Source organism: Solanum lycopersicum, chromosome 8 (assembly GCF_036512215.1).
Source record: "Solanum lycopersicum chromosome 8, SLM_r2.1".
In the NCBI taxonomy this organism is placed as follows: Eukaryota; Viridiplantae; Streptophyta; class Magnoliopsida; order Solanales; family Solanaceae; genus Solanum; species Solanum lycopersicum.
In genome coordinates this window covers 59205212-59277300 of record NC_090807.1, presented here as the reverse complement: position 1 = coordinate 59277300, position 72089 = coordinate 59205212, and the positions used below count along the sequence as shown (strand labels likewise).

Sequence of the window (72089 nt, the reverse complement as noted above, 5' to 3'; positions counted from 1 at the left end):
AGGAAAAAAAAAAGAAGTTTCATTAGATGCTTCGACTCTTTTATATAACACGCATGTTTGAGTTGAACTCCACCAACCAAATAAGAATTACAAAAAAAAACAACAAATTCTTCACTATAAATAATGATGAGATATGTGAAGAAGTAGTTAGTTAAAAGTCATTAAACTGATGAAGGATAGATTAGTCATTGTACAATGTTAGTTGTAACAAACTACGCTGAGTTAGCTAGAAGAAGTTAGTTACAGAATGTGGTCTATAAATACAACCTCCATTACTTGTATTCACTAGCCTTTTGAGCTCAATCAATGAGAAGCTCTCTCTAAAGAAGCAGTTACTGTTTTAGTGTTCATTCTAAGTGTTTTATTTCAGTTTAGTTCATGGTATCAGAGCTATACACAGTATAACTTTGAGAGGCAATCGATTTGAAATCATCAGATCAATTGTGCATCATCATCGAACTAACAGTTCTTCAGCTGAACTAAGTTGGTGATCAAAAATCAATTGAAGATTGAATCTCTTCCGCTACAAGTATTTTTCAAAGTTTCAATTAGAAGATCCAATTCAAGGTTTTAACAATGGCAACAATGGAGAACATGTAGGTGCATCAACTGCTCTGCCTAGTTTTATGACTAGCCTAGGTATTGATTATAATCATCCTTTGTTTCTTAGTCTATCGGATGTAAGTGGATATAATCTCCTTTTATTTCAATTACTTGGAACTGAAAATTACACTCTATGGAGTATAACAATCACTGTTAGGACAAAATAAACTAGGTGTGATTAATGAATCCTGTAATAAAGAAGTTTTTTGGTGAAGAACTGTGGGGACATGGAAAAGAACAAATGTTATTGTCTTAAAATGGCTAATGAATTTAGTATCCAAAGGTTTGCTTAGTGGAATTGCATTAGCATCCACTGCTATGTAGGTTTGGAATGATCTGAAAGAGAGGTTCGATAGAGTAGATAGTTCTAGAACCTACAGTCTTCATAAAGATATTGTTTCCTTGCAGCAGGTAACTCACATTCTGGGATGAGGTTGAGATCGTAGTACCCACACCTTGCTGTAATTGTGCAAAATCGAAGGAGTTTGTCATTCATCTAAATAGACAGAAATTGTATCAGTTCTTAATGGAGTTAAATGAATCCTATCATCAAGCTAGAAGTCAAATTTTGATGATGAATCCCCTACCTGTTGTTAACCATGCTTATGCTATGATAATTGGAGATGAAAGTCAAAGAGTTGTAGTATCACACATTTGTAACATGGAATTGAATTCTGTTAGTCTAGATTCTATAGGTATGTACTCAAAGGTAGGTACCGCACCAGGAGTAAGTCAGAGATCTAAGAAAATCCTTTTATGATATGTGAGGTCTGCAAATTTAAACGTCACAGTTTGGAGACTTGTTATAGAGTAATTGGTTATCCAGCTGATTTCAAGTCCAAGAGAAAGGTGCAAGGTTCTTCTTCAAAAGTCAACAATACTTGGCAATATCAATCAAGTCAGGCTCATTTTTCATATGGTTTGAACACCAATGTCCGTGCACCAGAGTGGAATAGGAAACCTGATAGCTTGCAGACTAATCATGGTGGCGCTTTTCCTTAAGAGACGGGATAAGAAAGAGAGAGAGCTCGTGGCTGTATATTTTTTATCAAATTGATTCCTAACAGGAACAAGATTGGCAAATGTCACTGTGCGTAACACATTTAATTGGAAGTGGAATGAAGATAATGCACTTTACTCTTTCATTTGTAGCTCGATTAGTCCTTTGGTTGGGCTAACTTGAATCAGTTTAGTTTTTCACGTTAGCTCCTTAACTTCAAATGGTATTTATCCAACGTCGTGAAAGTGTCACCTTTCAAGAGTAGAAGGAAGCGGAATAAGCGCTCTTATATAAGTTCATTTCTGATTCACTTCTTCTCATTCGTTCCGAGTCGCCAAGGGGCAGAAGCCTTTCTTCTGATTTCTTTGCAAGCATTACGGAAGATTCGTTAGCTCTTTCTCTTGGTGATCGTTTCATTGGCAACGACAGATAGGCGCAATCAAAACATTGCTAGTATGAGACCATCCTCCGCCCGCCGGAGAGATCAGTTTGACTAGGGCTCAAATCAGACTTCACCGAGTAATGAGAAACTTAGGACCTAGGTACGTAAACTTGCTAGTCGAAAAGAGATCTTCGCGTTCAAATCATTCTAATACACTAAGTCAAGCTGAGATGAATGCCAAACAATTTTTGAAGGGTTGCACATTCACAAAGGAGTAGTATGATTACATTCTTAGAGGACTTCAACAGCAGTCAGAACCTAACACTAGCACCGCTGATTACAATCATAGCAATTCTGCTCACACTGCAGGTAAAACTTTATTTGTCTCTGAGAATAACAAAGTATGGATTGTTAATACTGGAGCAAGTCACTCATGTTGGATCTTGTGTTTTGTCTGATAAAAACATCATTTCTAATGTATTCTACCTGCCTGAATTTAAGTATAAATTTATGTCTGTGAGTAAACTGAGCAAGGAGCTGGACACCTTCTTCCATAACTTCTATATTTTTCAGGATCTTTCCAGTGGGAAGGTGAAGGAAGTTGGTAAAGAAGCTGGTTCTTTATATACTCAAAGTCATGACAGAGGTGAAAAGGAGATTGTCTTGACATTAAATCAAGGTCCCACAAATATGGATTTGTGGCATAAATGACTAGGGCATGTGTCTTCTATAGTACTCTCAAAAATCTTTAATATGAATAATCAAAGCATTTGTAAACTGTCCAAATGTTTAGTTTGTCCTTGTGCAAAACAGACTAGACTCACATTTTCTTCTAGTAGCATCAAAAGTTGTAATTGTTTTGACTTGATTCATGTTAATCTATGGGGTCTCAATAATACTCCTACGTTTAATGGACACTAATATTTTCTTACAATAGTTGATGATTTTTCTAGAATGACTTGGTTTTTCTTACTCAAACACAAATATGATGTATGAGTATGCTTGAAGATATTTCTGCAGTATGTCATCACTCAGTTTGGAAGACAGGTTAAAGTAATCAGAAGTGATAATGGCACTGAGTTTGTGAATTCAGTATGTACTACTATGTTCAAGGATTTGGGAATTATTCATCAAAGGTCCTGTCTTTATACACCTTAGCAAAATGGAGTGACTGAAAGGAAACATGGACATTTATTGGCATTTCAGCAGCCAAGCCTACAGGAACTCCTGTTGATGTTTATGTTAAACTAACATCAAGACAATTTGATGATCACATGAAAGTCAAAGAAGCCATTGAAGATCCTCTAGTAGATCATAAAGCATATCAAAAGTTAATTGGAAAACTCTTGTATCTTAACATGACAAGACCAGACATAACTTTCAGTACTCAAAGCTTAAGTCAGTTTCTTCAGCAACCAAAGAAGTCTCATATAAATGCTGCATTAAGAGTAGTTAGATACTTGAAAAAAGAACCTGGACAAGGATTGTTATTTTCTAGTTCATCTAATGAAGAAATTGATGCATTCTGTGATGCAGACTGGGGTTCCTGTGCTATTACCAAGAGATCTGTATCAGGATATATAGATAAATGAGAAAATCCTTGGTGTCATGGAAAGCAAAGAAGCAGACCACAGTTTCCAAGAGCTCAGCTGATGTTGAGTACAGAACTCTTGCTTCAACAGTCTCAGAATTAATATGGTTGGTAGGAATGCTTAAAGAAGTAGAGGCTAAAGTTCAAGTACCGAAAACAGGTATTCAGTGAAAGTAAGGGAGCAATACAAATTGCTACAAATCCATTTTATCACGAGAGGACAAAACATATTAAAATCGACTGTCATTTCATAAGGGAAAGGATACAACAAGGGCTGATTAAAGTGAACTACATTTATACACAAGAACAACCTGTTGATATATTGACTAAAGGGTTGTCCAGACATCAATATGAATATCTCTTATCCAAGTTAGGTGTGTTAAATATTTTTATCCCACCTAACGTGAAGGGGAGTGATGAGATATGTGAAGAAGTAGTTAAGTAGTCAGTTAAAAGTCATTAAACTGATGAAGGGTAGATTAGTCATTGTACAATGTTAGTTGTAACAAACTATGCTGAGTTAGCTAGAAGAAGTTAGTTACAGAATGTGGTCTATAAATACCACCTCCATTACTTGTATTCACTAGCCTTTTGAGCTCAATCAATGAGAAGATCTCTCAAAGAAGTAGTTACTATTTTAGTGTTCATTCTAAGTGTTTAATTTCAGTTTAGTTCAAATAACCATTGAAATATCATCTTTCGATACAATATACTGTTACTAATTTAAAACTTCATCATACTCCTTTCAACAATATCTCTTTTGCCTTAAAACAACTATGGCTCCTGCTCCTCAACTACCAACTCCATCTGAAGCAATAACCATCAACACATCATTATATTGGAAAACAACAATGTTACTATCACTGGAAATATATACATACGAGTTCGTCTTGCTACTAAATCTGATCTATCTCATATATACCAATTGTTTTATCAAATTCATGTGTACCATAACTATACTCATTTATACAAAGCTACTCAGTCCTCCTTAGAGGGCTTGCTTTTTAAAGAAAATCCTCTTCCACTTTTCTATGGTCCATCCGTACTTCTACTTGAAGTCTCTCCAACCACTTTTAACGAACCCAAACGAAGGGTTCAAGCCTGTTCTTACAACATTTGACCTTAAATTCCCTGTGGTGGAAGGACAAGTTAAGGAATTCCGATCCAATCCTCCTCCCTTTGAGCTAGCTTTTGATGTGTGAGTTACGCCTAAAACCTAATTTTACAATCAAAAAATGAATAAGAGCACAAAATTAAAGGGGAGAGTTTTTTGTGTGGAGCAATATACCGTACACAAAATGACTAGGGTACTATACACAAATGAAAGATGGAAGTGTTTCTTTTTCACTGATATTTTGGGAATCTGACCTCTTCCATTTTTCGTATAATGGATATATATATGGCGGAGAAGATTTATTTGTAATTATTATGAGTTAACTCTCTTAGCCGAAAATGTTACTCTCAACCAGTGTCCAATAAAAATGAAACAAACTGGGGGACAAATAATGCAAATAGTGAAACTAATTAACCCACTAAACTAAATTAAATATTGTAGTAATTTATAGGTTAGGGGCTTATACATATTCTTAATTTGAAAAGTTATCTTTGTTAAAATAAAAGAAGGAACGATGAATATTGAGTAAAGAGAAGCTACTAATAAAGTTTGCATTAGATTTGGTAATGAAGGAGAGTCCCCTACCCAATTAATTTCTTTTACGAGTCAAAGGAGAGACTCAATCTTCTTATATTGTCTAGTTTTTGTTCTTTTAAATCAAATTAAAAGGTTAGGCACGACCCCTACCTTATATAATATAACCTTTTATTTAAGAGAAAATGTATGAAATAATAAATTATTAATTCAAATTAAATTTTATAGTCATAGTTATTTTTATTTGTAGTTCATAGCAAATATTTCATGTTTTTGTCGTCTCATTTGTATGCCGAAGTATACAAATAAACTCATTTGCTATACATATGTGTTGTATAGAAATTAACTGCAGGACCATTTGTACATCAAAAATACAAATAGACTCATTCGGTATACATATGTATTGTATGATAATTAATTGCAGGACCTATTTGTATAATGTAATATATAGATAGACCCATTGGATATACATATGTAATATGTATTGTATAAAAATTAATTGCGGGACCTATTTATATAACGAAATATATAGATAGACGCATTCGGTATACATGTATATCATATATATGTAGTAATTTTATTTATATACAACTATTATGTTTTAGTTTGTACACCGAAATGTATAAATATAGATTTTTATGTATATTTTTTATCGAATATACAGGTTAATAGTCACAAAAAATATAAAATTTGCTATGTAACATAATTATATAAATTATAACTATAACATACAAATATACAAATATAATTTTTATATTTGGTAAACCTAAAATTTACTCTTAAATATACCAGGACATAAGAAAATCCATATCAAGAGGAATAATATATACTATAAGATATTCCAATGATATATTCATTAAAGTTTTCAATTTTGGCCAGGATGAAATCAAATGCAAGACAATAAGTGCATCACGTCTTAAATTAATAAGATATTAGACATATATTTCCTCTCGTGGGATGCATCACTATCTCTTAAACAGAAAACAAAAAATCTCGAGTGTGTTTTCTAAAATCCTAAGGAAGTATATTATATACTTGATAATCATGTTCAAACTTTACTTGTTTTATAATATTTTGATTTAAAAAATGTTAAAAATACATGAAACCACATTGATACATAAGAAAATTGATTTGATAAGATAATTTCATAAAATTTAATTTTTATCATACATAATAGAATAATTGTTATAAAATAGAGACTAAGTATTAAAATTAAACTAATAGCTATTAAGGAAATAAGAATACAGTAGAGAGATAAAATAGGAAGCTTGAATCTTTCTTATTTTTGATGTATTTTCTATAGAGATTACAATGCCTTTTATAGGCATAAGAGGGGTATAATGGACATTCATTAATTTTGTTTATAACAATAATCAAAATATTAATGCGATATGATTTTTTAAAAAAGAAACACCTGATTGAGTCGGATCATGCACTCCCAGTAGGATTGTCGTGAAGGAGACTTACATAAATATACAATAAATAAAAAATATTTATCATTTATAGTAAATAATATATTTTTTCACTTAATTATTTTTAATATATTTATAATACACTTTTAATTCATAATAGAAAGAACAATTTATCATTCCCATATAATACAAGTTTTATTGATGAATAATATATTTGTTACACATTTATACATTTATATATATATATATATATATATATATATATATATATATATATATATATAAAAATTCACTTTTAATACATATTACATATTTAACATAATATTGCTATAAATGATAATAATAAAAAATATCGCTAAAATCCATAATTATTTATTAAAAAGCACCATCCAAATAAGTTTTCCTTCCATGAATCTGCATGATTGACTTAGTTTTCATTTACTGAAACACTTATTGTTAGTGAAAAAAAACTTACAAGATAATAAAATTGCAAGATTACAATTGAAAATAAAATGAAGAAAGTAATCTCTTCAGGCTGAGGCGTGGATATCTCGCTTTCTTTAAGGAGATTCAAGCCCACTGTAGCAAATGTTTTCACCGGTCCAGCAGTAGTCCTCTTTGACTTGTCCCCTCCAGGATACAACAGCCTTTACAAAGTATAACTCAACAACTCTGGACAAGAGTTGAGTCCAAAGCTCCACAAAAAAAGAACACCTCCCTTCAACTAATAAGAACTCTCTTTAGACTAACTCTTTCACTCTTTGTTTTCTCTTATGAATTTTTTGTGTCTCTAAAACCAAATGAAGACTACCACTATTTATACTACAAGAAGTCTTCCTAGCAATGAATAGGAAGATAATGGAGGTAGTAAATAGTGAAGATAATGGCCTTAGGAGTTACATAGGTTACAATGGGAGTTACATAGGTTACATAAGTTACAATGGGAGTTACATATGTTACAAAGGGAGTTACATATGTTACATATATTACAAAAGGAGTTACATATGTTACATAAGTTACAAAGGGAGTAATGAAGGAATTAAGAATGAAATACATTGATGGATAACCAATGCTAATGGATGATGTAGAAGTCATCCATTCTTATAACTCCAAAATAAAGCAATTTAATATGTTAAATATTAATATTAAAATGCTAATAACCTAACAATCTCCCACTCATTTTAATATTTAGATAAGAGAGTATATCAGCTGAAGGAAGACTACTGTGCATAATGAAGGTGTGCTCTGCATTGAACCTCCACTTAGTGAAACAGTAACTTTTACTCCAGAGTCGTAGTGGTCTCAGACTTGAACTATGACTGCTTAAGGGAAATAAAATATCACTGCTCACACATAATAATCAAGGTTTTGACATGAGCTTTAACAGCCAGCACGTTATGGCCATGTACTATCCCGGTTTCATGAGTGCATTTGAGAATAAGCCTCATTCTCATAGGAAGCGACCTACTTCCACACATCACATAGGTGAAATCTGTCGAGAGTGCTCCTGTAAGATTAACACTCCACCCATACGGGCTACAGATATTCATTAAGAGTTTTATCAACTCAACCTTCACAAACTACAGAAAATAATGCACTCACATCATAGGGAGGGGGAAAAAATTGTGCATTTTTCACAACAAGTCATCATATGATTAGTTTTTCCCTTTGAACCTGGTTATAGGATCTCTAGTCCCCAGGTTGGGTTTCCTCATATATGACTCAAGAATTTGTAGGCTTCAATCCCATCCCCCTCGATGTGCTCCAAACCTTTTCTCTTGTTAAGGCCTTTGTAAGAGGATCTGCAAGATTATCACAAGATTTGACATAATCAACATTAATGGTACCATTTGTCAAATACGATCTTACATTACTGTGTTTCCTCCTTATAGGTCTGGATTTACCGTTGTTATAACGGTTTTGAACTCTACCAATTGCAGCGATGCTATCACAATGAATAGGAGGAATTGATTTTTCAAAATAAGGAATTTGAAACAATAAATCTCTTAACCAATTTGCTTCCTCACTAGCTGAAGCAAAAGCAATTAGTTCAACCTCCATGGTAGAGTTGGAAATTATAGTTTGCTTTTTTGAGCTCCAACAAACAGCACCACCACCTAAAGTAAAGACATAACCAGTTGTAGAACAGGAATCACCTGACAAAGTGTTCCAATCCGCATCACAAAAGCCTTCAAGTACATCAGGATATTTTTTATAGAACAAACCACAATTTTTCGTTCCAATTAAATATCTCATAACTCTTGTTATAGCATGCCAATGTTCATTACCTGGCTTGCTTGTAAACCTGCCAAGTACTCCTACTGCATATGCAATATTAGGCCTAGTGCAATCAGTCACATATCTCAAACTTCCGATTATACTAGCATATTCTTTTTGATTTATTACATCATTTTCACTTTCAACAGGAAATAAGTGAACACTTGAATCAAAAGGAGTAGCAACATGCTTGCAATCATGAAAGTTATATTTTTTCAAAATTTTCTCAACATAATGTGACTGGTCAAGGAAAATCCCCTCACATGTTCTTGTTATTTTTATTCCAAGAATAAAATTTGCCTCACCAAGATCTTTCATATCAAAATGGCTTCTAAGAACATTTTTAGCTTCATTAATAATATTCATGTTAGAGCCAAAGATCAACAAGTCATCAACATATAGGCAAATGATCACATGTGAATTATTCCAAGACTTATGATATATGCATTTATCACACTCATTTGTCTTAAAACCATTTTCAATCATGTAGGAATCAAACTTTCCATGCCATTGCTTTGGTGCCTGTTTTAAGCCATATAGGGATTTAGTAAGTTTACATACTTTGCTTTCTTGGCCTGCTTCAATAAAACACTCGGGTTGGTCCATATAAATTTCTTCATTTAGGTCTCCATTTAGAAAAGTAGTTTTTACATCCATTTGATGAATTTGCAAATCAAAAATTGCAGTCATAGCAACTAAAAGTCTAATGGATGTAATTCTCGTTACCGGAGAAAAAGTATCAAAAAATTCTAGGCCTTCTAGTTGTTTAAAACCTTTTGCAACTAGCCTAGCCTTGTATTTGTCGATAGAACCATCCGGTTTCAACTTTTTCCTTAAGACCCATTTGCAACCAATTGTTTTACAACCCGGTGGTAAATCAACTAACTTCCAAGTTTTATTAGAAATTAGAGATTCCATTTCATCATTTACAGCCTCTTTCCAAAAAATAGAATCATGTGAAGATAATGCTTCTTTCAAAGTTAGAGGGTCGTTTTCAACATTAAACACATAAAAATCAGGACCAAAATCTTTTTCTACTCTAGCTCTTTTACTTCTTCTTAACTCAAAATCAACAACATTTTTATTTTTTAAAGTTGAAGTAGAAGAACTAGGTAGTGACAAAATATTTTGTTCAATCCTTTGACCCCCACTATTTTAGTATCAAAAGGAAATTTATTTTCATGAAAAATAGCATCACCAGATTCTACTACAATATTATCTTCAAGAATAAAAAATCTATAGGCTATACTATTTGAAGCATAACCAAGAAAAGCACAAGTAGTAACTTTCTTACCCAACTTTGTAATCTTGGGATCCATTAGCCTCACAAAGGCTAGACAACCCCAAACTCTTAGATATCCCAAACTTGGCTTGTAACCTTTCCACAATTCAAAAGGTGTCAATTTAGACTTTTTATGAGGCACACGATTCAACACATAACAAGCAGTTAAGATAGCTTCACCCCAAAAATTTAAAGGTGCATGCGACTCAATTAGCATGCCATTAGTCAATTCAACTAAAGTTCTATTTTTCCTTTCTGCTACTCCATTAGACGAAGGAGAGTAAGGAGGAGTAGTTTCATGAATTATTCTCAATGATCGAACAAAAGAATTAAACTCATTTGATTCATATTCACGGCCTCTATCACTTCTAATTCTTTTTATTTTTCTTCCAAACTGATTTTCAACCTCATTGAGATAAGTTTTGAAATTTTCAAAAGCATCACTTTTATTTTTCATCAAGTAAACATATGTAAACTTAGAAAATCATCAATGAAAGTGATAAAATATCTATTACCTCCACGAGTTAGAATTCCACCAAGTTCACAAATATCAGTATGAACTAATTCTAACAAATCAGTTTTTCTTTCAACTTGAAAATGAGGCCTTTTAGTGATCTTGGCTTTACTAAAAGTCTCACACTTTTCAAAATTCTTTTTAACCATTGGGATTAATCCTAAACTACTCATGATTCAAACATAACGATCATTAATATGACACAAACAAGCATGCCAAAAATTAGTAGAAAAAGCATATAAACAGAAGTAGAAGTTTTATTCATTTCAACATTCAATTTAAACATCCCATCACATGCATGCCCCTTCCCCACAAAAATACCTTTCTTCACTATTACATATTGATCAGATTCAATAATTTGTTTAAAGCCTGCTTTATTAAGAAGAAAACTAGACATCAAATTTTTTCTCATAGAAGGAGTATAAAGTACATCTTTCAATGTTAATATCCTTCCAGAAGTAAAACACAATTCAACATCTCCATTTCCAAGCACTTGAGTAGTGTGAGCATCACCAAGCATTATAGTTTTGGGCTCCTCAAAATGAGTATATTTTTTAAACCAGTCTTTGTCATAACAGACATGACGGTTTGCACCAGAATCAGCCCACCATCCATCAACATTCTCAACCATGTTTATGTCGGTAATCACCGCCACAAAAGGTTCTTCGGTAACGTTTGCCTGAGGGTTAGGACCACGTTTCCGGAATCTGCAAAATCGAGCAATATGTCCACTCTTGCCACAAACAAAGCATGGTCCCTTTTCTTGAACTTGTTGATTTTGTGCTTGGTGATTTTCACCATTATTTTTCTTGGGAGGTCTACCATTATTTTTCTTGAATTTTTTCTTCTTAGGCTTTAAAGAAGTATTTTTGTGAGTTTCAGGAGTAGCATTATTCGAAGTAATTAAATTTACCTTCGATGTGATGTTGTTCTCTTCTGTTTGTAAAAGTGCATCTTGGCCTCTTGCTTCTTCTTCCATGCAGATTTTCATTATCAAGCTTTCAAGAGAGGTTTCCTTTTGTTTGTGACGCATAATTTTTTGAAATTCCTTCCAAGAAGGTGGAAGTTTATCCACTATGCCACAAACAATAAGGTTATATCCAATTTTAACCTCTTCGGACCTAAGCTCTCCGACAATCATGATGAAGTCTTGAGCTTGATCTACCACTGATTTGTTGTCCACCATTTGGAAACGAAAAAATCTACTAGCTGCATATTTTTTCGCTCCAGCCTCTTCGGTATCATACTTACTCTGCAATGTCTTCCAAATTTTCTTTGTACTAGAGTAAGTTCTATCATAATAATCATAAAAATTATCAGATAGACAATTAAGAAGATAATACCGACACTTATAAGAATCATCATCGTACTTTTCCACTTTCTCTAGATGAGAAATAGTTTCATCATCATTCATAGTAGTGATGTCTTCTTTATTTGGATTCTTCTCGGTTAAAACGTAAGAAACATTGAGAAGACTTAAGTAGAAAAGTACTTTACCCTTCCATCTATTCAAAGATGGCTACAATTGAAAAAACCGCGGATGTCAAGATCTCCCCTCCAGGATACAACAGCCTTTACAAAGTATAACTCAACAACTCTGGACAAGAGTTGAGTCCAAAGCTCCACAAAAAAAGAACACCTCCCTTCAACTAATAAGAACTCTCTTTAGCCTAACTCTTTCACTCTTTGTTTTCTCTTATGAATTTTTTGTGTCTCTAAAACCAAATGAAGACTACCACTATTTATATTACAAGAAGTCTTCCTAGCAATAAATAGGAAGATAATGGAGGTAGTAAATAGTGAAGATAATGGCCTTAGGAGTTACATAGGTTACAATGGGAGTTACATAGGTTACATAAGTTACAATGGAAGTTACATATGTTACATATGTTACAAAGGGAGTTACATATGTTACATAGGTTACAAAGGGAGTTACATATGTTACATAGGTTACAAAGGGAGTAATGGAGGAATTAAGAATGAAATAAATTGATGGATAACCAATGCTAATGGATGATGTAGAAGTCATTCATTCTTATAACTCCAAAATAAAGCAATTTAATATGTTAAATATTAATATTAAAATGCTAATAACCTAACACTTATTTCCCGAAAATTCATGATAAAATTCTGTAAAATATGTTCCTTTTCAATGTGAATATATATGGATTCTTATAATAAATCGTCCTTATTGAGTTTTCATATATTTTGGTCAATATCGACGGATTTCATTTGACTCTAATTTCAAGCCACATATATGGAATCCATATGATTATTATCAATATTGATGAAATATTCAACATTTAACTTTTGAAGAATTTCCAGTTCCTTCGTAGTTGTTTACAGTTGTAAGATAAAGAAGTTGAAAATTAATTTTTTTATGATATTTTGCATGGTCCTATGCATACACTTGTTTTCTTGTCTATATTTCTTCTTTGTTGAAAATTCATGAATTAATTATTAATTTAAACTATTAACGTCTGAATGCTATGAATTGTTTCTCAAACTTAAAATTATATTGAATTTTAATATGCGTAAACTGTAAAAATTTGAGTTGAGTAAATTATTTTTAAAGTTTACTTGTCAAAATTTGTAACTCCAACTATACTATATATAAACTAGAATTGTTCGGTTCAATTTTTTTTTTATTATTAACAAATATCCCATTCATCTCAATTTATATAACGTAATTTAATTAAAATTAAGTACATGGAATAAAGGGAAAACTTTAAAATGTTTCAAAATAATCTATAAAAGAGTGTACCTTTATGAATCTTTTTACCAAACAAGTGGAATCTAACGTGAATAAAATATTGATATCATTATTAAGTTTTGCAATGAGTCATTATTCTTGAACTAAATAAAAATAAAACTTGTCATATAAATTGTCACAATTAAATATTATCAACTACATAAAATTAGTGGCCGATTTTTTATATATAACTCAAAAGATATCATCCCTACTTTTTTTTGGGTGAAAAAAAAAAGAAGCAAAATTGGGACCAAAGGCCAAACCAATTGCATCAATGACTCGACCCTTTAGAACGCACGCCACCAGAGTTGACCTTCACCAACCTTTTCTTTAATTGTTGGAAAAGCCATCTCAACAACCCAATTAATGAATTTTAAAAAGAGCCAAATTCTCCACTACTATAAATAACTACTATTATTATCCCAAACACACACAATATTATCCCATTACTAAACCTTTCAACTTTTTCTTTAATCTCAAACCTCAAATTTAACTAAACACTTTCCCATGGCTCCTGCTCCATCTGAGACAATAACTACCGATGTATCATCGGAAAACAATAATGTTACCATCACTGGGAAGATATACACACGAGTTCGTCTTGCTACGAAATCTGATTTGTCTCATATATACAAATTGTTTTACCAAATCCATGAATACCATAACTTCACTCATTTATACAAAGCTACTGAGTCCTCCTTAGCCAACTTGCTCTTTAAAGAAAACCCTCTTCCACTTTTCTACGGTCCATCCGTACTTCTACTTGAAGTCTCTCCAACACCTTTTGACGAACCTAAAAATACTACAGACGAAGGGTTCAAGCCTATCCTTACAACGTTTGACCTTAAATTCCCAGTCGTAGAAGGAGAAGTTGAGGAATTCCGATCCAAATATGATGATAAGAGTGATGCTTACATTGCAGGATATGCTTTCTTTTACGCGAATTATTCGTGTTTCAATGACAAACCTGGATTCTATTTTGAAAGTCTTTACTTCAGGGAGAGTTATAGGAAGTTGGGAATGGGGAAATTGTTGTTTGGAACTGTTGCATCCATTGCTGCCAACAATGGATTCGTATCAGTAGAGGGAATAATCGCAGTATGGAATAAGAAGTCATATGATTTTTACATAAATATGGGAGTTGAAGTATTTGATGAGTTTAGGTATGGCAAATTGCATGGTGAAAATCTTCAAAAGTATGCTCATAACTAGGACATAAATAACGAAGGCAGCTGTTAGCTACTGTGTGTTTTCTTTTAATAAAAATAGTGAAAGTTCAATTCATACATTTCTTATTTGTAATTTTGTAAAAGCAGAATGCTCATTAAATTTGTATTTGAAAATTTTAAATTGATAATTATCACATTAAACCCCTCTATTCAATTTACATGATCTTCTTCTTCTTCTTTAAGTTATTAAAAAAAAAATCACATTTTTCTTAACTTTAAAAAAATCACATCTTTCTATATTTAGAGGTAAGTTCAAAGTACATAGGGAGGGGCATAACCTTAATTACCGCTCATTGTAATTTCGTCTCTCTTAGCCCATAAGAAGTCAAAAATGTTAGAATGAACTCTCAACCAGTGTCCAACAAAAATGAGACAGACGATGCAAATTATGAAGCTAAAGTAATTAATTAATCAACTAAACGACTAAATAGATTTTCTGAAAATATGTGATTGCGTTCCTAATTAACTTAATATGTTTGGCTGCCCCGGTACATATACAATAACGTAATATGTTATGAACATGCATACATATACGTTAAATTAGGTCTTAAATCTAATTCACACGACAAAAACTAACTTAAAGAAAGGAGGATCATCCAATCCTTATAAAGAGTTCATCCATATCATTAACCACCAATTTGAGACTTTTATCACTCTTTAACACCTCATCTCAAACTCAGTGCTTAGCAGGTGAACACTTGTAATGGGGGCACAACATTACATCGGTGAACAACAAATATTGAAATAGACTTGACTTTGATATCAAGTTAAATTAGATTTTACATCTAACTTACTAGCTCATGAGGGTAAGGGAAATTTGTCAAAATGCATATAAAGAGACCACTTAATCTCTTATCCCTCTACTAATGTAGAACTTCTTTACAATATGATGCACTATATTAAGGGCTTTTTACATATTCTTGAGTATGCTTAAACACATTATATAGATTTATAATATCAATAGAACAAATCAATTAATTATGATATCAAAAGGATAATTTTCTCTAACACCATTTAAATTAGATTTTTTAAGATAAGGTTCATTTACCCATGAGCCTTACAAGGCTCAAAAAATCATGAGCTTTGTAAGGCTCAACCACCTTTGAGCCTTACAAGGCGTAGGTGTCTCAGCACCTTGCGGCAGTTTTTTTTTTTAAAAAGTCATTGCTAGCCATTACTTTGGTGTTTTATTTTTATTGTTTCTTACATAATAATAATAATACATAGTTAGAGCTTATGATCCATAAAGATGCATAAATCTGTAAGGTTTAGTTCAACTACAAAGTTTGAAGTGACATGACCATTGCTTTTGTTTTACTGGAAAATAGAATTTTGATTTGCAGTGTTGACTCTGCAAGATTTTTAAAAATAGATTAAGATTTGACGTGTTAAATTTTGTATGTAAATTTTTTTCGTAGACTCTATATTCATATTGAAATATCAGATAAAAAGTATAGATATATTTCCTGCGAACTTACAAACAAAGTGAAGTGAATGGCCTAGTAGCTTCTACGCATCTAGCGATTTCTAAATAGAAAATAGTATTTTTGTTCTAATATAAATAAAAAACTTTTCAAACAAATTTATTTTTAATAGTTAGGGTTCTAATTTTTATTTTTGATTTAATTGTTGCTATACGACCTCTTCTCTCTGGTATGTATTTTGTACTCTTGTCTGTTCTTTTTCATTTTTTTCCTTATTTGTTTGTTTTAAACATATATAATTATCTATTCAAAATTAGATTTTGATATTTGATTCTAGGGTTATTTCACATATGGTTATATTAAAACAATTATTGTTTGCTATTCAAAATTTTAACTTTTGAAGAAAGTACATTATGGTTTTAGGTGATGATGAAACTAATAAAATATATGTTTAGCTGCAAAAATTTTAATGGTGAATATAATAATTTTAATTTCATTTAGAACAATATTGAAGATTATAATAAAAAAAAGTCCAAAATTTTATATTAAAAATTATTCACATTTTATAAATAATATTTTAAATTTTTTAATTAAATTACTCCAATATATACGTAAGTGAAATAATCAAATGAAATTAACAATTAAATAATGCATCCCTACAAACAAAAGCACTAATCTACTAACAAACAATTAATTATAATAACTAGAATTGAAAAAAAAAAAAGGAACAATACATAAGTATCCCTGTAACATACGTTCGAAATTTTAGAGACATACTTATACTATATTAAGGTCCTATTTTCTCCTGAACTTATTTTATTAATAATTTTCTACCCTTTTTGACCTACGTAGCACTACATTATGGGCTCAACTCTGATTGATTTTTCATCAAGCTAATTATATTATATTATAATTATAATTTATAATTTATAATTATTAATTATTAATTATTAATTTATTAATTATATAGAAGAGCCAATGGATCACCGGCAATAATGTAAATATACTCATTTTCAAAGGTAAAATAATGTTATTTAAGCAAATCAGAAACTATCCTTTCTCATTTCAGATACATTTTGTCCTTTTATTATTATTATATCAAAGGTAGTACACTCTCTGCCCGACTCTAGAACCATCCATTTGTTTCTTTTTTAGTATGTAGAATAATAAGGGTAAAAATGTAAATATATACTAACAAATACACTCAATGCATTACTCGAGAACTATCCATTCTTCTTTTTCAGTATGTAGAATAACAAGTGTTGCCTTCTTTCATTATGCTTTATGATTTTTTAAATGTGGTCATGCGAATTCAACTTAAAATAACGACTTCGCTTCAGCATCTTCGATATCAAATCATATGTTAGAATAACGATACAAGTAAAGTTTAACAGAGTGTTAAAAATATTATTTCTTATACTTTTATCATTACCAAGCTACATCGACTACCTTTTCATTTTTCTTCTCTTAAATAAAAGTTTTGGAACATTGTAAAATGTTTGATACCTCACTAACGAATATTTTTTTTTCTTTTAACTGGAAAGTAATTTCAATGCAGTTGCTAATGAAATTCTAAACAAAAATAAAAATTTCAGTTAAGAGTCTTATACAATGTAGATCTTTATATGGGATTGTCTTAGACTATTCATGCTATGAGCTTACTTCATTATTCTAGAATAATTTTGAGTTTATGTTGTCTTTTCTATCTATACCTTTATTTTTGTTTAGTAATTCCCCTGCTCCCTTACATGAAATGATGTTGAGAACAATGTACAAATCTATGACTATAACTATTGAATCTTACATCAAATTTAATTTTGTTGAATTTTGGTATTACCTCTATGTGTATAATAGAAATAAATGTTTGTGTGTCAGTATCTGACCAAACTTGACTATATGAGTTGCGATTTTAGTCAATTTCTAAGTAAATTTTGAGTTGTTCAAGTAGTATTTCCCTTGTCTTTTTTTAGACTAGCGCCTCTTCTATGAATAGTTTAGCTACATCTATGTATCTGTATTATTGCTAGCATGATTATTTCCGTATGTATATACAACATTTTAACACAATCATTTTATTGAAGTTACTGTTATTTGCCTGATTACAATATTGTTTGTTTTTCTTTTGATCTTATATGGCTAACATGTTGTATTCTACCGGATTTAATTTTTGTTAAGCTTTTTGTTGGACAACGTACATGTGTGACAACTGACATGTTGTTTAATTGTATTGTGATAAATTATTATTGTTATAGATATTTGATGGATATTTACTTGAGGTTAGACTTTAATATGTTCTTTAAGGTGACACTCTATTTTTACCATAACTCATTCATCTAATGTCACACTAAATAAGAGCTTTTGTTGTTGCCTTTCAGGTAATTGCCGGTCAAAATCATGTTTACAATGGTAATGTTCTTTGATATTTAATATATTACAAGTAAATTTTGAAAACTATTGTTAAATTATCCTACTCTACTTAAATAGTAGGCTTTTTGTTTCAAGTAGCCTGCACTATATCTTAATATCCATCAATGATATGTTATTGAAAATACCACAATAGGAGTTGCATGTACAGAGAAGATCAGGAAGGAAACAACCCACTGTCTTCTCACTCATATAAACTACTGCTCTGTCGAAATATTGATAATTATATGAAGTTATAGCTTGAAATTAACTGAAGTTTCTATGAAATATATATCATGCAGGGATTGCTGAAACAAGTCTAATTCGGTAAGAAAATGTATATTTTACTATACAACTGTTCTGCTAGTTTAAAGTTTTCTCATACTTCTTTTTTGAATTGTTTCAAAAATATAGCACTTATGCATGTCCTACATTATTTTTGTTATAGTTTTTTTGCAGCTTTGAAACTTGCTTCGAAAGATATTAGTAATGAAATGTGGCTTACATTCCATGGATTAGTGACAGAATAAAAAAGAATTTCCCTTTCAATGTTATTTGACACATATTTGATCAGTTCGTCAGACTCCATTTTGAATTGGGAGTTCATTACTTAATCCTCTCTTTGGGGTTCAATCTAAAAATAGTGCAAAGGTTGTTGATGTATTTCAGCTGAAGTTATGATAAATTTGTTTTATCATATCAAGCTTAAGTAAAGCAAGATGAGTATGTTGAATTGTGAAATGCAAGATCAATATTTATTGTATCATTTGAGTTGAATATCTTGTATTATATGAAGACCAAATAACTACCGGAAGAACCAATAAAGTGACAAACTATGTAACAAAAAATTATGTTAAGAAATTTCAGTAGAAGTTTGTGATTTTTTTGCTTTAACGTAACTTCTTGTTTTACAATTTATTGTTGCTTCAGCAAATAGTAAATTATATACCAATAAAATTAATTAGTTTCAAGCTTTTTATATACTTGCTCATATTTTTTCTTAATTTTATTCTAAAATGAAGTTTATAAGTTGTTTGAAAAGCGATAATATAAAAAAAATTAAAGAACGGAGTTATCAAAAACATTACAAAATATAAATGTTTATGCTTAGCACATGCAACCCTATCTAGTATATATATAGATGAATCAATGCGCTCGTTGTACAAAGGTCTTGCATCCACGTTTAATTTTCTAGTTTAAAAAGTGTTTTTTTAGATAAGAAAGAAGTTGTAAAAAGGTTTTGGAATTACATTATTTTTTTGCTTTTTTTTTAATACTTATTATAATGCATAAAGTTTCCTTAAAATTTATATCTAATTTTTAATAAATATTTGCATTTTACGGGAATCTTTTTGCACTTTCAACTATATTTTAAAACGTCATATATATTTCATTATTGGTCATTCTCACCAATAAGGTAAGTGCAAATCATATACAAATTTCAACTTATCATGTGTTACTAGTAAAGGCAGCTCAGACGTTTTTCTGGTCCAACACGAGCATTTATAGCGTAATAATCAGATCAGTTTTTAAAAGTAAGATTAATTAGGGAGTAGATAATTAGTGGAATTTATGAGGGACATATGATGACTGACAATGATCTTTGGAGAACTATTAGGAGAAACAAATTCCAATTATGAACAAAGTCATATTATTTATTATACATTGTAGATAAATCTACAAAGGTAATTGCCATATGTTCTCATCACAAGTCACTTTCTTACAAAAGAAAAGGACTAAATTAACTCTAGTGAATAGAATTACTATAGGTAAAATGACAATGTAATAGTAGAGTATTATCTAATGAATCGAATTAAATAGGCAGAAAATTACAATCGAGCATATGAGGAAGAAAAAACACGAAGAACTCAAAACAGCCGTTTAATAGGTTATCCCATTTTTTGCAATAAATAATTATCATACTTTGATGGTTGTCAAGTCAATATTTTCTAAAATCCTGACAATAGTATTTGTTTTTACCTTTGACTTCCGATTTTATTTTTTAAATTCCACCATCACAAACCAAATAAAAAACACTCCTACCTAGAGTTAAAAAAAAATAATTCGCCTTTACCTAATTGATTTGAAAAGTAATTTTTATAAATAAATTATGTTTGATTATTATTTTTTTCAAAAATGTGTTTTTGAAAATCAAATTACGATTAAGGGCGAGTGCTAATATACTTTTAATATTAAAATTATTTAATATAGAAAAATTAGTTTAAACATTTATTACAAAAAAATTAAGTTGAATTTTAGTTTTTATCAAATTAAAAATTGTCTTCACATTTTGAAGGACTATTTAAAGAATCCATAGTGTTCTTCCTTTTATAATTACCACAATGATGACTATTATAATTCTGTCCCTCCACGCCCTTATTCATATCATTAATTATTTGTCATCTTTCGGACTAATTATTCACTGCTATCATATTCATATGATTGAATGGAGCAAGTTAACAGGCGGATTTCAAAATTATCACATGTTGCTACCACATTCTTTTCAAGAAATGGAGCAAAATCAATATGATGAATTTCAAGACATTTCATCAAAAATATATTATTTTTGCCTTAATCTTCATTTTATCACCACTATGGTGCATTGAGAGTCAAACTCAATGTCTTATCCATATAAGGCACATAGGTCATAATTCTATGGAACTTGAACCCAATACATTATTATCACAGTGCATCAAAATTGATGTCTTACCCTCTTGGTGCGATAGAATTTGAATCTATCGTCTTATCATCAAATATTTTTCATTATGTGCATCTAGACTTAACCTGATGTCTTACCCTTTTTGGTGCGATGAGACTTGAATCCATCGTCTTACCCTTAACCAACGGTATAATAGACCGAAGTACAACATGACTCACCCTTTGAGTCTTTCAAAACAATCAAAATAATATTCAAACTCATGCTATTAAATTTTTATACCTTCTTCTATCTAAGAAATTTTGTATAGCATATCATATTCAACCAATAGTAGGATATGTCTTCGAATTCTGATAATTGTTAGTGACTAAATACTATTTTATTCTAAATCGTAAAAATATTTTAGAAACTAAATACCTGATTTTATGGATATAATACCTTGATTCTCATAACAAGATCAACCAAAAAATGAGTTAAAGAAAAACTAAAAAACTCAATCTTAATTGGCTATATACTCGTGCTAATACGTGTTATAAATCAATCTCATAAGAATATAATCATAAAGAGAAGAAGACAAGAGAAGTAGATAGAAGAAAATGAATTTTCTTCTTCAAGTGTATATTACAATGGTGAATGATATCTCTATTTATAGATAGAGAAATCAATCAAAAGGTCACCATGTTTAATGTGACATTAGTAGATACATTTGTATCTCAAAAAAGTTCATATCACCTTGAAAATATATATCCATAATAAGAATAAATTTATGATAAGCTTAATGGACAATTCACTTAATTCTATATATTTATAACAGTAACAAACAATCCAACAATATTACTTGTCAAAATTCAATATGCTTAAACTCTAAAAATTTAAATTTAGTAAATTGTTTTTGAAGTTTTACTAGTCAAAATTTTAAACCCCAACCATACTATATATAAACCAGGGTTCAGTCCAACTTCATTTTTATTATTATTATTTTTTCTCAAGTTTTTATATGAAGTACTTTACTGAATATTAATTTAGGAAATAACGAAAAACTTTAGAGTGTTTCAAAACTACTTAAAAAGAGTATATCACTATGGAATTCTTTTGAGAAACAACCGAGACCCAAAACAGCAAAATTGGTGGCCAAAGGCCAAACCAATTGCTTCAATGACTCGACCCCATAGAACGCACGTTATAGTTGACCTCCACCAACCATTTTATTTTTGTTGGAAAATCCACTAATCTCACTAGCAAATAAAATAAATGAATTTTAAAAAAAGAGCCAACTTAATTCTCCACTATAAATAACCATTATGATACTAAAGTATTTCCACACAATATCCCATTACTAAACTTTTCTCCTACTCCTTTAATTTTATCTCATTCCCATGGCTCCTACTTCTCAACAACCAACTCCATCTCCATCTCTATCTGACTCACTAACCACCGATGCATCATCGGACGTTACCATCACTGGAAAGATATACACACGAGTTCGTCTCGCAACAAAATCTGATCTATCTCATATATACAAATTGTTTTACCAAATCCATGAATACCATAACTTCACTCATTTATACAAAGCTACTGAGTCCTCCTTAGAGGGCTTGCTTTTTAAAGAAAATCCTCTTCCACTTTTCTATGGGCCATCCGTACTTCTACTTGAAGTCTCTCCAACCCCTTTTAACGAACCCACTAACCAAGCGTTCAAGCCCGTCCTTACAACGTTTGATCTTAAATTCCCCGTGGTGGAAGGACAAGTTGAGGAATTCCGATCCAAACATGATGATAAGAGTGATGCTTACATTGCAGGATATGCTTTCTTTTACGCGAATTATTCATGTTTCAATGACAAGCCAGGATTTTATTTTGAAAGTCTTTACTTCAGGGAGAGTTATAGAAAGTTGGGAATGGGGAAATTGTTGTTTGGAACAGTTTCGTCCATTGCTGCGAACAATGGGTTCGTATCGGTCGATGGAATAATCGCAGTTTGGAATAAGAAGTCATATGATTTTTACATAAATATGGGAGTTGAAATTTTTGACGAGTTTAGGTATGGAAAGTTGCACGGTGAAAATCTTCAAAAGTATGCACATAATAAGGGGAAAACTGAGGAAGAGACCTGTTAATTTTTTATTTTTTTTTAATTTTTTGCTTAATTGTGTAATTTATCAATTTCCTTTTTCTAAAAGCAGTTGTATTATCTTTGTGCTTGAAAAATATTAGTAAATAATAAAATATTTGTCAAAATAAATTGAGAGGGACAAATGGATGAGATTTTGATATAGGAGTAATATTATCAAACATGTAAATAGAGAAAAAATAACTATATTTTAGTTTGAGTAGCTTATAATTTACTCTTTTCGTCTCGTTTTTTTGTCGCATTTCAAAATTTAATTAAGCATATTTTTCAAAGTAAATTTTTCATAAATCATTTTAACATTTTGAATTATCAATTATTGTGACTTATAGTATTCTTTACGTAGTTTATAAATATATAAATTTTATGTCAAAAAATTTGAAAATTTTATACGCAAATTTCCGATTATAATTAAACTGTTTGACTTTCGAAAAATGAAAATATCACATATCTAAATGGAAATATGTCTCAAGTACATATCTAGATGAATTAATCGGTTAGGGAAAGTCTAATTTGACAAGTCTTTCTACGTATGGGAGGAAGTCGTACAAAGGTTTTAATGGTGATTTGAAGTTGTTTAAAGGTTTTAATGGTGATTTGAGGATGATGGAAATATGTGTCTGATTTATTAATTAAAAAATCAAATTGATATTTTCATGTGATATTTTTACACTGATTTAAGGTTGTATTATTACTCCTTCATGCACTCAACTTTCGTGAGAACACAGTTGCAATGAAAATGACTGAAATAGATGTATTTATTGTGAATTTGAGTAATTATATAAGTTAATAGGACCTTTTCAATTATTTATTTTTTAAAAAAAAGCAAGTACAAATTTAATTTTGAAGATAAGGTTCGGTCTTTCTCATGTTCCACTTATCCAAAAAAAAAAAAAAACAACAAATCTAGGCCATAGCTTTTTTAATATTTTATTTTTTAAGAAGGGGTACAAATCCAAGGGGAATCTATGTATTCTGTCTCATTAAAACGATATATATATCTAGTATCCAGTGTTTATTTTGACATCTCCAATCAGATTTGTGCTAAATAATTCACCAGAGAAGAAAAAAGCTAAGAGATACTCCGATGATACGTTGCGGGTGTATTTGATACGAAGGAAAATAATTTTTGATTTATTTACTCATGTCTGATTCGTGAATAGAAAATATTTTTCAAAAAAGATTTTTAGTATTTGATTTATAAATGAAAAATCATTTTACAAAAATATCTTTTATTTTTTTACATTTTTGAAATATATATTTTTTTTGGGGGGGGGGGGGTGTGATAAAAAATTGAAGTGAAACTTTTTTAAAAGAACAAGCTCTAAATTATTTATTTATTTTTTTGGGAGGGGAGAGGGGGGAGGGCTGGTTTGAGGATAGGGACAAAAATAAATTAAATTTTTCAATAAAAAAATAATGTAATTTAAAGTTACAACAAAGTTTGGAAAATGTTTTTCTTAATTTATTTTTTTTAAATTTTAAAAAAAATAAAATATTTTTTAAAATATTTACCACAATTAAACATGAGAAAATTAAAAAATATTTTCATTTCCTATTAAACATACGCCCTAGTTGTTAAAGTTTTCACTTTGGGCTTGGGGATGAATGTTGATCTAGAATGGTAGTAAGCTATGAACGAGTTTTAGCAGCAAGTAGCAAGTTATAAGATAGTAGATACTCCTATGGGATGCATCACTATCATGGTCATCTTTCGAGTTCTTCTAAATCATTACCTTTTAATCCATACAAAAAATTTAGAAGAGTTTTTATTCAAATCCTACAAAAATGTATGTGTTGTATAATATCATAATCTAACCTTCACTTGTGACTTTTGCGTGATATTTTAAAAAATATTATAAATTAATCGAAACATATTGATATATATTAAAAAAAAAAAAAACACATGATGAGACGGTTACAAAATTGACAGGCCTACTAAAATTGTCGTTAGTCGTAAAACGTTCAACAAATTGCGTATTCCGGAAACGTATATTCCTGGAAAATTCATAAATAAGTTTATTTAAAATGAAAATAATTTTATGTAGGTACGAAAGGAAAATGTTTTTTAATATTTTCATGTTTAGTTGGGTAAGATTTTAAAAAATATTCTCCAAATTAATTCATTTTCCTCAAAATTAAAGGAAAATGACTTTTCTTCAAAAATTAAGAAAAAACTTTTCAAGACTTTTCTCCAACTTCAAATTATAAATTTTTCATAAAAAAATTTGATTTATTTTTTAAAAATATTTTCAATTTTAATTCAAAAATAATTTTATATTTTTTAGTAAAAATAAAAGATATTTTCTGAAAAGTATTTTTCAGTCATAAATCAAGCACTATAAAAATTTTTTAGAAAATATTTTCTACCGATCATCAACCAAATATGAAAAAATAAATCAATAATTTATTTATTTTCTAGAAAAATATTTTCTATGGAAAACATTTCATTCTAACCAAACACACCCTAAAGCATGTTCATTTTCAGTGTGAATATATATATATATATATATATATATTTTTTTTTTTTTTTTTTTTTTTTTTTTTTTTTTTGTGTGAATATATATGGATTCTTATATATGATCCTTGTTGAAATTTCATGCATCTTGGTAAACATTACTCATCGTCAATGTTGACGACTTCACTTGACTTCCGCACCTCATTTATGTAGTCCATAGAATATTTATCCATATATATATATATATATATATATATAGATAGATAGCTGAAATTGTCAACAAGGATAATATTTTTTTATTCTTAGAAGTATGAAGTTGGTGAAAGTCTTTGTTCATACAAATTCAACATCTTTGTTTATTATGTTAAGAAGAATTTATTCTTAAAATATTGTTAACATTTTAATTATATTTTTTAAAGTAATTTTAGGTTTTGAAATAATAAAAACTCATATAGCATCAGATTCGTATAAAAATCACATGCAATTTTGATTTGTATAAAATCACAGGCATCTGATTTTTATAAATTGCATCGATTTGTATAAATCAAGTGTCTGTTTCTATGAAAATTACATTTGTATATGTACATGTTCTTTTGAGTTTGTATATTTGCATAAAATTTGAATTCGTTTACAATTAAATCGAGTAAAAACAACTGTATTTGTATATCAAATCTCTCTCAGTTTATACAAACACAAATTATACAATATATAATTTGTGTTTGTATAAAACGAGAAAGAGCGAAAACAAAAGCGATTGAGCAGATAAAAATTTGTATTGTATAATTATAAGCGTAAAGGACAAAGATATATATATATATATATATATATATATATATATAGAGAGAGAGAGAGAGAGAGAGAGAGAGTTTTCTCTCGCTTTATACAAACACAATTTATATACTTGTGTTTGTATAAAATGAGAGAGACGAGGAAAAGTGGCGAGCGAGATTTCTAGGGATAGAGACGAATGACAAAGTATTTGCTACGAATTAAAATCAAAAGAAATTGAGTTATAACATTTAATTTGAATTAACAGTTTGTTATTTACAATTTTCTCCATTTATTTTTTGTGCATGATCCATGCTAAAACATCTCTTGCACCCAAACAGACCCATATGCATCCGTTAACTTAAAAAAAATTAATATAACTTACATAAATCTCTGTAAAGAATAAATTACATTCAATAAACTTTTTTGTAATTACAATAATTTTTTAAAATTTGTATCTTTTGTATACATAAGTCACTATCCCGATACAAAAATTCTAGTACAAGAGTAATCTTTTTGTTGCGCTAAAAAGAGAATAAAATTTGGAAATTAATTAAATCTCATAAATTATACTTGGGTTTCTTCTTACTCTCAATCATCCAAAGGCAGATCCTATCATAACGAAGAAACTCAAAATTTCAAATTTCTCTCCCCATTCAACGAAGAAATCTTTCAGATTTGATTTTAAAAATATTGTCCAAATTTTGGGTAAGTGAGATCAGTAATGAAGGATACAAAAGTGATAGAACTGTTGTTGAACAAACGATTACCTTTTGAATCTTCAAGTTCATTGAAGATCCTTTCAATTTGATTCAATATTGTCAAAAAAAATTAGATTCAAGAATTTTCTTCTCCCAGAATATCGAAGATCAAAATTGTTGAAAATTTTGAGATTCAAATTTTTTCTCCTACTTTGTTGAAATTTCTTTAAATTTTGATTCAAAAATTGTCAAAAATTTTGAGAAGATACGTCATGAATATCTTTGTTTCTTAGTATTTTACTATCTATATATTTTGTTTAAATTGATAAGTGTTATATTTATACTAGATACATTAAATGAATAATTGTGCCTATAAGGGATGTTAGATTTAAGATCGATACATTTAGTATAAGTTCAAATTTACGTATCATATTTAAAAAAATTTTAGTGCATTATGCATTACAATTTATGTATCTCATTTTAATTGATAAGTATTTTATTTATATACTAGATATATTATCGCCTAACAGTTACTATGTAATTGATACATTTAGTATAAATTTGAATTTACATATCATATCTAAAAAAAATTAGTGCGTGATACATTGCTATGTATATGTATTACTCATTTAAATTGATAAGTATTTATTGTTACATGATACATTAAACATGTAGTTGTTGCCGATAAATTATATGGTTTGAGATCGATACATATAGTATAAATTAATATTTATATATCATGCCATATAATTTGACGTACCTATGTATCTTAAACAAAAAAAATATGAATTTGATAAATAATGATTTAGTTATAAAAAAATAATGCACATACCTAACAAACATATGATACATAGTCAATAAATTGAGCCTATTGTTCGTGTTTTCCCATAAAAAAGAGCTAGAAAGAAAAGATACCTTTTGATTAACTTTAAATCATTAACTTGAGAGATCACATATTTGAAATTCAAAATAAAGGAGTGATGAAGGTAATTAGTGATATAGTGGTGCGATAATATGCATGAAAAAGGGAAGAATATAGTGGAGTTGGAAGATTGAAAGTTATGTATCTGAAAATAAGAGAGTTTGAAAAAAAATATGAGATTTTTGTAAATTTTTGACATGGTAGAGAATAATAGAAAATAGGGTAAAAAAAGATATATAGTTAGGTAATTTTTCCAACGAAAAATTATGTGAGGCTACTATATATGTTTGTTTGATACTTTGAATAGTGGGCCATGTTCATTTTTTCTTTTATAGGAACTTTCTCATATAATCATTCAAAAATAGTCTAATTACACTTTATAAATATAGTTTTCTAATTATATTCGTAGCTACACATTATAGGGAGGAGAGTGACGGGTGAGACTAGGAGAGGGAGGAGAGATCAGCGAGAGAGGGCAGAGAGTGAGAGAGGAGTGATTGTATAGTATATCGGTTAGATAATTATATATTATACATATGTATTTGTATATTCTTGTGAGAGAGTTTGAGAAAGGGAGGATAGAGGCGGCAAACAAGATTGGGAGATGGAGGATAGAGGTGAGCGAGATTGGGAGAGGAAGGTGAGAGGCGGGCGAGATTTAGAGACGGAGGAGAAACACAAGCAAAAGAGGACAATAATTTGTATAATTCGAGTATAATTCACGTACTTTTATATAATTGAGTAATATAAAGTCTGAAATTATACAAATATAATAAAACTCAAAATAAAGAACTGATACAAACATAAACAATTATACAAAATATATTATACAAAATTCAAAAACTACATGTTTATACAAATTTTCAAAAGTTATACACAAGAAGATTGAATGTATAATGGAAAAATAAAAAATAAAAGGAAATCATCGTCATATACAAATACAAATCAAACAAAGAACAGTTAGGTGTGAATTATACAAATGTGACGAATTATACATATGCAAACGTGACTAATTATACAAATTCGTAATCAACCTACGTAATTAGTGTATAATGTTAGTCGCGAGTGGTAATTATAGCAAACTGTAGGTATGATGGTAACTAAATAGTATAAGTTTGCTTAACACATAATTTTTTCCCTTGTATAACACTACAATAAAAATGACCATTAGCAGCATTTAATAAATATGATTTTTTAGTGCAATGCCACTCTTTGTATATGTCCCTAAAGCCTTTAGCGAATTGGTTCTAATGACACTTAACTAATGCCGGTAAAGACTTTAGCACTCTTTATTAGTGTTAATATTTAATGCCGCTGAAAGTTGTTTTTGTTGTAGTGTAATAAGATCTGTATTTGTATAATCATAAGTGTATAGGACGAAAATATACGTATTTATATTTGTATATACACTATTTTCTCGCTTTATAAACACAAACACATTTTATATATTTTATACCGAAATATATGAAATGACTAATTGTATACCAAAAATGACTAATTATATACCAAAACATATGACAAAAAAATAGATGTTTGCTCCGAATTACAAATAAAAATAAACTACGATTATAATATTTAATTTGAATTGATAGTTTACTATTTCATACAATTTCCTCATCTAATTAAATTTCATAGCCCAATCGAAATTAATTCAGCAAACCTATTCTACTAAAATAGGTGCAATCCATAACACCCTCCCCCCTTCCAACCCCTCAATGGCGGAGCCAAAATTTTAATTAAGGAGTGTCAAAATATAAAAAAGTTCAATTGTGTAGAATCAAAGAGTATCAATATGTAATATATATACATAAAGAATATATTATTATCTAATTATACCATATAATTTTTCGACAAAATAGTATCGATCTACATCCCTCAGTTGCCCCCGCCCCCTAGTTTAGGCCAATTTCCCTTTAGCCTTCACTCCTTTCAAATTTAGGCAAATTGTCACTTGCTTAGAGTATTAGAAGAGTGAGCTGGAAAGGGGAAAAGAAATAGCTGTATTTCGTTGGTTTCTGGGTAGAATTTACTAATTTTTGAATTTTGCTGAAACTTTTTTCCTTTCTCTCTTATCTCATCCCTCGAAAGAGACCATCTCCGATCCAACACTAAAATTTACATTACATTTTATATTTGATGTAAAATTTAGTATTTTAAACTTCCATTCGCGTCAATTTTTATATCAAATAACTTTTTAAATATTATAATGTTATTTTATTATACAAATTTTTAATTAAATATTATATAAATTATGTATTTAAATTAAATCTCTTGTATATTTAGTTATTTTTTATGTAATATTTTTGTAATATTCATTTTAGATATAAAATGTAGCTTTTTATAAATTAATTTTCCTATATATGACACTTTTAAAAACTTAAAAATATTTTAATTCTACTATAAATTATATAAACTATAATTAACCATCACAAAAATTAAAAATACGAACATATAAATTTTTAAACAAATAATACAATGTCACTACAACAAAAATGATTGTTAGTGGCAATTAAGAACTAAATATGTATTTTTAGCGGCAATTGATACTTTTTGTATATGTCTCTAAAGGTTTTAGCAAAGTTGGTTCTAATGACACTTAACTAATGCCGGTAAAGACTTTAGCACTCTTTACTAATGTCAATATTTAATGCCGCTAAAAATTGTTTTTGTTTTAATGTGTACTTATATATGATTGTTTTAGAAAGAGTTTTTTTATGAGATAAGAAATAATAATAAAATAATAAAGAGAGAGAGAAAAAAAAATTGTTGGCGTAAAATTTCATGCAATGACTTGAAGTTGATTACATTAAATTTGATATTGACACTAAATTTGGGTTGAAGATGCCCTGATAGCTTATATTTGATTTTAATAAAATTAGTTTTTGCATAACTAAAAATATTACAATTTTTTTGAGCCAAACATCATCTTCTTCCCAAATGTTTGGAATTATGTTTAAAAAAGGAAAGTGTGTTCAATGGTATAATTTTGGGTCTTTGGAATTAGTCCAACTGGTGCAGTCCCTTAAAAGTCGCCATATCGGTTTAGAGATATGTAGCAACTTTGTTTAGCTTTCCAATTGTAAAATAATTAATGATTAATTTTTAAATAAGAAATCTTAATAATACTCAATAATGTATTTATTGTGAATTTAAATAATATTCTACAGTAATAGAATCCTTGCAATTTAGAAAACAAGTACAAATTTAATCTTGAAGATAAAATTTGATTCCCCTTATGTTTCACCTTTTTTATTAATTTTTTCTAAGATAAAACAGATTAACCTGTTAAAGAAGTAGTGATACCTCAAACTTCAATAACTTCAGCGAACATAACAAGTCACATACAGACTCATCCGATCGACACTTTTTGTTTTTGAGAGAAAATGCTTACAGTGCGAAGGAAAATTTTTTCAGTGTTTGAAAAACAAAAAATAACGACTTTTTGAAAATCAGATCATTATTACCGTTGCAAGCGAATTTCAAATAAATTAGATGGCTTAACGCCTACTCTCTTTAACCACTTTAATTTGGTCTAGGGTAAAATAATACTACATTCTATTTGCATGCATGCCTTCCTTGTCTGCTAACGTGAAAATAATTAAAAGGGGGGGAAATGGTCAATAGAGACGCTTAGAATTTGGGGGAAACTACCATAAAATATGAATTAATTATAATTTCATAGCTTAATCCAAGCTAATTCAATAAATACCCATTCACCTAAAATAAATAACAACGAATACCCCGTTAGTTTATGTCAACTTTTCTTTTAGCTCTCGTCCTCCTTTAAATTTAAATAAATTATCACTTGCGTCCAGTATTAAAAAAGACAAATCGGGAAGCTCGAAAGTGAAAAGGAGATAGTTGTATTTCATTTGTTTCTGGGGTAGGATTTACTAATTTTTGGACTTTACTTATTAGGAGAGATATATGTTTATTCCTTTGCAATATTTAGAAAACAAGTACAAATTTAATTTTGAAGATAAACTTCGATTCCCCTCATGTTCCACCTTTTTTTATGAAATACAACACAGCTAGGCCATGATTTATTAATATATATGTATATATAAAAGGTACAAGTTTAAGGGGACTCCATATATTCTGTCTTATTAAAACTATATCATCCTAGTATCCAATATTTATTTTGATATCTCTAATAGGATTTATGCTAAATAAGTTCTCCAGAGATAAATAAAACTATAGGATAGTCTAATGATATATTATTATTCTAAAGTTTTCATTTCGGGCTTAGGGGGATAAATCAACTACAAGTCAAAAGTTCATCTTGAATGGTAGTAAGCTATCAACGAGTTATAGAAGCAAGTTATAAGATAATATAGATATATTTTTTCTTTTATTTACGGATGTATTACTATCAGTATCATCTTTCGCGTTCAACTAATTCTTTATCTTTTAACTAGTACAAAAACTACAAAAATGTATGTGTTATACAAATATGATGATCTAACTTTTATTAAGTGTGTACAAAATCGAATCAAATCGTAAATTGAAAAAAATTCGATCAGTAGTTTGGTTTGACTTGGTTTAGTGTTGGAAAAAAATTCGACTATATTTGAATTGATTTGGTGTCAACTAAAAAAACTCAACCCGAGAACAAATCAACCCGACATTATCTATATAATTTTAGAATTTTATTTTATACATAAAAATACTTACTTTGATACAATTTTTAAATATCTTTTATACTTTTTCATGGTTTTTATCTTTTAATATATTATTTCATATTTGGAAGTTAGCATTCTTAATGATCTAATAAGGATTATAGTCCATACATGTTGGTAATTATAATAAAGTTTAAATAAAAAATAAATTAATACTAATACAAAAAAAAAATCAATTCAACACTAACAATGATTATTGAATATTTATTTTTTAGTTTTACATATATTTAGACAATTAAAATACATGATCTAATTTTACTTTCTTTTAATATTTAGTCATGTAACTAATACTTACTAAACTTATTTTAGCATGATTTAGTACTTTAAGTTATGATCAATTTCATTATGACTTATTAATTTGCAATATTTGTTTTACGCGATATTATTATTATTATTTTGTTGGATATTTTAGTGTCATTAATCATATCTTATTTTTTGTTATTTTCTTGAAAAATAACTTAGATAGTTGAATTTTGGTTGGTCTAACGAAAAATTTGAAATACAAGTAAATTATATGTCTGTACGAATACTTTAAACCCAAAAATCCAAAAAAACCTTAAAAAATCCCAAAGTTGAAAAAATCAATTTTTGTTGGTTTGATTTGGTTTATAAATTCAACAATCCAACACAAATGGTTTGGTTCGATATTTGGAAAACTTGAACCAACCACATCATGTACACCCCTACTTGTAACTCTTACATGTGTTTTTAAAAATATTGAAAATTATCGATAAAAAAAAACGAATATGATGAAATAGTTGTAAAAAGTTTGTTCTTTATTATCGAAATAAATAATAAAAAATTAATTTGTAAATTATGATATAATTTTTTAACTTGTTATATGTTCAATTAACACACCCACTAAATTGTCGTTGTCTTAAATGTTCAACACATTTGCGTGATTGACTAGCTATTTTCGCAAACATATGTGCCTGGAAAATTCATAAATATGTTCATTTAAGATGAAAAATAATTTTCTCTAAAGCATGTTCATTTTCAATGTGAATATATATGGATTCTTATATATTATCCTTGTTGAAATTTCATGCATCTTGGTAAACATTACTCATTGTCAATGTTGACGACTTCACTTGACTTATACACATCATTTGTGTGATCCATAGAATATTCATCCATATTGCTGAAATCGTCGACAACGATATTGTTATTTATTGCTTCCTCTAAAAAAAAAGAATAATTTTTTTTTATTTTTGATAATATTTTAATTTTAATTTTTCATGTAGAATATTTAAGGCTATAAAATTAAAGAACATTGCGATACATTTAACATTATATTAATTTAGAATTAGAAGATCAAAAAAGTTTATTATTTTCTTTAAGTTGTGTGAAGTTAAATTAATTCATTGAAACATGGTAGTGTAAGGATGGTGAAAGTCTACCTTCATACAAAGTCAAAATCTTTATTTATTTTTATTATGTTAAAAGAATAGTCAGTTTATTCGTACAATATTGCTAACATTTTAATGATTTTTTTTTTTTGCATGGTCCAAGCTAACCCATCTATTGCACCGTGTACTCCCACTCGTTTTTTTAATTTTTAACCAAACTAAGTTATTATATAAAATAATTTATCAAAATAATATATTTTTCTAAAATTTTACAAAACTAGTATAAACGTATTTAACGGTAACGTTTTAGGGTATATTTTATTTTTTTAAAACTAACAACATTAAGTTGATATACGTTATTGTAAGTAACATTTTACTTTTAAAACGTTATTTTCTGTAACGTTTTACTCCTAAAACATTACTGTGAGTAACGTTTTAAAAGTAAAACGTCACTGTGAGTAAAGTAACGTATATCAATCTGACGCCATTAACTTTTTAAAAATAAAATATATCCTAAAACGTTACTGTGGAATACATTTATACTACTTTGTAAAATTTTAGAAAAACATATTATTTTGATGAATGAGTTTATATGATGGCTTAGTTTGGTTAAAAAACCCTCTTTTTTTCTCTAATTTTTTCTTTTGTTTCATGGTATAGAAGGAACAAATTTTTGTCTTTAAAGAAATAATGATGACAAATATTAGGTGGCTAAAAAGGGTAAGTACAATTTATTGAAGCTTCAAAAAAATTGGGAAATATTTATCATTTGAAATTTCATGAATTATTATTGATTAAAATTTGAATTCCTCGAATCATTAAAATTTTATTCAATTTTTAAGCTTAAATGGTGAAAGTTTATTTGAGTAAATTATTTTTTAAGTTCCACTTGTCAAAGTTTAAACTCCAGCAGTACAATATTTACACATGATTATTGTTCCATCCATTTTATTATTATTACAATTATTATTAAAAAGTAGTTAATCATAATTACATTAAAAAATTAATGGTGGCCAAATTTTGATGGGTAACTCAAAAAATATTATCCTAGCTACTATTTTTTTCTATAAGAAAAAAAAAACAAAATTTGAGACTAAAGGCATCAATGATTTGACCCTTCAGCCGACCCAGTCAATAGATATAGAACGCACACTTGTCTCCACCAACTTTTTTTTTTTCATTGGAACCTATTTCCATGAACCTCACTAACCAAATAATTATTTATTTTTTTAAAAAAATCTCCACTATAAATAATTACTATTATTATCCCAAACACACACAATATTATCCCATTACTAAACCTTTCAACATTTCTTTTATCTTAAATTTCAATCCTCTCAAATTTAACTAAACACTTTCTCATGGCTCCTGCTCTTCAACAATCAATAACCAGCGATGCATCATCGGACGTTACCATCACTGGAAAGATATACACACGAGTCCGTCTTGCTACAAAATCTGATCTTTCTCATATATACAAATTGTTTTACCAAATCCATGTATACCATAACTATACTCATTTATACAAAGCTACTGAGTCTTCCTTAGCCAATTTGCTCTTTAAGGAAAACCCTCTTCCACTTTTCTACGGTCCATCAGTACTTCTACTTGAAGTCTCTCCAACCCCTTTTGACGAACCTAAAAATACTACTGACGAAGGGTTCAAGCCTGTCCTTACAACGTTTGACCTTAAATTCCCAGTCGTAGAGGGAGAAGTTGAGGAATTCCGATCCAAATATGATGATAAGAGTGATGCTTACATTGCAGGATATGCTTTCTTTTACGCGAATTATTCATGTTTCAATGACAAGCCAGGATTTTATTTTGAAAGTCTTTACTTCAGAGAGAGTTATAGAAAGTTGGGAATGGGGAAATTGTTGTTTGGAACAGTTTCGTCCATTGCTGCGGACAATGGGTTCGTATCAGTCGATGGAATAGTAGCAGTTTGGAATAAGAAGTCATATGATTTTTACATAAATATGGGAGTTGAAATATTTGATGAGTTTAGATATGGGAAGTTGCATGGTGAAAATCTTCAAAAGTATGCTCATAACAAGGGGGAAATTGAGGAAGAGACCTGTTAGTGGTGTTGTTTTATTCTTAAAGAAATTGTGTAATTTATCAATTTCTTCATATTTTCTTTTATTAAAAGAAGTTGTAATATCTTTGTGGTTGAAAAATATTAAAATTGATTATGTATTGTACTATAGTGTCTTCATATAAAACAAAATACTAAGTACGAAGTAATATATTTAGTGTAATTTGAGAAAAAAATAATTTTATAAAATTTTATATTTTGTCAAACACCAAGTAATAATAACTAATAAGCACTTGTTCATTTTCAAAGTACTGTTTTTATCTTTTTATTTTGTTTCAAATAAGTTTTTTTTTTCAAAATCACCCTTATTTTAATACATAGAAGCTTACATTAATAAAAATCGCTTCTTTCTCTAAGACATTCAATTAAGAATAAAATAATAAAGTACTTCTTATTTTATGAAAAGTAAGCGACTTATTAAGAAGAATATTTAAGTTAAAAATATCACTTATTTTAAAACGAAAGGAATCTAAGAGTAATAAAGCTCCAGTTGCAGTTTTATGCTTTTAGATTTCGTGTACATTCTCAACGTAAGTCTTACTTCCCATGTTAATTGTGAAAACCTTTAAATTGGAAAAAAGAGTTGACCAAATTAATGAATGCAAGTGTAAACTTTTCTTAAGAATTAAAAAAACGAAAAGATAAAGGCAAACAGGCCAATTAATTTTAGCTACTCACACAATCTCAAAATTACGTAATTAGTAAATGGACCTGACTCATGTCCTTGAATTTTTGTTTAACAATATTACTAGACTACAAGTATGTTCACAAAGCAAGCACGTACGTATATATTGTAACGGATGGAGAATTTTATCAAGATGTTTAAGATATGAAAAAATAAATACGTAAAGATTATAAAATTTAAAATTGATAATAAAATGAGACGGCCACAAACAAAAGTGTATATGTAGTTGCATCCAATTCTTACCATTCTACGTTGTACTTTCCCACCTTAATTTATACTATATGTATTTATAACAATGATTCTTTAAATCATACACTTAAGAAAAGGATTACGTTTTATAACGACTAGCAATACATACAATGTGTCTTGAGAAGAATATTTTAAAAAAAGAATTAAGACTATGTAGACCTTTTTGTAACTTTCAAATCTCTATGTATAAAACACTTTAGAAAGGCGCCAATATTAGAGGATTAACCAATTGTAAACTCCAAGGTCGTATGTAATGATAATGTGCATATAAGTGATCAATCAATTGCGAATATTTGATTATGTTTTACTGTAAAATTTTTAAAAAATAATTTTTAATTTTTAAAGTGAAATATAATATTTGAAAAATAGAAATTTTATTTGGACATGAATGTAAATTAAAGTTATTTTTGAGTTTTTGTGGATAATTTGAAGTGAAAACACTTCTTATAATTTTTCAAATTTTAAAAAATTTTAAAAGTTAACTTGAAGTTAAATTTCGTAATTTTATAATCAAACGTGATTCCCAATATTCAATGTCAAAAAAATGAAAATTTTAAATCCATGGCTAATTAACGCCTCCTTTACTTTATCCACTTTAATTTGGTCTAGGCTAAAATAATATTTACTACAAAGGGGGAAAAAAAAAGGGTCAATAGACTCGCTTAGATTTTATGGAGAATTTTAAGGCCATCATTGCCAAAATGCACTTAACAATATCTAAGGGAATGAATTACATAAGTGGCCATTAATGCATAACACCATCATTGTATAGTGCATTTCACGTAATGCTAGTGGCCTACTTCATATCCCAAATTTATGTTCATTCGGATGAACAAATGAAGTTTCAACTTAATTCAATATTGAAAATTACCTCATAGTCGGTGAATATTATTCAACATCATATAGACGGATAAGTATTTCATTGATCATTCTGCATAAAGGATAAATACTTAATCATCACTCACATATATAGGAGTCTATTCTGATCGATAAAATTTTTTGAGTGACTGATGACTCGCAAACTTATAAGGTCAAGAGCTAGAACAATAAAGTAGGGATTTTATGAAAACAAATATCTTCTAGAAAGGCCTTTGAATCTATCTAGAATTACTAGAAAACAAGAAATTAGCGACTGACAAAATTTTATGGTAATATCATTCAACTACGTATTACAAAAAATCATTCCATTAGTTGGGAGCAATTTAGAGACGAATTAAAAGGAAATTAATGATAAATTTCGTAGCTACCAATTATAACAAAAAATCGTACTAATTCATTTTAGATAGCATATTTTATTGATATCTCAAAGTATATATGAACGCAATTCAAAGAAAAATCTTAGCATTTTTTTAAAATTATAATTTTGCCTTGATTTTTTTGTGAAGTTGCAAAGTCACACTTGTTAAGTTTTATTTCTCTAAAAGTCGAATGTTTGACTAATTAGAAGAGTGTTAGCTTAAAAATACAGAGGGTACGTAGGCGGACGAACCTTTCCACCTAATTTTCGATACATCATTATACATATTTAATGAGGTTTTAATAAAAATAAAATAGCTGAGAGGGGTACTTTTGGATATTTAGGTAATGTTAGGTTTTTTTTTTTAATTGGGATATTATTAAAAATGGTATATTTAAATCTTTTTTAATAGAAAAAGAGAAAAATAATCTTTTTCCTTATTTTAATTACATGGTTGAAAAGAGAACTTCAAAGTGGAGGTAGTTGAAAATTGAAAATTGAAAATTTGCAAATTGCAAGGGGAGAAAATAATTAAATTATATAGACAAAGTGACTCGTGCGATAATACTGAATGATGTCTTCGTTAAAAGAACTTGGATTTTAAATTTAACTAAAGTAGAGCTCTAGTGGATTGAATCTTTGAAATTTTATTTTTTAACAAAATTAATTAATTATCACATGGGATATGGTTAACGCTTAAAAGTTTGATTTTGCCTTGGGTGGATATATACGTAATAACGTCTAGAAACAAAAATATTTTTAACAGTAAGCTTAATGAAAAAAATACATCGTAGGCAACAGATTCTCATGAATATAATAGTGAAAAGTTTTCGCAAATTTTTCCGTATGAAAATGTTACTATTTTTCTCATCGATTTTAATCCAAAATATTTATAAAAAGTAACCAAGTAAAATTATAAAAAAAAAAGAAAAAATTTTTAATAGTCAATTAATTGTTGAAAAAATTAGGTTAGTGATACCACACGGAAACAATATGATGTCAATGAATTAGATATGAAGACCACAAAGTAACATTATTCGGTACTTAAAAATGTTCAACTTCGTTGATTAGAAAAAATTAGTTAATATGGAGTTTTAAAGATTTTTAATGACAATTTACCAAAAGACAAAATATAATATTAATGTAAGAATTAAGAAGAAAGACTGATCACTCAAGAATTTTCTTTTATGCACACACACCTGGTCTTCATTTTACAATTTTTTACTGGTTGAAGTTAATTTTAAAATTTTAATCACTCACTTAAACCCAATTAACGTATACAAGCATTAAATTTTATTCTATAGCTAATTAGTCAATTAATAAGAAATAATAGATTTATAATGTCTGAGAATTTTAGAGGCATATGCAACAAGAAACATTATGTCCTCAAGTAAAAGGCAAAAAAATAATTAGCTTTATAATCAAAATCAGAAGCAAATTGAATGCTTTTTTAAATTTAATTTATCAACTACGAACTCCACTCTAAAAATAGAGATATCAACATCAATAACCAATTTTAATTCCAAAATTTGAATAGGTCAACAAATAAGAAGATTATATCACAAATAAAATTACGATAGTAAAAAATATAAATTTAAATTATATTTTTCAAACTTCACGAGATAGAAATATGAGGAGTTAAATTGTGACAGTTGCATAATACTAAGCTTAGTATATACTATAGTCTACATTGTGCATTAAGGACAATTAGTTGTGACAGAAAAAATAAAAATAAAATTAGTTACACATATATTGGATTTATCGACTGATATTTTTGAATGATTAATTAGTGTGAACAGATTTAAAAAGACCAATTCAAAAGGTTGGACTAGTTATTTTTTGTATTATTGACATTTGGAACTATTGCATTGGCAAGTGAAGCAGAGTCTACTTGTTTGGAAGTTAGAGAAAAAAAAAAAAGAGGAATCTAGAGAGAGAAAGCAAAATGCCGCGGCCTTGCAACTATTTGGTCAAAAAATGTTTGCACTAACTTTCAACTTTAACAACCTTGCACACAAAAATATTGGTTATTCAAGGGAATATCATCATGAGTTTGATTTTTTCCTTTTTGATTTTCGTGTTGCGTTTATACCTGAACTGAAATTTGACTAATTCAAATTTATCTCGTGTAAAATTGCAAGTTTGATATTATGTTGTGAAATTCATTTAAATATTTTTACTTTACTTTATAAATTAGTGTAATTATTTTTGAACTTCAATATTGATATGACAAAACATAATTGGAAAAATTATTGTAGAACAAAAAATGACGTGATTGTGACTAGAGACTTTAGCGGTAGTTAATTAATGAGAATAGTATAATTATTGTTAAATATATATTTATAGAGGTAATGAGCATTTTTTATAAAAAAATATCCTTAAAATCTATAACGACAATAAATCAAATGACAATTAACTGATGATGATAAAATTATAACTGTCTTTGTTAATTTGTATATTTAATGCAGCTTAAAGTTATTTTTATCATAATATATATAAGTATTTTCATTAATAAGATTTTTCTTGAAGTAACTAAAAATAATTTTACGCACAAAATATATCACATTTGTGACACCACAATTAAGTCCATGTACTGTTACATATAAAAGTCTAAAATCATATCTGTTTCGAAACTTTAATTTCATCAACCTTTCCCCGTAAATATTTTATACGTAAACTTACTCAAATATCATCCAAGAAAAACAAAATAACGATGAAATATCCCTACCACTTCCCTTGATTAATAGAAATATTGATTGTACCTCTCTGTTTTATATATATGGATGAAAGTTGAGAAATAATAAAATTAATTACAGCTAACTCATCTGTTGAACCTTCCTACACCAGGAGCTCGAGCGTTAAGCGATACTCCTTTATTGGAAAATTATATATTATATATAGAGATTAAATTTTAATTAATACAAATATTGACACCTTACAAGTGTAAGGTTTAATATAATAATTAATTCTTCGAGGTTGCGTGTTCTCATTATTTTTTTCTCGGAAGGCAGTTGATACAAAAATGACATTTTATTGATTGTATTTACACAATGGTTCATACCAGAGACGTAACTAATTCTAATTGAGTCAAGAGAATTAATTTTTTTTGCTCACTTGAGTTTTGGCACCAATATTAGCATGATTATTTTGATTAGGAATGTAATTAATTAATCTCACCTACCCATTCAAAATAGAGAAAATGTTTGGAACAAAGTTGAGCAGTCACTTTCTAACACGGGGTCAAGACCACATTCATTTTGCAATATAACTTAATGGTCAAGTGGGATATATTGAAGAAACTAACAGGAAAAAGAGAGGAAAAGGGTGGTTAGTGCACAAACATTTGGTCTTTTATAGAGCTATATATATATATAAGTACTCAAGACATGAACGAAATTCACACAGAAATTGGTTTTCCATTCTTTGCAAACAAAAAAAAGAAAAGAAAACTTATAAATTTTTGCGTTAAGAGAATGGGTAGTCTCTCACTTGAAATGGTATGTACTCTTCAACGTTATTTACATGTACAAACAATTGATAGTGCTATTATTTTGAACCAAAGTTTTCCAACACCTAAAAGAAATAATGTTTAGACGTGAGAATTAAAGTTGTTGAATTGTGTGACCTCCTCGTTAGATGAAATATGTTTTTATTTACTTTAACTATATCTTAAATTGGATTATGATATTTGACAGGATTTTGAGCCATCACCCATGACACCCAGAAGTTTAGCAGCGATGACACCTAGAAGTTTAGCGCGACGACGATTGTTTCCGAACGTGGACAACAAGAAACAGAAAATGGCACAACCAGGTGCAGGACCAAGGAAGAACTTGGAACTTGAGGTCATGGAGCCTGCATTGAAGAATGATGGTCCTTCTTTGGACACTATCTTGGTTAATTATTTGGACACACTTACACAACGAGTCAATTATCATTTAGGTTATCCAGTCAACATATGTTATGATCACTATGCAACGCTAGCACCACTTTTGCAGTTTCACCTAAACAATTGTGGTGATCCTTTCCTACAAAATACTGTCGATTTCCATTCTAAAGACTTTGAAGTGGCTGTTTTGAATTGGTTTGCAAAACTTTGGGAAATTGAAAAGGATCAATATTGGGGATATGTTACCAATGGTGGCACCGAAGGCAATCTCCATGGTATTTTGTTAGGGTAAGTTCATATATACTTATGACACAAGCATATCATATTAATGAGTTTTATTATTTCGGTGCTCTTACATTTTCGTCATATTATTTTTGCAGGAGAGAGCTACTTCCTGAAGGAATATTATATGCATCAAAAGACTCTCATTACTCAGTATTCAAAGCTGCAAGAATGTATAGAATGGATTCAGAAACAATCAACACATCAGTAAATGGAGAGATGGATTATTCAGATTTAAGAGCAAAGTTACTTCAAAATAAGGATAAACCAGCTATTATAAATGTCACAATTGGTATATACCTATACTCCAACCTCTTATCATTTTTCATTTTTTCTTTTATGTGATCAAATCAGTCATCTTAAGTCTTTTCCATTGATGGTTTTTTCAATTATAGGAACTACATTCAAAGGAGCAATCGATGACCTGGATGTTATTCTTGAAATACTCAAAGAATGTGGCTATTCACAAGATCGATTTTACATTCACTGTGATGCAGCACTATGTGGTCTTATGACCCCTTTTATAAACAATGTGAGTTTCACTTCTTACTTCTAATTACAATATCTTTAGTAATTTTGAGAGCAACATTCTAATTATTCTTTGTGCAATTTGAACAGATGATTAGTTTCAAGAAGCCAATTGGAAGTGTCACAATTTCTGGACACAAGTTTTTGGGATGTCCAATGCCTTGTGGTGTCCAAATAACAAGAAAAAGCTACATCAATAATCTCTCAACAAATGTGGAATACATTGCTTCTGTGGATGCCACTATTTCTGGTAGCCGTAACGGTTTAACTCCAATTTTCTTATGGTATAGCTTGAGCGCAAAAGGTCAAGTTGGACTTCAAAAGGATGTTAAAAGATGTCTCGACAATGCCAAATATTTGAAAGATCGTCTTCAACAAGCAGGGATAAGTGTCATGCTGAATGAGCTAAGCATCATAGTTGTACTTGAAAGGCCTCGTGACCATGAATTTGTGCGTCGTTGGCAACTCTCATGCGTCAAGGATATGGCACATGTTATTGTGATGCCAGGAATCACACGAGAAATGCTTGACAACTTCATGAGTGAATTAGTGCAACAAAGAAAAGTATGGTATCAAAATGGAAAGACTGATCCTCCTTGTGTTGGAGAGGATATTGGTGCTCAAAATTGTGCATGCTCTTATCATAAGATTGACTACATCTGTCCTTAGAAGACAAACAAGACAAGATCATCTTCCACTTTAAAATTGGAGTTTTTGAGAGCTCTCTAATTTGTTTATATGTCTGCCATAAAGATGATATTTGATTAATTCTTTATGAATTTTGATTTTGATTTCCCACAATGGTACAACCGGACGACATAAATGTAACATTTTCTAATAAAAAAGTTTGAGTACTCTTTCATGTTCTTTGTATAACATTAACTTACTGTTGATTTATAATTGAAACATGCATGCATTGTAGTCATAACCTCTATATTTATTAGCCTCCTAAATCGCATTCAAGTAAATTGAAATATATCAAGCTAGATTTAATTTATTTGGTCACAATTCAAGAAAAATATTCAATATCATTGGAGGTTCTGAAATTGTTGTGAACCATGCTGACTCCTTAATGACCTATGGGCTATTAGAGACTTTTATTTGGGGTCTAGGTCCAATTAGCTATTGTTAAAAGGTCTAGCGATTAGAAATTATGAATATTATATCGAACTTTGGTTTCGGTTACCTCTCATCCCCTTTCTCTATTTTAGTATCTCATCCTCTTCTTGTTACCTTCTTCAATGTTAATCTATCTATAATTAGTATGTTATTACTTTATTATGTGTGTTGTTGACACTCAATTTTGACCCTCTCCGATAACAATCAATTGACAAGTTTCCTAATTTCAAAACGATTTAAAATAATTAATTTTTATAAAGTTTAAATTTTTTTTGCAAGTGGTCTTGAAGTTTTTTTGTCCTTTTTACAATTTTTTTTTTATCAATATATAGGTTTCATACAGTTATGTAAACAGTTAATACATTCCACAAATATTCTAAAATCATAATTAAGAATACATTGTTTTTTACTTGATTAGTTGGGTAATTATCTTAGTCAATTAACTATCATATTCTTGATTTATATTCTACTCTATTAGTTATATATTTCATTAAAATTAAGAAGCTCGTTAATAAATCGATATTAATTCGCCTTATTTAAATTTTAGTCAAATTTCCGAAGTATAATTTGATTCTACTATTTCCTTAAAGTCCAAAAACATAGCCCATTTTCATTATTTTGTATTAATGCCCAGCAACCTTATTAATACTCATCCCAACCCAATATCAGCAGCCCACTCCAAATAAACTTCCAGGCCCAACTTTTTTTTCCTTCCCTTCAACCAAATTTAAGAAGGGAAAATTATATGGAATGACAAACATTCCTAAGTAATTATATAATAGGGGTATAGTTTAATTTATTTACTTTCTATAATTATAATTTATTTTTTTTGCTATAATTAATGGGGTCCACCACCTATTATATAATCAATAGTATAAAAACTTTTTTTTTTTAATTTTGTATATAATTTTACACAAAATAATATTATCTCTCCTATTCATATTACACATTTTTCTCCTACAATTAATACCTCTATCCGATTTGAATTTCAAATTGTCCAAAATTCAATTACTCCCTTCCGAAGTTGAATTCAATTTTCACAGGTACTCCTAAATTTTAGTCGTTTTCCTTTTTTTTTCTTATTCAACAATTGTATATGTATTGTGTTTCTTATGTTTTTTTATATTTTTTTGATGAAATAATAGATTGTTTGTTCTTATTAGATCTCAAATTAGTCACAGAATGAATGAATCATCTTCATCTATGAGGATTACCAGAGGTATTCCATTGCATGTCAATTTTGTTGACAATTTACCATCGTTTTCAATGGGTTTAACTCAAGATTGTGGGGTTGATGTAGGGGTCTATGGTAAAATCAAAACAAGTTCAACATGAACAAACAATGGAAGAATTGAGATCAAAGAAAAAATATGACCCTACGGCAGTTCAAGAAGTTATTAACAATGCTAAAGCTAGAGGCATAAAATTGTACAAGGAGGAAGAAAGAGGAAAGTAGTAAACACTGATTCAGAGAAAAATGCATGTGAAGTTGACGAATCTAAAGAACATCATAATCATGATGTAGTGGCTTAAAACACAAATTTAGATACAATTTTTTTTGTTACTTAGATGTCAATATACAAAAAATTATTGTTTAAGTAAATTTTGTATTCACGTAATTGTATATAGTATATTGCATCTTTAGTACACACATGTTTTAGTTATATATTTGTATATGTGTCTATAGATTTGATTACTTTATACATACTTTAAGTTATGTATAATGAATAATATACTAAGTCTTAATAGTGGTAGTAACAGATTATATATTAAGGTTCATTATTATTTTTGTTTTAGTATATATATACAAAAAGTAATTGGACTTAGTTATACAGATGAAAAAATTTCATATATGATTATAATTTGTATATTTTATTAGTTATATACAAATTATTGAAGTTAGTATATATTAAGTTTATATACATATATAAAAATTGTAATTTGTATATTTTAATAGTTATATACAAATTATTGAAGTTAGTATATATTAAATTTATATATTATTGGAGTATATACAATGTCATTTAGACAGTTGTATATATTGCCATGTTTAACTACTATATTCATGTACATATATTAATATACAAAAAAGGTAAGTTTGTAGACATATACAAAAAATTAATTTGTACATGACTTTTTTTAAAATTGACTATTTTTGTATATATTATACAATCAAATTACTGAATTGATTTTACAGTGATATTCTTTTTAATATACAAATACTACATAAAAAAAAAGCATATAATTGTATCAAAAGCAAAACACTTACTTTATGGCTATATACAATTATCACCAATTTTATCCCAATTTCCTCCAATAATCCCCCGACCTAGCCCACGTTTACCCATAACCCGGCCCACTTCTCCTTTCCTTCCTCACGAGAAGACCTCTTAAACAACAATGGACGCTGTCTTCACAGTCAACAGACGGAACGAGTGAACAACACCAACAACACTTTCTTTGGTGTTTTGCCTTTAGTATTCACAAGTGATTTGTACATTTTCATTTTTATGTTCCCATGTAGCTCATCCAGGTTTTACCTCTAGCTAGCTCCCTTAGGAATTAAATTTCAGCAAGTATGCAAAATTTGTCGATCGATTCGCTCTCTAGTTGTTGCCCGTAACCCTCTTTCCTCCTCGTTCCTTTTTTGCAGGTGTTGTTAGTTTGTCAATTTCTTTTTCCAGTAAGCTAAATTTTTTTTTTAGCATTTGTGTTGGTTGGACTATTCACTAACTCTTTATTCCCAATTTCTCTATGTCGCATGTGGAACCGACTTGAGTTTGCTAAGGACTCGGTTTTTTGCATATCGAGAAAGCCGTAAAGGCTTAACTCTTCTTTAATAGAGTCAAGATCGTCCCAAAATCGATGTACCAATTCGGACGATTAAAGAATCAAGGAAGCTCGAAGAGTTAAAGAAATTGAGTCATTAGAGCCAAAACTTTATTTTTTCTTAAAATTTGTATCTGGTTGTTGTTGGGCCTAAGCCCATTTTTTATTTTATTGTATTCTTAGAATTTAGGACAAGTACAGGTGAATTGGGTCAAAACCCTAAAACAGATGAGTTCAAATTCTTGTCCAGGCGGACAGAAAATTTGGATTTGGATTCAATTCTCTCTTTCCCTCTCTTATTTTTTGTTTATTTGCCTGCTTTATTTGTCGATAGTTTTAAAGTTAAAGAATTCAAATCCTCGTAAACGTCGTAAATATTTTATCCTTTAAATTAAATTTTAAATGAATTCTAAAAGATGAATAGCTTTGCAAATAATAAAACTACTCAAGTAATTAATACTTCAAATTTTCGAATGAACTCTAAGCGTTTTTATAATTTTAAGTTATCTTTATAGCCAAATTAAATTAGTTGTCGGATAACCGGAAGTAAGCGGAAGTCTTAGGTGCTTTCAAAACCTTCCTAAGACGTTAATAAGAATCCCGAGCCCCCTAAAATGTTCTCAATCAATTTTTCTGTTTAAGTCTTTTGAAAATAATAGGTTTCTTGATTTTTCTTTAAAAATTAAGTGGCGACTTTTAAAAGTCGAAAACTTACAAAACAAAATATTTTTACTTTTCTTGATAAAACACATATTATACGTTGTAATTTGTATCCAGTGAATATTATACGTTGTAGTTTGTGTTGGATATCGTGTTTGTTTAAGAAATTGTGTGTATTTTTCAAAGATAGAAAGAGGTCTTGAATTTTGGACTTAAAAGATGAGTGATATATATATATATATATATATATATATATATATATATATATATATATATATATATATATATATATATATGATTAGCTCTGATATTCCCCTCCATTTGGGTGTATTTTATAAATATTTTTTTAATACGATAGAGGTCTTGTCGAAATCCATATAACCTTTTTAGGTGAAAGCCTAAATAATGATAAATGAACAGATTAATATATAATCTTTGAATGAATAATATAAATAGATTTTGGTAACAAAAAATAAGTGTAGCTAGTTTAAAACTTGTCATTCCTTGGGGAGTGATTATTTAAAGGACAAGTATTATAATAGACAACAAACTTGTGAAACGAAATGGTCCAATGGATAGCGATTGACACCTAAAGATTAAAACTTGATCATGGTGCTTTGGTTGCAGTGCTTAGGCCTTACTTGGAAGATGTAATTTTAAACCTTAGTAGAGTAACTATTTACCATGGAAAAGGATAAACCAATATCCTCATTATTATTTAATGGATAAAAGATATGGAAATCCTCATTATTATTTAATGGATAAAAAATATGGAAAATTATGCAACAAAGCAAACTATTTAATTACTCATCATAGCTATAGTTTGCTATAACTATCATTCACGACTAACATTATACATTATATGTGGGTTGATTCGAGTTTGTATAATTAGTCATGTTTGTATATGTACAATTCGCTAGAATATACAAATACATATGTATAATATATAACATATACAATTCACCTCTCTCGCTCGCCTCTCTCCTCGCTCTCCCAATCTCGCTCGCCTATCTCCTCTCTCTCCCAATCTCGCTCGCCTTTAAGTAAATGTATATGTATAATATACAATTATATACATACACAATTCACCTCTCTCCTACTCTCTGCCCTCTCTCGTTCCCCTTTCTCCTCCCTCTCCCAGTATATCTCGCCTCTCTCTTCCCTCTCCCACTCTCGCTTGCCATATATACAAATATATATGTATAATATACAATTATCTAACCAATATACATATAGAATTCACCTTTCTCCCACTCTTTTCCCCCTCTCTCTTGCCTCTCTCCTCTCTCTCCCAGTCTCTCTCACCTCTCTCCTCCACATAACATGTAGCTACGAATTGAAATTATCAAAGTATAGCTATGGAGAGTAATTAGGTTATTTTTAAGTGGCTATATGTGAGTTTCCCAAAATACCCGTTTTTCAAATAAATAAATATATGTTCATTCTTTTTAGATATATTCTTTTCCTAATTAATTTTTATATAATTAGAAATACTTGTACTATTTCAATTTGGGAAAGAGTAAGAAATAAAAATATTTTCTATATATTAGGAATTTTTTATCGATTATCTGTACGAAAATTAATATGTATGACCTATATTATTAGTAGAGATAAAATTATTTTCTATATAATGGGATTTTTTTTTAATCATTATCTGTGTAAAAATTAATATATATATATGACCTATATTATTAGTTAAAATGTACACGAAGTTATTAAAATACTATTAAAAAGAAAAGAGATTATTTCCTACTTATTTATTAGTTAATGCAAGTTTAATAGAAAAGAAACATTGGCAGAAGAACTTACAATTGACAGTTTATCATTATTAATGGGAATAGTATTGCAATAGCAGTTTATAGAATGACTTTAATAGGCTACATCTATTATACTAGATAGTGATATCCGTGCAATGGACGACGCCTAAGCCCAACAATTTCATTTGAAATGTGTTCAAATATGCCACATTTATTATTTTAAAAAATAGACCAAAAGATATATTTTGATCATTACATATTGTATTAGCATTAAGTTAATAATGTATTAGTGCGTAAAAAAGATATAGTAGGTGCATAGTTAGATTCGTTCGTCAATCAAAATTACTACACCTAAATATTTTAACAATTGATATAACACATTGATTTCATAAAAAATCACTACATGAGAAAGAATTAATCATCAACAATTGTAATTTTGAGAATTAACCAAAAATAAATAAATTCTCTGTCATTAGATGAAGATTGTAATTTCATACGATTTTTAGTTGAGAATTACACTACTAACAATAATAATAATATTAATGATGATACTAAAAAGTTTCTCTTGATTTTGCAATTGTTGACAGTAATCTAGCTTCCATTTTTTCAAGAAGATTTTATTTTCACATGAATGTTGATGCTTCTTTAGCGATACATTTGTTAAAAAAAATAAAATAAAATAGAATTCACAAAGAATTTTTTTTGTCTAAATTCATAAAAAGGAAGTGAATCACTCTGAGGAATAGTTATTTACCACTTTAGCCTTTTCAATTTGCTTTCTCCATTCATATTTCAAATTGCTTTCTCCCATTGTATTTGGTCTCTGACATAAGCATTGTGTCATTATTAGAAAGTAATCCACCAGGAGAGGAAGGCACAACAAAAATCAGGGATCATGACGAATTTCAGCTGATACAAATTAACATATTTTCAGATGGCATAATATATAAACATGATCTTTTAAGTTGGCGTCAGTTGGTAACTATGATCCTTAACTTTAGATTTGTAAAAGTAAACATTTAAATTTATACAAAATTGAATAAATTGACATTCGTCCTACATAACACTAATTTTTAACCAAACTAAGCCATTATATAAAATAATTTATCAAAGTAATACATTTTTCTAAAATTTTATAAAACTAATATAAACGTATTTCACGGTAACGTTTTAGGGTATATTTTATTTTTAAAAAACTAACAATATTAGGTTGATGCACGTTACTGTAAGTAACGTTTTACTTCTAAAACGTTACTCAAAGTGACGTTTTAGAAGTAAAATGTTACTGTGAGTAACGTATATCAATCTGACACCATCAACTTTTAAAAAATAAAATATATCCTAAAACGTTACTGTGGAATACATTTATACTAGTTTTGTAAAATTTTAGAAAAATATATTATTTTGATAAATGACTTTATTTAATGACTTAGTTTGGTCAAAACTTCACATAACACCCTACATGAAAATTTTGTTTCCTACCTGTATCATGTCATGTAAGACATGTATAACTTCTTGTTCAATTTTATACAAGTTTAAAAGTCTACTTATACACATCCAAAATTAAGAATTACAGTTATCAATTGACGTCAAGTTAAGAGTTATATTTATGTATGCATTATGCCTTTTCAAATTACTTGTCATATAAGTGCGCATATATATATATATATATAATGCAAGTTATACTATATTTGAACCCACTTCATTATATATTCATAACACGTGTTTCTCTTTTATAGATAACACGTGTTTCATTTGCTATTTTCTAAAGACACACATATGGCCATCTCATCATCATCTCTTTCACTTTTACTTAGATGAAGTAGAAGTAGCTTCTAGAAGATCTTCTGCTATGATAATATATAGCTTAAATACATTAAAAATTATCTCAAATATATTAATATGTAACTCAGTTATATTAAAATTAGCTCAAATACATAATATGTAGTTTGGATACGTTAATATGCATGTACTTCAAATATATTAAAAATTAACTTGAATACATAATATGTAGCTCAGATACTTAAATACTTGATCAGATACATTAATATGCAGCTTGAATACATTAAAGAAATAAGAGATTTTGAAGACTTTAAAAAATAATAGAGGATAATGAAAATAAATAAAATAAAAAGGTATATATTTCCGTAATTTATCTAAAAAATAATGAAAAAGAGAAGATGATCCAAACTCAAAAGTTGAGCTCAATTCCATGCATTAAAAAGGATAAAAACTAAAAGAAGTGGAATTGCCATACATGGAATTCGACCTCACCGTACAAGTCACTGTTGAACCCCTTATCCATTGAACTAAAGCTTCTCACTTAGCTTTAGGGGTTCATTTTAATATATGTACACATAAAATCAGTTATTTCATATGTAGCACGTATATATTAACTGATTTTTGGAGAGTTGAATTGTTATTTTTTTTTTGGTTCCTTTTTTGGCCTAATTTTGAATTGCAATTACAATTAATTTCTTTGAAAAATAGTTACTATTGTTTATTGTTATAGCCCTCAGTGAATTGTCTATTTTCTCACTCTACATAATTAGTGTCATAGCCCACAATTCATTAAACCTAAGGTTTCCATATCAATATTAGACATATGACATTTGATACTCATTCAAGCAATAATTTGAGGAAATAAAGATGATAGTTAAATCTCTTTCATATCAATGTGGTTATCCTAACACTATAAGAATTGATTCCTAAATATTGATAAGGTAAAATAAAAATGAATATGAATGTAATATAAATAGTATAACTCGCATAACATATTATACAGTTAAATACTCTAGTGTTAGTCCTTTTTGTTGTTGGCTTATATATAGCCTAATTTTGAATTTTAATTGTAACCAATTTCTTTAGAAAATAGTCACCATTAAATATTGTTATAGCCCTCAACTAATTGCCTATTTTCCCACTCTACATAAGTTATTGTTATAGCCCTCAATTAATTAAATCTAAGTCATTAATATATTGATATCAATATTAGACATGTGCAATTGACATTATTCAAGAGATAATTTGAAAAAAAAAAACAGATGATAGTTAAATGTCTTTTCCATAAATATGGTTCTCCTAACACTGTTAGAATTTCCTAAATATTGATAAGATAAATAAAGCTAAATGTGAATAAAATATAAATAGTGTAACTCACATAACATATTGTACAATTAAATACTGCAGTGTTAATCCTTTTCGTTGTTGACTTATATTTAAGGTTATGTGGCAAGAGATCAGGAACCAAATTGATTTTCAAGGCAAAAGAAGAGAAATATCGATCCTTCTAAAGAGAATAATTCAAGATGTATATTTCAGAGACTATCTCAAAGTGAAATTACCCATGTACTTGACGATGTTGAACTACTATCCAAGCTAAAGTAGTGGATAGATGGTTAGGAGATATTATCAGTTGTGTTCGATTAAGTCAAAATAATTTTTTTTTTTTTTTTGAGTGGTAAACTTTTCTTTGGTAATAAAATTCTTACTTACCTAAAAATAAAGTAATATTTTTATTAGGAATATAATTTAATTAAAGAGAAAAATAATAATGAAATATTCATTAGAAAAAATAAACTTTTGACCCATAAAATGATGATAAAGATATTTTTGAACCAAACTATTAATGACTAACACATTTTGTAACCAAATTATTTTAATTTTAATTCAGTTTCATTTAGTTTTATAAGTATTTTTTGAAACCTTTATCCATATATTTTATTAACCTTTCCTATAATTTTTCAATTTTGGATCTCATATTAATTTTGTTGAGAGTACGTAGCACCTCCTTAATTAGCTGATTTTCAACATTAGAGGTGGGCGTCCACGTAAGAAATGGGTCGAGGTCACGGGCGAAACCAAAATTTTAATTTTTAAGGATTCTCAATTTTGTAAAGACGATTTTTTAAGCATTAATTATTGAGATTTAAATTTAATATTTAAACATATTTAATAACTTCTTAATATAAATACATTATTTGATTAAAATCTAATGAATTTAATAGAATAAATACTCGGCTTCTAGATAGATTCTACTAACTAACATGGGTTGTAGTGTAGTGATGGGACGACTCTACCCTTAATCATGAGTTTTGAATTTGAATCTTCGATATGAAAAAAAAACCATGTCGAAAGCTCTACCCTCAAATAGACCTAGTTGAGTACGATCCAAATTTAATCAGGACTTCAATGCAGAATTACAAACTACAACTACCGAGTAAAAAAATGGAAGAAGATAGATTCCACTTGTTTGGTTTCGAGAAATAATTAATTTGTTTTATTTTTACCTTTTTCTACTGGTTACAATTCATATCATCATTTAACTTTATTTTTTCGTATTATATTAATTTTCCCCTTTATGCGTATTACATGTTGTGGTGCGTATAGAGCAAATAAATCATTTTTTTGAAGTAAAGTAATTGTGCAAAGATTTATGATGTTGAATAATGAAGGAGCGAAATAAAACAAAAATAATTGAATTGTGTCATTAGGTAACTCAATTTGTATTTTACGACGGTAACATAAATGTTACATATATAGATAAAAAGCTAGAAATTATCAAACAATCATTGTTATAACCTCTTTTATAGAGTTATTATTTTTTATGGTCACTCACTAGTCAATTATAATTTTTTTCATAGAAAGTTATTTAGAGCCTGTTTGGCTCAGCTTAAAAGCTGATTAAACTGACTTAAAAGTTGGTTTTTGATTTATTTAATTGTTTGACATTCTTCAAAATAACTTATTTTAAGTTAAAAAAAACTTATTTTAAGCCAAAAGTTAAAAGCTGTGGTAGGGGTACTTTTTTTTTCAGCTTATAAGTTGTTTTAAGTTGACCATATTTTTACTTTTTTATCCTTAATATTTTTAAACAATCTCCAAATTACCCACATAACCCTAACATCTCTTTCTTCTATTTTTCCCTTTTCACGTGTGGATGATAGACAATTACTATTACTAATGAATGAAAATAAAATAAATGTTAAATCTTTCAAATAATCTATTCAAATTATATATTATTAAAATGTAAAATAAGTTGCACATATAACTTAAATAAAAATTTATATTCCTCTTATAAATAATTTGTGATAATAAAAGAAATATGTGAATGATAGACTATTATTATTACCTATGGATGAAACTAAAATAAAATCTTAAATCGTTCTTTGATCTATTCAAATTATATATCTTTAAAATCTATAATAAGTTTATATTCCTCTTATAAATAATTTGTGATGAGAAAGAAGTATGTTGATAGCAAAATATAATTATTTATGGCTGTAAAATATAAATTAATTAACTTTTATTATGTTAACAACTTTTAAGGGTAGTTCAGATATTTTGATTTAAAAAGCTGTTTATCAGCACTTATTTGCCAAACACATCAACAAATTTTTTTTTAACTTCATCACTTTTATCCAAACGCATAACTGCTTATTTTAAAAATAAGTTTCAGCACTTTCAAAAGTACTTTTTTAAAGCTGCTTTTATTAAGCCCATCCAAACGGGCCCTTAATTTTGACTTTTAACTTAAAAGTCACGCAATTATGAGCTATTTATATAGAATATCAATCAACCTATTAAATTATTTTTTTCATTAAAATTTTTCGACATGAAATTTTTATTTCTAATCAAAATTTAAAGGATTATATATATATATGTGTGTGTTAAATTTTTTTGATAGAAATAGATTTCATGTCTGTAAATTTTAATTAAAAAAATAAGTAAATTGAGTAACTTTCTTATGAAAAGTTCATAATTAAGTGAAGAGTTAACTCATCTTTTATAACCATTTGTTATAGTTATATATGCCAGGCAGATATAGAATTACTAACAGTTAAGTGGTTGTAGTTAGATATTTGGCTTCTATTAAAAGCGGTATAATTCTTCTATTAATATAAATCAATAAATTGTTTGAACACTCGTATTGTGGCACTGGCTAGTCTTTGCATGTTTATTTCATTATTTGGATTTGACTTTATATTTCTCATAATTAATTAATCTTACCTACCCATCGGGTTTTTAATTTTTTTTTTTTTAAAAAATGACCTACCCATTTTTACAATAGAAAAATGTGTGCGCACAAAACATTCAATCTCTTAGATATATATATATAGTAGCTCAGACATATGAACACATAATTCAGTTAGCAATTGCTTGTCTATTCTAAAAATTAGCAATAACTAAAAAGTTAATTTCTGCTTCACAAGAATGGGTAGCCTCTCACTTAAAATGGTACATACTATTCATATGTTATGTTACATGCACAAATAGTTCAATTATATTCTTCTTTACTTTTTCAAATGAAACTCAGTGTAACTCACAAGAATGGGTAGCCTCTCACTTAAGAATATGTTGTTTTTTTTACTTGATTATATCTTAAATTGAATTGTGATTCTTGACAGGATTTTGAGCCGACACCGAGAAGTTTAGCACGGAGATGTTTGCTTCCAAATGTGGACAACAAGAAACAGAATGTGTCACAATCAGGGGCAGGGCCAAGGAAGAACTTGGAACTTGAGGTGATGGAGCCTGGATTGAAGAATGACGGTCCTTCCTTGGACACTACATTGGTCAATTATTTGGACACACTTACTCAACGAGTCAATTATCATTTAGGTTATCCAGTCAACATATGTTATGATCACTATGCTTCTTTAGCACCACTTTTGCAGTTTCACCTAAACAATTGTGGTGATCCTTTCCTTCAAAACACTGTCGATTTTCATTCAAAAGACTTTGAAGTAGCTGTTTTGAATTGGTTTGCACAACTTTGGGAAATTGAAAAGGATCAATGTTGGGGATATGTTACCAATGGTGGCACCGAAGGCAATCTCCATGGTATTTTGTTAGGGTAAGTTCATATAATATAATAACATCTATTAATGTTTTTGGTGTTCTTAAATTTTCTAAATATAATTTTGCAGGAGAGAGTTACTTCCTGAAGGAATATTATATGCATCAAAAGACTCTCACTACTCAGTCTTCAAAGCTGCAAGAATGTATAGAATGGATTCAGAAACAATCAACACATCCGTAAATGGAGAGATGGATTATTCAGATTTAAGAGCAAAGTTACTTCAAAATAAGGATAAACCAGCTATTATAAATGTCACAATTGGTATATACCTATACTCCAACCTCTTCATCATTTTTCATTTTTTCTTTTATGTGATCAAATCAGTCATCTTATGTCTTTTCAATTGATGGTTCTTTTAATTATAGGAACTACATTCAAAGGAGCAATCGATGACCTGGATGTTATTCTTGAAACATTCAAAGAATGTGGCTATTCACAAGATAGGTTTTACATCCACTGTGATGCAGCACTATGTGGTCTTATGACCCCTTTTATAAACAATGTGAGTTTCAATTGCTTCTTACTTCTAACAAACTCGTAAGTAATTCTCAAAGCAACAATCTAATTATTCTTTGTTATATCTGAACAGATGATTAGTTTCAAGAAGCCAATTGGAAGTGTCACAATTTCTGGTCATAAGTTTTTGGGATGTCCAATGCCTTGTGGTGTCCAAATTACAAGAAAAAGTTACATCAATAATCTCTCAACAAATGTGGAGTACATTGCTTCTGTGGATGCCACTATTTCTGGTAGTCGGAACGGTTTAACTCCAATTTTCTTGTGGTATAGCTTGAGCACAAAAGGTCAAATTGGCCTGCAAAAGGATGTTAAAAGATGTCTCGACAATGCCAAATATTTGAAAGATGGTCTTCAACAAGCAGGAATAAGTGTTATGCTGAATGAGATTAGTATCATAGTCGTACTTGAAAGGCCTCATGATCATGAATTTGTGCGTCGATGGCAACTTTCATGCGTCAAAGATATGGCACATGTTGTCGTTATGCCAGGCATCACACGAGAAATGCTTGACAATTTCATCAGTGAACTAGTCCAACAACGAAAACATTGGTACCAAGGCGGAAAGGCAGAGGCTCCTTGTGTTGCAGATGATATTGGTACTCAAAATTGTGCATGCTCCTATCATAAGATTTAAGATTGACTACATTAGTCATTAGAAGACATATAAGACAAGATCAGCTGCCACTTTCAAAATTGGTAATTTTGATAAGGATAACATCTTTTTAATTTGTTATGAATTTATTGACAATAAAATTCGCATCGAGAAAATAACAATCAACAACGGAATAGTATCACAACAATCATATTTATTGATTTCAAAGGGTGAATATTCCAATCTCTATAATAAATTCTAACAAAAATTGCATTTTATTACTCACTACATGTTTTAAGGATATATTAGTAATTAAAATTGCATTTTATTACTCACTAAATTTTAAATCAATTTTGCTTGATTATTTCTAAGGAAAAATTACCCGGATCATAAGCTATCATATACTCAGAGACGAATCTAGAATTTGAAGGTCGGGGGTGTCACACCGTTCAAGTAAGATAAAAGGACCGGTTGCTTTAATTTTGGGTTACGATTCAGGTTATTAATTTTTTTTATTTTTATAAACAAATCGATCGAATGTGCATATAGTAATGTCTTCTTTTAGATATTATGTGATCCGGATTTAGTCGGAGCTTCAATGTGGGCTCCGGACACCGGGTGGGAAACCAAAAAAAAAGATGTCTTATTCGCTGAAACTTTGAGAAAAAAATTCACATTAAAAATTTGAGCAATAAACCATATAACAACATTAACATAATATATTCTATCTTCCATTCACTTTAAATTAATTTTTTTTTGAAACTTATGTTTTTCTAAAATCTACTATTTAAATATATTCTTAATAATATTTATTTGATGCTCATAATTCAGTACTCACTAATTTAGAAAAAAATTAATATGTTACACTCATATCAATAAATTAATAATTAGTGCAAGAGAAAGTAAAAAAATTAAAAATTAATTATGAAAATGAGTCAATTTGAATTAATAAAGAATAGTAAATAAATAAGAATAAATGAAGAAAAAGAAAAGAAAAAAAAAGGAGCAAGCAAAAAAATAGATGTTGTTGCTAAGGTTTGAGAACTTGCAATGATTGGATGGTCATCCCTCTCCTTTGCCAATTGGGCTATTTCGTAATATAATCAATGGGTGGCAAAAGAAATATATATTTAATTATTATACATATATATACAACGAATTTTTCGAGATCACTGGGTGCCGTGGCACCCCCACCCGTCTGCCCCTGCATATACTAGTTAATTAGCTAACATAGCTATAGTTAAATTAATTACGACTCGCAACTTACTTTAAGCTGGAATTACGTCGCCTCTCTCCTCTTAATATATGCACACAATTAGTCTCTCTGCCTTGTATTGCTCGCCTCTCTCCTCCCTCTTCCAATATTGCTCTCTCTTTCCTCCATCTCCCAATATCGCTTGCCTCTCTCCATCTCCCTTTCCCAATTATCTGACAGATGTACATACAGTTCGCCTTTCTCCACTATTTGCCCTCTCTCGTTTCCCTCTCACCTCCCTCGTCCAATCTTGTTCGCCCATATACAAATTTATACCAGTTACATAGATAAAATTATTTGACAGATATACATATATAATTCGCATCTCTCCGCCCTCTCTTGATTGCCTCTCATGATCTCACTTGCCTCTCTACTCTCTTTTACATGTAGCTATGAATCGTAATTAACAAACTATAGCTATGAAGCATAATTTAGTTATTTTGAGTGGCTATATGCAAAAATTTCCCTTTTTAAATTATATTTAAATCATCATATTGATATTATATCAATATTTAATTTGTTTTATTTATCTATTTGTAATAGATATTGAAAATGTTGATAAGAGGTCCCATTAAATGCTAAAATATAGACATTTTTTGAAAAATTTTCCTCTCCTAATACTTGGCTAGCTATATCGTATAGATAGTGTATACTTTCTACTTTTTGACTATTTTTCTAATGTAAATAAAACATGACTAAATTTATTATAAACTAATTACATTATCCCCCCCCTCCCAAAAAAAAAAATTCATACCAGTGAAAGCAAAATGCCGCATACTTCTGTCAGTTTGCAATTTTTTGGTCAAATGCTTTTTTTTTTATTTGGTATTTATGTTGAAGCATAATTAATTTAGATAATGTTGTACATGACTTATACAAGATAAACAATTTTTATCAAATAAGGATTTTTCCATATTTAGGACTAGTAACTAACACCTTTAATTTTTTACTTTTTACTTTTTATTTTTTTTTCTTACACCTTTAATTAAGGGGAAAAAATAATTATAGCTATATACACATATATAGTAAATTTCAAATACAAATATCTAAAAGAAGAATAAATTGTATTTGAAAGGTGTTCATCAATTATATATGATCATAACTTCACGAGCAAGAGCTAGTGATGTTTATTTTGTATCTTTTTTTCAAGCTAATATTCATGTTGAAGCATAATTAATTTAGATAATGTTGCATATGGCTTATTCAAGATAATTGATTTTTATCAATAAGGATTTTTCCATATTCAGGACTAGTAACTAACACCTTTAATTAAAGAAAAAAAATAATTATACTTATATACACATATATAGTAAATTTCAAATACAAATATCTAAAAAAAATTGTATTTGGAAGTGTTCATCAATTATATATGATCATAACTTCACGACCAAGAGCTAGTGATGTTTATTTTGTATTTTCTTTTCAAGCTGATATTCATGTTGAAGCACAATTAATTTAGATAATGTTGCATATGGCTTATTCAAGATAATTGATTTTTATCAATAAGGATTTTTCCATATTCTAGACTAGTAACTAACAACTTTAATTGAGGAAAAAAAAAATTATAGCTATTTACACATATATAGTAAATTTCAAATACAAATATCTAAAAGAAAAATAAATTGTATTTGAAAGGTGTTCATCAATTATATACGATCATAACTTCACGAGCAAGAGCTAGTGATGTTTATTTTGTATCTTTTTTTCATGCTAATATTCACGTTGAAGCACAATTAATTTAGATAATGTTGCGTATGGCTTATTCAAGATAATTGATTTCTATCAATAAGGATTTTCCCATATTCAGGACTAGTAACTAACACCTTTAATTAAAGGGAAAAAAATAATTATAGTTATATAAACGTATATAGTAAATTTCAAATACAAATACCTAAGAAAAAATTGTATTTAAAAGTGTTCATCAATTATGTATGATCATAACTTCACGACCAAGAGCTAGTGATGTTTATTTTGTATTTCCTTTTCAAGTTGATATTCATGTTATATTCATGTTGAAGCACAATTAATTTAGATAATATTGCATATGGCTTATTCAAGATAATTGATTTTTATCAATAAGGATTTTTTCATATTCTGGACTAGTAACTAACACCTTTAATTAAGAAAAAAAATGACTATAGTTATATACACATATATAGTAAATTTCAAATACAAATATCTAAAAGAACAATAGATTGTATTTGAAAGGTCTTCATCAATTATATATGATCATAACTTCACGATCAAGAGCTAGTAATGTTTATTTTGTATTTTTTTCAAGGAAGATACATTATTTTGAAGTTTATTGGTTGTATTTATATAATATTTCTTTCCTCTTAATTTATATGACACATTTTGAATTTTAATATTCAAATAAGTCTATCTTTGACTGTTACTTATATATCTTTAAATATTTTAAATTCTCAATTATTGAGATTTATAGTACTTTTACTTAGATCACAAATATATATATATATATATATATAAAATAAAAATTTTAATATGTAAATTTGTGATCAAGCTCAAATTGCTTGATTCTAAATAATGAAAAGTATCGTGTAAACTGGTACAAATAAAATCAGTTTATAAATGAAGTATTTTATAGCTTTACTTTCTACCCCCACTATTTGAATGTTCATTTGGATTTGGATTCTCATTGGTCTCACCTACCCATTGATGATAAAATAATATAGTGACTTTCCAACACGGGGTCAATATTGTAATGACCCGGAAGATCATTTTTGGAAATTTTAAATATTAGTGTAACTTGAGTTAATTAATTGATAGTTTATGGGCTAAAGTGATAATTTATTTAAGACTCTATACCATTTAGACTATATTTAATAAAATATGTGGGTAAAACCTATCACTTTTAGTACTTAAATAATTCTTAAAAAAAATATAAATAAATAGGGAAAAGGAGGAACTGCTTGTGGCGGCGACGTTGAACGAGTGCAGTATGTTGCTTTGAATTGCTACTTTCAACATTATATATTATATATCATATATATGCATAGGCAATTATGGTAGGTAGAAAGAGAGAGTAATGTATTAATCAAATCTTTACAATTTTTTAATTATTTTATAATATTTCTAATTGTTGTAAAAAAATAAAAATAATACTAACAATAATCTAATCATTGGCATTGATTGCCACGATATGATCATACATATATGTTTGGAAAGTTTGGATGCAGGTAATACAATCTGCAAATTATTTTTTTTCATTTCGTAAAACTGTCGATTTTAATATTATTTTTTTTTCTTCTTTGATTTTTTTCTCTTTTCTTATTGTTTACATTATAAACTAAGATATTATTAAATTGGGTTGTTGGAAGTGATTGGAAAGGAAAATATATATAAAAATTTGTATTTTGAAAAGTTGAGAATGTATCAGGATGGTGACCTCTACTGATTAAGCCTTTGACTAGACGGAAGTATTGGAGAGTAAATTTACAGAAATATCCTTACTATTGTTAGCATATTATAATTTGAGTTTGTTATACTAAGATAGATAATTAATTGTTGGTGAATTATTAGAGTTGGTATTAAAAAAAAAAAGAGGGACTTAACCTTAGACTTGGAACTTGGAAAATATAATAGTTGAAATGTTAGTTGGTATCAAGAATTACGAACTTGATTATGAATTTGGGGTGAATTTTTAGGTCAAGGTTAAACACATAAAAGTGTGAGTGTTGTTAGTTTTGAAACCTTATTGTGAATATATACTTGAATAGATTCCATTGGTTTGGAAGCTCAACGGAAAGGGAAGGCTCAAGTCCAACAGTAATTATTCGATTGGCTAAGGCAAGTGGATTTCTAAACTCTTGTTAAGCGTACGAAATTCGTGTATTTCCTTGTGTGATGTTGAGAATGATTTGGAGACTTGTTGTTTAATTGTTGGTGTTGTATTTCTTGTTGTAAATTGTGCTTTGTTATCAAATGGTTATCCCTCCTTTTCATTTGAGCATGTCATTTATATTGTATCTGAGACATGGTTGTGGTAAGAGGATGATGTACTATTTTCGAGGGTCGTATCGCGCGCCGCGATGGATATTATATTTCGAGGGATGTATCGCGCGCTGCGAAGGTTACTATTTTATCGAGGGTCGTGTCGTGCGCCGCGACAGATGCATGGACAGATATGTCCCCCATGGGTCCCGGCCTGAGAGACAGCGGGTGTGTATCGTTAGGAAAGACATGCATCACGATATTTGACATTGCACATTTTTATTATTGATGAACTTGAACATGTGTTTTGCTGATCTTGTGATTGTTTCTCTGTGAAGCTTGTGACTGTTGAATATTGAGTTGTTATTGAGAATGTGTAAGCTGATAGAGTGTGGTTATTGAGTGGTGTGTTTGGTAAACTGTTAGGCTGTAGCGTGGAGGTTTAGATAGGGCGTAAGGAGTACCCATATTTTGTTCACTTAACTTGTGTTTAGAGGTTTGCTTGTTGGGTACCGCGTGGTTTGGTACTCACCCCTTGCTTCTACAAATTTTTGTAGGTTACGAGCCCAGATTTTTGTGATACCTTCCATTCTCTTCGTTTCCGAGGCATCTTGTGGAGGATTGTGAGGTAGCTGTTTGTCATCTCAGCGAACTTTCCTACTCTAGTTTATGACTTTGTTTTTACTTGAAAAACAACTTCATGTTAGACTTCTATTTTATTTCAAATTCTAATATTTACATTAGAGGCTTGTGCACGTGACAACCTGGTTTTGGGGATTGAATTAATATGACTTGGTTTCATAATAGAAATTGTTATTGGATTGTCATTTACTTCCGCACTTTGTTAGATATTGGGTTTTAGGCTGACTTGTCTTGGTGGGATAAGACGAGTGCCATCACGTCCATTTTTGGGTCGTGACAAAATGGTATCAAAGCCCCAGGTTCATAGGTCTCACGTGTATACAAGCCGAGTCTACGTAGAGTCTCAAAGATCAGTACGGAGACGTCTGTACTCATCTCTGAGAGGCTATAAAGATTACTAGGAAACTTCCTTTTGTTCATTCTTTCTCATCGTGCGTAGTTACCTTCGTTAGTACTGAGTTATTGTATACTCTTTTGACAGATTACGAGGACTAGAACTAATGTTACTGGTGGTAGAGGGGAGGCACTTCCCGAGGCAGTTGTTGAGGCCCCAGCTAGAGGTAGGGGTAAATCTCGAGCTAGAGGTCGTGCTAGTAGTGCGACAGTAACCAGAGGTCGTGGACGTGGAGCAGCACCAATGAGAGGTCGTGCTAGAGAGGTCTCTACCGAACCACAGATTGATGACAGAGAGGACCAGGTTCCTCCAAATCCGGTAGTCACACCTTTGCTTCAGGATACGCTATTGAGGGTGTTAAGTGTGCTAGAGGGCTTTTCTCAGGGTGGTGGTGCAACTACCACACCACATGACTCTCGTACTAGAGAGGGGGCTCAGACCCAAGAGCAGCAACAAGCTCCAGTTGTTCAGGATGCGGTGGGGCAACTACCAGTAGATCCCGTGGTTCAGAATGATGTTGCACCAGCAGTTGGGGGTCAAGTTGCATTGATGGTTGTTCTGACAGAGGATGAGCAGCGTAGGTATGAGAGATTTCGAAAGATGGACCCACATCAGTTTCAGGGTGGGAAGAGCGAGGACGCTCATGAGTTTCTAAGTACCTGCCGAGAGTTACTAGAGGTGGTTAGATTAGCTGAGTCACATGGGGTTCGATATGCTACACTCCAGCTTCGTGGACCAGCGAGAGACTGGTGGAGGACTTATTCGGGATGTTTGCCAGTTGGATCTCCTCCAGTGACTTGGGAGCAGTTTGCTAGCGTATTCCAAGATCGTTTTATCCCATGGAGCGTGAGAGAGGAAAGTCGCTTGAGGTTTGAGAGTCTGAGACAGGATGGTTTATCGGTTACAGAGTATGAGGCGCGTTTTTGCCAGTTGTCTAGGAATGCGTTGGCCATTATTCCAAATGAGACAGAGAGGATCCGTAGATTTGTGAGGGGATTGACTTTCTCTATCAGGTCAGCTGTGTTTCGGGCATCTAGGGAGGGGGCTTCTTTCCAGTCCATTGTGAGCGCCGCCAAAGAGGCAGAATTGATGGAGAGAGAGGAGTTTGGGGACCCTAAAAGGGCCCGTATATCAGGCAAGTTTCATGGTGCCTCATCTGGAGGTAGGGGATCACAGAGAGTGAGTGGTTCTTTTCAGCAGCGAGGACCTATTCATGCATCTATGCCGACATTTGAGGGTGGCCAGACATCTAGGGGTTCTTATAGCCCGAGTCAGAGCTCGTACGGTTCACAGCAGTGACCTACAGGGTGAGGAAATTATAGTGGGTTTTCAGGGTCCACACAACAGTTCCCAGGTCAGAAATTTTGTTTTACTTGTGGAGATCCCGATCATCTAATGCGGCAGTGTACTTCACAAAGGGGTCGTGGTGGGTCTCGACCTAATTCTTCATTCCAGACTAGACCACCAGCACCACAGGGTAGAGGTCGTGGCAGAGTTCAGTCAGGTAGAGGTGATAGAGTTTCTAGTAGTGGTGTTGCAGCTCAGTAGAAGTGGGGGTAGAGGTACCACCCACGATGGAGGTGGACGAGGAGGCCACTGCTATGCTTTCCCCGGGAGACCTGAGTCGGAGACCTCCGATGTTGTTATTACAGGTATCATCCCAGTATGCCATCGACCTGCGTCTGTGTTGTTTGATCCAGGTTCTACATTCTCTTATGTGTCTACGTATTTTGCTGCTAAATTTGATATGATATGTGATAGCATGACTGTACCTATTCGTGTTTCTACACCCGTGGGTAAGCCCTTAGTGGTGGATTGAGTATATCGATCCTGTCTTATTTCATTGGCTGGGTATGACATTTGGGTAGACTTAATCATTCTGGGGATGGTAGACTTTGATGTTATCTTGGGTATGGATGACTTTCTCCTTATCATGCTGTCCTTGATTGTAATGCTAAGACTGTGACTTTAGCAATGCCTGGTATTCCGAAGGTTGAGTGGAAGAGTGCTAGTGGTTCTTATCCTAGCAAGGTCATCTCTTTTATCTGTGCTCAGAAATTGGTGGAGACGGGGTGTTTGTCTTACTTAGCGTTTATTCGGGATACTAGTGTTGAACCACCTTCCATGGACTCTGTTCCCGTGGTTCAGGAGTTTCTCGAAGTATTTCTTTCTGATCTTCCAGGTGTTCCTCCCGATAGGGATATCGATTTTGCTATTAATTTGGAGCCGGGCACTAAGCCTATTTCTATACCTCCATATCGTATTGCCCCAGTAGAGTTGAAAGAATTGAAGGATCAGTTGCAAGATTTATTGAGTAAGGGTTTTATTCGCCCTAGTGTATCACCTTGGGGTGCCCCTGTATTGTTTGTAAAGAAGAAGGATGGGACTATGAGAATGTGTATTGATTACAGACAGTTGAACAAGGTAACAGTTAAGAATAAGTATCCTCTTCCGCGTATTGATGACTTATTTGATCAGTTACATGGAGCATCATTGTTCTCTAAGATTGATTTGAGGTCTGGGTATCATCAGTTGAAGATTAGGGCATCAGATATCCCTAAGACAACTTTTCGGACTCGGTATGGGCATTATGAGTTTCTAGTGATGTCCTTCGGATTGACTAATGCCCCTGCAGCATTCATGGAGTTGATGAATGGGGTGTTTCGACCATACTTTGATTCTTTTGTGATTGTTTTCATCGATGACATCTTGATTTACTCTAAGACTCAGGAGAACCATGTCCGACACCTGAGGATTGTACTTTAAGAGGTTGAGAGAAGAGAAGTTGTATGCCAAGTTCTCAAAGTGTGAGTTCTGGCTTACTTCTGTGACATTCTTGGGACACGTGGTGTCCAAGGAGGGTATTGGAGTAGATTCGCCCAAGATTGAGGCAGTCAGAGGCTGGACGCGACCTACTTCACCTACTGAGTTTAGGAGTTTTGTGGGATTGGCAGGCTATTATCGACGATTTGTTCAGAGTTTCTCTACTATTGCAGCTCCATTGACTAGATTGACTCGACAGAATGTGAGTTTTCAATGGTCTGATGAGTGTGAGGAGAGCTTTCAAAAGCTCAAGACTTTGTTGACTTCTGCTCCTGTGTTGACTCTACCTGAGGAAGTTGTAGACTTTATTGTGTATTGTGATGCTTCAGGAGTTGGTTTGGGTGGTGTGTTGATGCAGAAGGGGAAAATGATTGCTTATGCTTCTAGGCAATTGAAATCCCATGAGAAAAACTACCTTACTCATGATTTGGAGTTGGCGGCTGTGGTATTTGTACTTAAGTTATGGCGTCATTATTTGTATGGGGTGCATTGTGAGATCTTTACTGATCATCGGAGTCTTCAATATATCTTTAGCCAGAGGGATTTAAACTTGAGGCAACGGAGATGGCTTGAGTTGCTGAAGGACTATGAGGTGACCATTCTGTATAATCCAGGAAAGGCCAATGTTGTGGCCGATGCTATGAGTAGGAAGACTCCTAGCATGGGGAGTCTTGCAACGCTTATTATTATGGAGAGACCATTGGCTAGAGATGTGCAGATATTAGCTAACAGTCTTGTCCGCTTGTAGATTTCAGAAGAGAGTGATGAGATGATTTCATTTATTGAGGCTCAGTCTTCTTTAGTCCAACAAATTCGTGCACACCAATTTGATGATGAAAAATTATGTCTCATTCGAGACAAAGTATTGAGAGGGGAAGATAAGGAGGCTGTCCTTGATTCTGATGGTGTCTTGCGGATCGGAGGCAGAATTTGTGTGCCCAGGATAGGCGATTTGATTAGATTGATTCTTGAGGAGGCCCATTGTACTCGGTATTCCATCCATCCGGGAGCGGCGAAGATGTATCATGATCTGAGTCAGCATTACTGGTGGTGTGGGATGAAGAGAGATATTTCAAACTTTGTTTCTAGGTGTTTGACTTGCCAGCAGGTCAAATGTGAGCACCAGCGGCCCGGGGGTGTATCTCAGAGGATGCCTATTCCTACTTGGAAGTGGGAGCGAATTACTATGGACTTTGTTGTGGGTTTGCCTACCAGAGTGGGTGGTTATGACTCTATTTGGGTTGTTGTTGATAGGCTGACCAAGTCTGCCCACTTCATCCCGGTTTGGGTAAAGTATACAGCAGAAAAGTTAGCCGAACTATATATCAGTCAGATTGTGCGACTACATGGAGTTCCTCTTTCTATCATATCAGATCGAGGTTCACTATTTACTTCTCACTTTTGGAAGGCATTATAACATGGTCTGGGTACTCAGTTAGATATGAGTACGACATTTCACCCTCAGACAGATGGTTAATCTGAGCGGACCATTCAGGTATTGGAAGATATGCTTCGAGCGTGTGTGATAGATTTTGGTGCAAGATGGGATCGACATTTACCCTTAGCGGAGTTTGCCTATAATAACAGTTATCACTCTAGTATCCAAATGGCCCCATTTGAGGCATTGTATGGTAGACGGTGTAGATCTTCTATTGGTTGGTTTGATTCGGCGGAGATGGACTCTTTGGATACAGACTTGCTTAGAGATGCTATGGAGCAAGTTTGTATGATTCAGTATAGATTATTGACAGCTCAGAGTCGATAAAAGAGTTATGCAGACCGGAGAGTTAGAGCCTTGGTGTTTATGGAGGGTGATCATGTTTGGCTTCGAGTATCACCCATGAAGGGTGTGATGAGGTTTGGAAAGAAGGGTAAGCTTAGCCCTAGGTTCATTGGACCTTTTGAGATTTTGAGCCGAGTGGGAGAGGTGTCCTATAAGCTGGCCTTGCCACCTAGTTTGTCGGCAGTTCATCCTGTTTTCCATGTCTCTATGCTTCGGAAGTATATTCCGGATGAATCTCATGTGATTTCACTCGATTCTGTGGAGCTGGGTCCAGACTTGACATTTGAGGAGGAGCTTATAGCTATTTTGGATAGGCGAATTCGAAAGCTTAGGACCAAAGAGATTGCTTCAGTGAAGGTGCAATGGAAGCACCGATTAGTGGGAGAGGCAACTTGGGAGACAGAGTCTGACATGCGTGCCAGATATCCTCAACCTTTTGAAGCATCGGGTACTTTCTTTTACTTTATGTTCGAGGACGAACATGATTTTTAGTGGTGGATAATGTAATGATCCGGAAGGTCATTTTTGGAAATTTTAAATATTAGTGTAACATGAGTTAATTAATTGATAGTTTATGGGATAAACTGATAATTTATTTAAGACCCTATACCATTTAGACTATATTTAATAAAATATGTGGGTAAAACCTATCACTTTTAGTACTTAAATAATTCTAAAAAAAAATATAAATAAATAGGGAAAAGGAGGAACTGCTTGTGGCGGCGACGTTGAACGAGTGCAGGTATGTTGCTTTGAATTGCTACTTTCAACATTATATATTATATATCATATATATGCATAGGCAATTATGGTAGGTAGAAAGAGAGAGTAATGTATTAATCAAATCTTTACAATTTTTTAATTATTTTATAATATTTCTAATTGTTGTAAAAAAAAATAATAATACTAACAATAATCTAATCATTGGCATTGATTGCCACGATATGATCATACATATATGTTTGGAAAGTTTGGATGCAGGTAATACAATCTGCAAATTATTTTTTTTCATTTCGTAAAACTGTCGATTTTAATATTATTTTTTTTCTTCTTTGATTTTTTTCTCTTTTCTTATTGTTTACATTATAAACTAAGATATTATTAAATTGGGTTGTTGGAAGTGATTGGAAAGGAAAATATATGTAAAAAATTTGTATTTTGAAAAGTTGAGAATGTATCAGGATGGTGACCTCTACTGATTAAGCCTTTGACTAGACGGAAGTATTGGAGAGTAAATTTACAGAAATATCCTTACTATTGTTAGCATATTATAATTTGAGTTTGTTATACTAAGATAGATAATTAATTGTTGGTGAATTATTAGAGTTGGTATTAAAAAAAAAAAAGAGGGACTTAACCTTAGACTTGGAACTTGGAAAATATAATAGTTGAAATGTTAGTTGGTATCAAGAATTACGAACTTGATTATGAATTTGGGGTGAATTTTTAGGTCAAGGTTAAACACATAAAAGTGTGAGTGTTGTTAGTTTTGAAACCTTATTGTGAATATATACTTGAATAGATTCCATTGGTTTGGAAGCTCAACGGAAAGGGAAGGCTCAAGTCCAACAGTAATTATTCGATTGGCTAAGGCAAGTGGATTTCTAAACTCTTGTTAAGCGTACGAAATTCGTGTATTTCCTTGTGTGATGTTGAGAATGATTTGGAGACTTGTTGTTTAATTGTTGGTGTTGTATTTCTTGTTGTAAATTGTGCTTTGTTATCAAATGGTTATCCCTCCTTTTCATTTGAGCATGTCATTTATATTGTATCTGAGACATGGTTGTGGTAAGAGGATGATGTACTATTTTCGAGGGTCGTATCGCGCGCCGCGATGGATATTATATTTCGAGGGATGTATCGCGCGCTGCGAAGGTTACTATTTTATCGAGGGTCGTGTCGTGCGCCGCGACAGATGCATGGACAGATATGTCCCCCATGGGTCCCGGCCTGAGAGACAGCGGGTGTGTATCGTTAGGAAAGACATGCATCACGATATTTGACATTGCACATTTTTATTATTGATGAACTTGAACATGTGTTTTGCTGATCTTGTGATTGTTTCTCTGTGAAGCTTGTGACTGTTGAATATTGAGTTGTTATTGAGAATGTGTAAGCTGATAGAGTGTGGTTATTGAGTGGTGTGTTTGGTAAACTGTTAGGCTGTAGCGTGGAGGTTTAGATAGGGCGTAAGGAGTACCCGTATTTTGTTCACTTAACTTGTGTTTAGAGGTTTGCTTGTTGGGTACCGCGTGGTTTGGTACTCACCCCTTGCTTCTACAAATTTTTGTAGGTTACGAGCCCAGATTTTTGTGATACCTTCCATTCTCTTCGTTTCCGAGGCATCTTGTGGAGGATTGTGAGGTAGCTGTTTGTCATCTCAGCGAACTTTCCTACTCCAGTTTATGACTTTGTTTTTACTTGAAAAACAACTTCATGTTAGACTTCTATTTTATTTCAAATTCTAATATTTACATTAGAGGCTTGTGCACGTGACAACCTGGTTTTGGGGATTGAATTAATATGACTTGGTTTCATAATAGAAATTGTTATTGGATTGTCATTTACTTCCGCACTTTGTTAGATATTGGGTTTTAGGCTGACTTGTCTTGGTGGGATAAGACGAGTGCCATCACGTCCATTTTTGGGTCGTGACAAATATGTACTTAAAGGAACTTAAAAAAAAGGTAAGTGAGATACATTTGAAGAAACTAAGAGGAAAGAGAAAAGGAAATAAAGAGGAAAAAGGAACATCGTGATTAGTTTGAGCTATATATAAGTAGTAAGTACCACCAAACATATAAACACAATATTCAATCACCAATTGCTTCTACATCCTACTAATACATTTCAGCAAACAAAAAATTTGTCGTTCACCAAAATGGGTTGTCTCTCACTTGAAATGCTATGTACTCTTCATGTCATGTTTGTTACATGAACAAACGTCTCCACTATCTTAGATTCTTCTCATCTTTATTATTGAGATTTTTATTTGCATGATCTTATGTTTTTATTTACTTAATTATATCTCTAATTGGACTATATGATGTTTCATGACGTACAACAGGATTTTGAGCTATCAGCCTTAACACCGAGAGATTTAGCGCGTCGAAGTTTGTTTCCTAATGTGGACAACAAGGAACAAAAAGTGGCACAACCAGGCGCAGAGCCAAGGAAGAATATGCAACTTGAGGTGATGGAGATTAAAGAATGATGGTCCCTCTTAATTTGGACACTATCTTGGTCAATTATATGAACAGACTTACACAACAAGTTAATTATCATTTAGGTTATCCAGTAAATATATGTTATGATCACTATGCATCTTTAGCACCACTTTTGCAGTTTCACCTAAACAATTATGGTGACCCTGTCCTTCAAAACAATGTCAGTTTCCATTCTAAATACTTTCAAGTGGCTGTTTTGGATTGGTTTTCACAACTTTGGGATATTGAAATACTTTCAAGTGGCTGTTTTGGATTGGTTTTCACAACTTTGGGATATTGAAAAGGATCAATATTGGGGCTATGTTACCAACAGTGGAACTGAAGGCAATTTACACATTCTTTCTATATGTATCGCATTAAGGTTATGACGGACCAAATTATACTCCCAGTAAGGAAGGTTGAAAAAAATACTCTTCTTTTCTCATCACCCCGCTTGCCTTTTTACTTAACTGACCAAGGGTGAACTTTATGCCTTTAACTTGATTTAGAACTGTTGACACAGATATAGGAGATGGTGCGGGTCTTAATTC

At 30.4% G+C, this 72089-nt stretch overlaps 6 protein-coding genes across 6 annotated transcripts in view; all 6 read left to right on the top strand.

The window, feature by feature from the left end:
- Window positions 1-13886: 13886 nt before the first annotated feature.
- LOC101266542 (tyramine N-feruloyltransferase 4/11-like) lies at window positions 13887-14831 on the top strand. The gene has a single exon (XM_004245236.5). The coding sequence runs from the start codon at window positions 13969-13971 to the stop codon at window positions 14671-14673; it is 705 nt and encodes a 234-aa protein (XP_004245284.1). The 5' UTR covers window positions 13887-13968; the 3' UTR covers window positions 14674-14831.
- A 7664-nt stretch (window positions 14832-22495) lies between these two features.
- THT7-1 (N-hydroxycinnamoyl-CoA:tyramine N-hydroxycinnamoyl transferase THT7-1) lies at window positions 22496-23429 on the top strand. Its single transcript, NM_001247225.2, has one exon. The coding sequence runs from the start codon at window positions 22550-22552 to the stop codon at window positions 23288-23290; it is 741 nt and encodes a 246-aa protein (NP_001234154.1). The 5' UTR covers window positions 22496-22549; the 3' UTR covers window positions 23291-23429.
- A 12016-nt stretch (window positions 23430-35445) lies between these two features.
- Window positions 35446-36482, top strand: LOC101266245 (tyramine N-feruloyltransferase 4/11). The gene has a single exon (XM_004245235.5). The coding sequence runs from the start codon at window positions 35540-35542 to the stop codon at window positions 36260-36262; it is 723 nt and encodes a 240-aa protein (XP_004245283.1). The 5' UTR covers window positions 35446-35539; the 3' UTR covers window positions 36263-36482.
- A 5358-nt stretch (window positions 36483-41840) lies between these two features.
- On the top strand, window positions 41841-44071 carry AADC1A (aromatic amino acid decarboxylase 1A). Its single transcript, NM_001246916.2, has 5 exons — window positions 41841-41944; window positions 42143-42624; window positions 42717-42910; window positions 43014-43150; window positions 43237-44071. The coding sequence occupies exons 1-5, from the start codon at window positions 41921-41923 to the stop codon at window positions 43813-43815; spliced, it is 1416 nt and encodes a 471-aa protein (NP_001233845.1). The 5' UTR covers window positions 41841-41920; the 3' UTR covers window positions 43816-44071.
- An 11532-nt stretch (window positions 44072-55603) lies between these two features.
- LOC101265461 (histidine decarboxylase-like) lies at window positions 55604-57765 on the top strand. The gene is made up of 5 exons (XM_004245233.5): window positions 55604-55748; window positions 55919-56367; window positions 56441-56634; window positions 56739-56875; window positions 56963-57765. Exons 1-5 carry the CDS (start codon window positions 55725-55727, stop codon window positions 57524-57526), a joined length of 1368 nt encoding a protein of 455 aa, XP_004245281.1. The 5' UTR covers window positions 55604-55724; the 3' UTR covers window positions 57527-57765.
- A 13469-nt stretch (window positions 57766-71234) lies between these two features.
- The window catches only part of LOC101265757 (decarboxylase family protein), a 10883-nt gene continuing 10028 nt past the window's right edge, over window positions 71235-72089 (top strand). Inside the window, exon 1 of the mRNA XM_019215026.3 lies at window positions 71235-71525. Coding sequence (XP_019070571.1) covers window positions 71376-71525 — 150 coding nt within the window. The 5' untranslated portion in view covers window positions 71235-71375. The remainder of the gene's footprint in view (window positions 71526-72089) is intronic.

Coding starts and splice junctions, on each gene's coding strand:
- LOC101266542 (XM_004245236.5), top strand. CDS start 13,969: ATGGCTCCTGCTCCATCTGAGACAATAACTACCGATGTATCATCGGAA.
- THT7-1 (NM_001247225.2), top strand. CDS start 22,550: ATGGCTCCTACTTCTCAACAACCAACTCCATCTCCATCTCTATCTGAC.
- LOC101266245 (XM_004245235.5), top strand. CDS start 35,540: ATGGCTCCTGCTCTTCAACAATCAATAACCAGCGATGCATCATCGGAC.
- AADC1A (NM_001246916.2), top strand. CDS start 41,921: ATGGGTAGTCTCTCACTTGAAATG. Junction 41,945..42,142: donor GTAGTCTCTCACTTGAAATG/GTATGTACTCTT, acceptor GATATTTGACAG/GATTTTGAGCCATCACCCAT. Junction 42,625..42,716: donor CTCCATGGTATTTTGTTAGG/GTAAGTTCATAT, acceptor TTATTTTTGCAG/GAGAGAGCTACTTCCTGAAG.
- LOC101265461 (XM_004245233.5), top strand. CDS start 55,725: ATGGGTAGCCTCTCACTTAAAATG. Junction 55,749..55,918: donor GTAGCCTCTCACTTAAAATG/GTACATACTATT, acceptor GATTCTTGACAG/GATTTTGAGCCGACACCGAG. Junction 56,368..56,440: donor CTCCATGGTATTTTGTTAGG/GTAAGTTCATAT, acceptor ATAATTTTGCAG/GAGAGAGTTACTTCCTGAAG.